At 43.7% G+C, this 60,948-nt stretch overlaps 1 protein-coding gene across 2 annotated transcripts; it reads left to right on the top strand.

Annotated features, from left to right (window-relative positions):
* Positions 1 to 720: 720 nt before the first annotated feature.
* Positions 721 to 50,119, top strand: GRPR (gastrin releasing peptide receptor). 2 transcript variants are annotated; one of them, XM_077887437.1, is made up of 6 exons: positions 721 to 952; positions 11,822 to 11,869; positions 12,140 to 14,409; positions 40,949 to 41,300; positions 43,356 to 43,735; positions 47,309 to 50,119. In XM_077887437.1, exons 3-6 carry the CDS (start codon positions 13,997 to 13,999, stop codon positions 47,346 to 47,348), a joined length of 1,185 nt encoding a protein of 394 aa, XP_077743563.1. In that variant the 5' UTR covers positions 721 to 952; positions 11,822 to 11,869; positions 12,140 to 13,996; the 3' UTR covers positions 47,349 to 50,119. The 2 variants fall into 2 exon arrangements, with proteins under 2 accessions (XP_077743563.1, XP_077743564.1); XM_077887438.1 differs by having other exon boundaries at positions 43,356 to 50,119.
* The last annotated feature ends 10,829 nt before the right edge of the window (positions 50,120 to 60,948 follow it).

The raw sequence follows: 60,948 nt of genomic DNA, 5'->3' as shown, positions 1-60,948 counted from the left end.
TATGTATATTTTGTATTCTAGTCACATAAAGGCAGCGTGCTTATAGAGGAAAATCAGGTCTTCCCATAAAATGTGGGAATTAGCTAATTTTATACAATTATGTTTGTAACTGTATAGACTATAATGGAGTGGATTATGAAGATCAAACACAAAATTTGACAGTGATCTTGGGAAAGGGAACTACTATTCATTGAACATCATTATGTGCCATTTAATTTTCACAACTACCTTGTGAATTAGAGATTATTAATTCGATTTTCTAAATGATGAAATTGAAATATATAGAAGTTGTGAATCTAGCCCAAGGTTGCCATTTCATATATGGGGAAACGGTATTGAGAGCTGCACAGTTGTTATCCATTTAACACGGCTCAGACCCATGCTTTTGGCTCCTCGCCATGTCGGGGTGCATACATGGACACCCAGCAGTGAGAACTAGGAAGAAAGCTTTAAACAGAGGAAAAACTGGCTTAGGTTTGTCCTCCACTCCCCAACCTGCAGACCTTACGAATAACATCAAAGGCTGGAATCCAGGAGCCATAACAATTATAGTTGTCCACTTCACATTTCAGAGAATCAAGGAGTAGAAAGGAAAAGAAACTTAGGAGAGAGGAAAATAAAGGGACTGGAAGACAATAGGGCCCTGGGAAAGCTGCAGAATTAACTTTATCAATGGCAGAAGCAAAGAATCTTTCCCTGTCTCTCTTTCCCCCACTAGGCCTGTTGAGTATATTGATCAGACTTCATTCCATGGCCTCAGCTCAAAAGTTAACGTGGATCTTGAAGGAACTGAACACCTGGAAGTTCTCAGCTAACCATACTCCCTGTAGCTGAACAACACATTTTGTCTGGAAGGAAGATCTGAGAAGTGCTTCTCCTTGAATTCCAGGTTCTTCCAATGAAATGCCTCCTAGGAGAATACTATGGATGGGAGATGGAAGAAGAGAAAGAGGTAAGCTCACAGGAGACCTGATTTCTGATTGACCACCACTCAACATTAGTTTACAGTAGCCAGCTCTTAACTTCTCTGGGTCTCAGTTTCCTCAGATAGTAAAGGGGGCGGGGGGGGGGGGGAGGTTCTTTTTGAAATCTAAGAAATATTTGATTCCAGATAGCATGAATTCTTATCTAGAAATCTGATGGAACTAACATGGTATTAAGAGAGTGGACGCTTGCAGATAGCCTGAGTTAAAAATCTGGCTTTAGCGCTAATCTTGGGTAAATTATAAAAATTGCTCTGGATTTTGGTTTCCTGCTCTTTAAAATGGGACTAATAATAGTACATACTTACCTAATGGGGTGAAAATCAAAAGTGAAGGAAGCATTTAGAATAGCACCTGGCACATAGTGAATACTTAGCAAATGCTAGTTGTAACTCCCATCCCCTAACTGCACATGTTCCCATATACAAATACTCTTGAAAAGACCCAAAGTTTAGAGTGGGAATTTAAGGGGCAAATGCATCCAGGTTAGGCTCAGCAGCAGCTGCATCTAAAGAAGAACTTTAGCCCTGCTTTTTTAATATCCTCGTTTCTGAAAAAGGGCAGAAAGCATTTTTATTCCAGAGTACAGTTTGTGTTGCTCGGATTGCCTCTGCTCATTCGTCTTCTGATCTGAGGGTTGTCACCTCAATGATTTTTTAATTGAAGGTTTTTAAAAATTGTTAATTGAGTGCTGCTCCTCTGACCATTTGAAGTCACCGAGTCTCAAACAAAATGCTTCAGAAGCCCATAAACATCATCTGTTACAACCTGCTCAGAGTTATTAACTTTCTATTCTTTTATTTTTTGGATGCTTGACAACCAGGCTTTCTTTGCTATAGCCATAATGACGCATCACCTGTGATTCAGCCTCACAGCCTGGGGCAGGGCAGAAGGGGGTCTGGCCAATCTCCTATTAAAAGCAAGGTTCCTCAAGGGGTAGTGGAAAGGGAGGTGGGTGGGGGATGGGGTGATTGGGTGATGGGCACTGAGGAGGGCACTTGATAGGATGAGCACTGGGTGTTATGCTATATGTTGGCAAATTAAACTCCAATAAAAAATATACAAAAAATATACAAGAAAAAAAAGAAACGTCAAAAATTGGAAAAAAAAAAAAAAAAGCAAGGTTCCTATATTTTCAGGCCTTTGATTAGGGAAAGAGAATGTGCTTCAGAAATTGCTTCCAATGATACAGACCCTGAAAATTGAGACTATAGTCAATCATAACCATCAAACGTGGAGTTCACAAGTGAATGAAAAGGAGTGGATTTTTAGACGATTGGAGTGAGCTCTTTCTAATCCCAGTAGAATGGCTGAGCTGTTCATTTTGAAAGGTGGTATCCTCACTGTTGGACAAGGGATGCAGAGGTGGAATTAGGACAGGGAGGAGGATGTGTGAGGGGTAAATAGAAAACAACACATCAAGTCTTGCTCTGATCCTACAAGTAGCCTCTCTGTCATGTGATCAGAAATGGGGAATGTTCATTGTTGTTAAGAGTCAACCAGGGGGTGCCTGGCTGGCTCAGTCGTTAGTAGAGCACGTGACTCTTGATCTCAGGATTGTAAGTTTGAGCCACACGTTGAGTGTAGAGATCACTTAAAAATAAAATCTTAAAAAAAAAAAAAAAAAGTTACCCGGAAGTACAGTAGTACCTTCAGAAAAATGGTGCATAATTTGCTTTATGGAAACATAAAGATGTTTCATCTTATCAAAAGAGGGAGAAGACTTGAGGTCCTGTCACCACTGGGAACCAGTGAGCTTCTCTCCACTTTACATCTTAATTACTTTGCTATTAAAGAAATGTAACTGTAGACATGAGACAGGAACTAAGCATCCTGTTTATTTCCCTAGAGGAAAAAAGAAAAAAAAAAAAAAAAACCCGCCCAAAAACAGAAAAACAAAAAATACAGGATGCCATTGCTGAGGAAGAAATAGAAACAACAGATGCTGGACTCTGTGTTTTTTCCCATTTGTTTTTCAGCTCCCCAATTATTTATCCCTAGTTTCTACTTACTTGTGTTTCAGCACACTTTTTTCCTCCTTCCTATCTGTCCATTTCACCTCCCAGGAGAACCCCGAGGTCTCTTCTATGCTTTGTCCCCTGAGAGGCACGGAGTCTGATGCTTAAGTACCCAGTTATCAGAACACACTTCCTAGCCATGTAAGTTCAGGCAAATTGCTTCCCCTCCTCATACCTTGTGTCCTCATCTGTAAAAAGGATGTAAATAGTCTTATGTCATAGTGTGGGGGTAAGGACTCCATGGGGGCACCCATATAAAGCATCTAAATCACTGTTAGCTCCTCTATTTTTACTTTAAGACTTTAGTTATTTATTCGAGAGAAAGAGAGAGAGAAAGAACAGAGGGAGAGTGAGGAGGAGAAGCAGACTCCCCACTGAGTAGAGAGTCCAATGCAGGGCTCCCATCCTAGGACCCTGAGATCATGACCTGAGCTGAAGGCAGATGCTTAACCGACTGAGCCATCCAGGCGCCCCAGCTGTGAATGATAAACACCCTGTGCACTGTCCTCACTCCTTCCCTTAAACCGGTATCACTCATTCACTAGCAATTTAGAGGAAAAGGAAGGGAAAACTGGCTAAAAGAAACAGAAAGGTGAATGCTGGTATAGTAGCTTCCAAGTAGGGGGGGATGGGAAATGGAGTGTTAGCTGTCATTGAAGTATGAGAAAGCACTCTCTAGAATTATTGCATAAGGGTCTAGAATAATCATTTGAGCCCATATAACTCATATAGAAAAACAGGGATATATGCAAAGCCATATCTAGTTTCTCTGACCCCATGATAGAGAGTCCCATTTTAGCATGCCTACTTAGAAAAGAATTTGAACTAAAAATTGATCTCACTCTTTTGGCTTCTGTAGGACACAAGCAGAATTTAAAATACATTAATACAGGGCAGCCCGGGTGGTTCAGTGGTTTAGGGTTGCCTTCAGTCCAGGGCATGATCTTGGAGACCCAGGATCAAATCCCACATCAGGCTTCCTGCATGGAGCCTGTTTCTCCCTCTGCCTGTGTCTCTGCCTCTTTCTCTCTCTGTGTCTCTCATGAATAAATAAATAAAATATTTAAAAAAAATACATTAATACAGCTGTGGGGAAGAATGGGAAAGGATGAGAGAGAGAGAGAGAGAGAGAGTAGCAAAAAAAAGCAAATCAGTCCATTTCCCCACTGCATCGAAGAGGCATTTTCCTAGGCTGACCATCTGCTGGCCAATCTGAAGTCAGTGCTATCCCAAATCATACGTGCTCCGTGGCATCTCAATCTTGGGCCTCCAGATTGATGTAGACCAGAAGAAAGGCTTATTCTGAATGGCCAGAATGATCCTGCAACCCTTATGGGAAGCTCCAATGTATGCCACAAGCCAAGGCCTCAAAGATATGTGCATAGTTACTTGGTTGACATTATTAATCCCGTTAATACTAGATTCTCTTTTAGATATTGTACAAGCTTTTATCAGTGGAGGATTTAAAACCTATATATATATATTTTAAAAACCTATACAAAACAGACACATATAACATGAGCTGCCCTATACCCTTCATCTGTCATTATTATCTCAGGACTCGTCCTGTTTCATTTTTACCCCAACCCACTTCTCCACTTAATGATTTTGAAGCAAATCCTGGCTATCATATCATTTCATCCCTAAGTATTTTGAGTAAATTTCTCTGAAACAGAGCTTGGCAAACTCTGGCCCATGGATCAACCTCCTATTTTATCATTAAGGTTTAGTGGAATGCAGCCATGCTCATTCATTATTGTCCATTGCCTGCTTTTCCAGAGACCCTATGGGCCGTAAAGCCTAAAATATTTACTATTTGGCCCTTTAGGAAAAAGTTTGATAACCCACCCCCACCTCTGCTCTAAAAGATAAGGACTTTAAAAAACATAACTAGAATAGTATTATCACACCTCAAAAATTATCAATAATTTACTACATAGTAACTTGAAATTATTTAGGACTTTATACTTTTTTAAGTGCCTTCATATTTGTTACCTCATTTGAATCTGCAGCAACTCTGAGATGAAGCTGGAAATTTTTAATGTCATTTAAATCCCTTTTATATATGAAGAAAGATGTAAGCATAGAGAATTTAGAAGTGATTTCATCAAAGCTGGGCAGCTAATAAGCAGTTTGGATAAGACTCTGCCTCTGACATATTGTGGTAGGGCCAGGGAAAGTTTGAATTCTGCAGCATGTGAATGATAAACACCCTGTGCACTTCTCGATTCCATTTCATGAGTATGTGACTTGAAGAACCTGGGGTGGAATATATATTTCAGACACAATTGGAGTTAATTTAAGGTGAGCCTCCTTGAAGGAGTAAAAATAACAGAGTTTTTATGCCGAGTGTGAGTTCCCATGGAACCACTCTGGGTTTGAAGTCCTACAGTGGCATCTGGAGAAAAACCTATGTAATCCTGTTTCCTAGCATCTTCCTTAGAGAAGAGCATGGTGTAGATTTTACAGACCAAAGAAAAAGGGTGAAATGTGAGGTGTGGAAATTCACTTTGGTTACACGAGCACCCAGAGTCCGGTGGTGCATCCCAGCCTTTTCTGTCCCATAAAGCTGGCTGGAAACATAATAAAAAAAACAGACTTTCTCATGAGAAACCCGATGGCATTTCTATTGGTTTGCTTGTGAGGTAATATTCCACCTTTGGGAAGAAAATCCAAGAGAGCTTATAATAGTGGGAAATAGTCACAGAAAGTCCAATTGTACTTCAGAAACCATAAGAAATTTCGTTTCCATTTTTACATGACCTGAAACTCTCTATATAATCAAAGGTCATCACCCAGGTAGTGTCTAATTATTTAAAATGAGAGCTTGTTTATGTTTATAAACTAGCTTTCTTGAAGAAATTGAAAATGTTGTCCTAGTTAGGCAATTAGCTCTCCAAGAGTAGGGACCATTGTGGGGCCTAGAACTGGGTCTGGCAGAGTATGACACTTATTATAAGTGGTGTTGAGTGGCTACACAGTGTCAACATCATTACTTTAGGATGAGCACAGTCATACTAATGATCATTAAAAGGAACCCATCCCCCCAAATAATAACTCTACAGTGGAGAACCCTGATAGATACCACCTTAACCAAGTGATCAAGGTTATCACCACCACTGATGAATCACATAGCCTCTGGTAGGCCAAGTAATGGCCCCAAATGATATCCAGGTCCTGATCCCTGGATCCTGTGTCTATGTTATATGGCACATCTTATGTGACAAAAGGAACTCTGCAGTTGCAATTGAGATGGAGAAATTATCCTGGGTTATCTGCGTGGGCCTAATGTAATCTTAAGAGGGAGGCAGAGAGAGATTTGACTATGGAAGAAGAGAAGGCAATGTGATGACCGAAGCAGAGATTGGAGTATTGTAGTCACCTGCCAAGGAATGCTGGGAGCTTCCAGAAGCTGAAAGAAGCAAAGAACCATTCTCCCTGGAGCCTCCCGAAGGAAGCAGGGCTGCCAACATTGATTTTATCCCGTTAAGACTCATTTCAGACCTCTGGCCTTCAGAATTATAAGAGAATACATTTCTGTCATTTTCAGCCACTAAATTCATGGTAATTTATTACAGCAGCAGCTAAGGCATACTCTGAGATAGAAGTGATGAGAAGAGCACCTTGCCTCTGTGGTTTCTCTCCCCTGTCTTATAATGAAAAGACCTCAGACAAACCCAAATGGAAGGATGCTCTACAAAATACCTGACTAGTACTCTTCAAAAGTTTCAAGGTCATGACAAACAGGAAAGTCTGAGAAAGTGTTGCAGATAAGAGGAAACTAAGGAATCATAAGGACTGAATGGAGTGTGGTATCTTGGACTGGATCCTGGAACAGAGAATGACAGTAATAGAAAGACTGGTGCAATCTGAATAAAATCTGTAGTTCAGATAGTCCTATTGTACCCATGCTAATTTCTTAGCTTTGTGGATGCTGACAATAGAGGAAACTGGGGGAAGGGTATATGGGAACTCTTTGTACTATTGTTGCAAATTTCTGTAAACCTAAAGTTATTTCAAAATAAAATGGGTTTTTTAAAAGATTGTATTTATTTATTCATGAGAGACACGGAGGGAGAGAAAGAGAGAGAGGAGAGAGAGAGAGAGGCAGAGAGAGAGAGAGAGAGAGAGAGAGGCAGAAATACAGGCAGAGGGAGAAGCAGGCTCCACGCAGGGAGCCCAATGTAGGACTCAATCCTGGGTCTCCAGAATCACGCCCTGGGCCAAAGGCAGGCACTTAACCTCTGAGCCACCCAGGGATCCCCAAAATAAAATGTTTAAAAAGGAATCCCTCCCAGTAACATTTATCTTGTCAGATCTGTTATTGGAGGGGGAAATAATACAGGGATGTGTTTTAGGGATTCCAGGGCAGTACTGATTGGATTCTCCGGATGAAAGGAAGAAACAGCTGGAAAGAGAGGTGACTGAGGGCGGAGGGAGGCTGCCACTCTCCATCGCACGAGGCACGCCACAGGTCATCCTAGAGCATAGGCAAGGGGAAAATGCCCCTGTGTTTTATGGAGGGAGAATTAATGGCAACTAATGTTCACTGAATTAATTTGATTTGCCCAAGCTCACTGAGCAAAGAGGGAAATGGAATATAAGTTGTCTAATTTCGGGATCCCTGGGTGGCGCAGCGGTTTGGCGCCTGCCTTTGGCCCAGGGCGCGATCCTGGAGACCTGGGATCGAATCCCACATCGGGCTCCTGGTGCATGGAGCCTGCTTCTCCCTCTGCCTGTGTCTCTGCCTCTCTCTCTCTCTCTCTATGTGACTATCATAAATAAATAAAAATTTTAAAAAAAAAAGTTGTCTAATTTCCAGGTATATGGTGTCTGGATAAGAAAGTTCAACCCATTTACAATATTTTTAAAATACATGTTTTATCTAGAATAAAAGGTTTGGTGTTACTGAACAACAAATGGATTTTAGTCTCCATAACTTTTCTAGATTTGACCATCCTTTTTCTCCCCCTCATACCCTGCCTGACCACTCAAGGTTCAATTCAGGTTTCTAACACCTGCCTTTTCTGATATTTCTTTGCTGTCTTAGTGTATCTTTTTGGTGGTTTTCTTTTCTCACCTTCTCCATCCATTCTACTTACCAGTACCTGATGTTACCTATTGCTGCATAACAAATTACTATAAAACTGTGGATTAAAATGAAAAACATTCATTAACTCACGATCTCCATGGATCAAGAATTTGGGTGTAGCTTGACTGGGTGGCTCTGACTCTTGAGTGTCTCTTGAGGTTGCAGTCAAGATGTTGGTCAGGGCTGCAGTCATCTGAAGGCTCGACTGGGGCTGGAGGATCCACTTCCAAGACTCACATAGCCATATACAGGAGGCCTCAGTTCCTCACCATCCAAGGGCCACTTGACTGTCCTCATGTATGGTGTCTGACCTCCTTCAGAGCAAGTGATTCAGAAAGAGTGCAAAAAGGAAACTGCAACATCCTTTGTCATCTAATTTTGGAAGCTGTACACTGTCACAGCTGCCTCGTCCTATTTGTTAGAAGCCAGTCACTAAGTGCAGCTCACACTCAGGGGGAAGGAAATTAATCTTCACCTCTTAAGGGGAAGAGTACCAAGACCTGGTGGGTATATTTTCAAACCACCATGCCCAGTGTTCTCTTGGCCTTGGCTCTGACTGAGAGTTTGATCTTCTATGTTAGGCTTTCTCTGAGCAGCCACGTTTCCTTCCACAGCTTTGTGTAGCTCAAAGTGAAACCTGAATTTTTTTCAGAAGACTTCCCTGATCTCTCCTCTAAGTTTCCAAGTCCCATGAAAGTCACAGAATGTTAAGAAAAGAGAAGGGAATTTGAAATGCTCCCAACCTTTCAGGATCTGGATATAGTCATCTGTCTCTTTTGTTCTTGCTGCAGCACTAAAATGTGACATCTCTGATTCTTCTCAAGCAAGGGCTGCTGCAGCCTTCAGCAGCTTCTCCATGGTGCTGCCACCATGTAACATTGAAGTTGCGTTCAGTACCCATTGACTTTCACCACATCGCCTTGTCCTTGAAGCCTGACTACTTGATTCCTGGCAAGTCTTTTTCTATACATTTCTATGATGTGGCATTCAGTGTGCTAGTTCTCAGGTAGTGTTCTTAATTATTTACCTCTTTGACTTCAGATTTCAGCTCTCATTTCTGTTGACCTCCTTATTTTCTCTTTGTCAAATAGTGAGCTCAGTATACCTAAAACCAGATTCAGCATTTTTCTCCACAGTGGCTTCTTCCTTGCCCTTGCTCTTTATTCTCTGAGTCACGAGCCTAAAAAGAAAAATTCACCATCTTGGGCTTCTTAATTGCCTATATTCCCTATGTTTGTAACGAGCTTCTTGCCCCTGTATTGTGGCAAAAAGTGCTTATCTGTCTCTCAGTCTGGGACACTTCCCAGCCATTATCAGGGATGGCAAAAAGCCTCAATTCGTGGTTCTTCATTCAGCTTCAGATTGGTCCAATTACTGGTTCCATTCTGAACTTGAGATTCATTTCCCATCTGCTCCCACTTCCTGCCCTGGTTTCTTAACCCTTTCTTCCATATCTCCCTAACACCTAGATTGTCACTTTTCAGACTATTATAATGTGCACATGAATCTCTGGGGATTTTGTCAAAATGCAGATTATGATTCAGGAGGTCTGGGGTGGGGCCTGAGATTCTGTATTTCCAAGGAACTCTTGGTTGATACACATGCTGCTAGCTCAAGGACCACACTTGGTAGCAAGGGCTCCTAGCAACAGTTTCCTAAATTTGCTTCCTTGCTCACCTTCTCCCTCCACAAAGGGAAAAACACTAGTGCTGTCACATTGCCAGGCTTTCTGAATCTCACACCGCCAGCATCATTGGTTGCCACCATCATTGGTCCCCAGCATAGGAGATTGCTCAAATCCCCTGGGGACATCATGAATAACACTGATTCTTGGGTTTCATCCCTGGAGATTCTGACTCAATAGGTCTGGGGTAGGACCTCAGAATCTGTATTTTTAAAAAGCACCCCAGGCAGTTTTGATTATTTTTTTTTTAAGGACCAGTGTGTTACAGGCTAAAATCCAAACTGAAACCTTAAATATAGTCTCCCCCAAGAGATCCAGTCTCCTTTATTTCTCATTTATTACTCCCCTCCAAGCCTTTGTTCCAAGCAGACTGTCTCTTAAAAAGACCCAAAGCATTCCCTACTCTTTACTCTGGCTCCACCTACAAACCCTACCCACTCTATAATTACTTTATCATATCTGTGTATGTTCATCGTCACTCCACCAAGAATACCAGCTACTGGAAGACAAAGTGCCATGCACACAGGTGGTAGGAAGAGACTTTGTCTCCACTCTCTTTACTTTTGTCAAGTCCAACCATCTCCCAAGTTCTACCAAGTCATTGCCCCCACCCCCATATTCAAGTCTCATGGGAAACCAACTTTTCTGGAAGAATGGAAAATGTGACTCTCTTGACCAAAATAGAAATGACACCCTGCCCTGACACATAAGAAAGGATGCTGAGTCACACTTCAATCCTATCTGGAAACAAGTCTTTGAGGATAGGGGCTTTGTATTATATTTGTTCTATGTCATTTTCATAAGTCAAAAACATCTCCTGTTCACCATTAAATGAAATGCTAAACAAACGTCTGAATATGTTTAATGATCTCCCGGAAGGTGACACATAACGGTAGGGATGGAAAGGGTCATTATAGCTTATTAGCTGAAATGACATCAAAATTTTCTAATTAGCTTTTTAAAACATCCTTCCTCCAAGAAAATATTAGGTGTTGAACCTCAATATATCCGTACTCCTAAAATATGATTAGAACAGTCTACAGTGGCGTGGAACACATAAGGCTAACGCCAGCCATGAAAAATCAGGATCTATCAGCATCAGCTTAATTTACATGGTTAGAAAAACACTTATGGCTCAGTTGGAATTAAGAAATGAGGCTCAGCACCCAGGAATTAAGAAATGACTCAGCACCCAGGGGGGTGTCTAAAGAAAGAAAGGGAAACAACATCCACAAGTCTTCTTTGTTAACCAAAAATGTGTTCCCTGGACCAAACCTAACAAGAGTACACGATCCATTGTGATGTCCCCCAAACCTGCCTCTAGCTCATTCCCCGACCTCTCTCTTCAGATCCAGGACCTTTCTGGACCTAAAGCTGTACCCTGCTCACTGCTGTGCTCTTTCTTTTATGCCTCTATTCTAGGCACATACTATTTTCTTTGTTCAAAGGTCCTGCCACACACTCACTCAACCTTTAAGATCAAATGCCACCTCTGGAGAAAAGGTAGTTGCTTCATTCTAGGGAGGGAGTGGGGTCTAAACTGGTGCCACTTTTTTTTTTTTTTTTTAAGAAGCCAGAGTTTATTTCTATTCAAACAATACTCAAGGGATTTTTCAGAAGATCAAAAGGGCCAAAGATGGTGGGTTTAATATGATATTATAGCCAGGCAGTTTAGAAATCTTCAGGACAACCCTGGGTGGTTTGATGCCTCACTAACTCTCCTAGTCCACAAGTGGTGAATTCCTCTGAGTTTTGGCATCATTCATATGAGGCAATCCCTCCAATACTGGTGACCAAAAACAATGCTAGAAGCAATCATCATCGTTGAGAGGAAGAAAGGTAAATGGTCAGAGAAGAAAGCCACCATAGCAATTTCAAAAAGCAAAATTATTAATCTGGTATAAAACAAACAAGTGTGTGCAGAATTTACATGAAAATGCTTCTTGCATTATTCTTTGAAACCAGGTCCTCTGACTATGAGCTAGAGTAGCTGGGATTGTGACGGATCTTGTAATAACATGTATCTTCGTATTCTTTTTCTCAGGCTCTTGCACAGTGCTGAAAACTGGCCGACGTGATCAATGTATTTCAAGTAAGTGGAGGAGTTGCTGATTTACCTGTATGAGTAGGACCTTTTGCCAGTTGATCCAAGGTCAATCCCTCTTCTGACTTCATTGGACTTTTCCAAAGTAAAACCGCTAGTAAAACCAAAGTAAAAACACTAATCTCTCTCAACCACAACAGTAGTAACAGCTATCGTAAGAGCAGCTAATATTAATTGAGCATTCACTATGTGCCCAGTGCTGTGAAGGCTTAACAGGGACAATTTCAGTTAACTTCACAAATTATGCCCATTTTACAGATTAGGAGCTTGAAGTTTAAGACACCAAGTAATTTGCCTACCCAATTTGCCAAGGCAGTACGTGAAGGAGTCAAGACGGAAGCACAGAAGCCATGTACTGCATTATTAAGGTATTACTGCTAGCAACTGATCAACACCACTAGGCTCATGGTTATTGACTCCTTACCCAGTGACAGAGCAGCTCTTCCCACTCCAGGTGTGCAGCATCAGACTCTCTCTTACTGGCTGAGGGGAGCACAAGCCCTCTGGATTTGTGGAAGGGCAGGGCGTGGCGGCCATCTCAGTGTTGTCACCTGCCAATGGGAATTATCATAATGCACTTGGAGTCTTTTTTGGTGGGTTCTGGCCTGGTGACAAGTGCAAGCTACTTTACTCCTTATGGATCCTGAAAAACCAAAGCTTCAATGGCTGTACCTGTCAGTAACTGACTTCTGGTGATGCCGCTGGAAGAGCAGGCTCCACATAAGTCTTGAAGATAAACCCGTGTCCTATATTTTTAAGTTGTTGGCTAAGGGTCCAAACTCAAAACTTGTAGTACCTCCTCCAGAAAGCCTTTTCCGGCACCCAATCAACTCTAAGTTCTTTCTTTCCACTCCCCAATTCCTTGGTATTCTAACTCTAAGTCCTTTCAGTTCATTGCCCACTTAGGGCTTAAGAGGAAAGTCGCTCTAAAACATGGCGAGCATTCCATAAAAAACTGCAAATAACTGCATCACAATGCCAGTTTGTGTAATTTTTAGAGCCAATGAGAACAATCCCATTTTTCTGAAAAAGACTACTGATCTTTGAGATTTGAGAATGCAGCTGGCTCTCGATTTTATTTCTCCCTGGCAAAGGGAATAATGATGGCCCGGCAAGTCTATGGGGAAGAGCGCGTGTGCGTGTTCTGCTTGGGCTTTTCCCAGATGTCAGTCACTGAAGGTTTAAGGCACAAATCCCCCGCCTGTTTTTCCTCAGTAGCTGCGTTCAAAGAGGCATTGGGAAGGCAGGTGGGACAGCTCACATGGACATCCCGCGTGCATCCGTGTGCATTTAATTCAGATCCAGACCTCATTTGATAGCAACTTTAACGTATTGGAAAAGATGAGAAATTGGGCTGTGAGTTTTATCTGGATTCGTGGGCACAGTATCAGCAAGATTAGCGGTGCCTTGGCCGAGGGCTGGTAATGCCTATTAAATACCTGCCACAGGTGCCGCATGGGAAGTGAGAGGCCCAGGGCACCTGTGAGTCTGCGGGGTCGATTCTCATCTGGGGAGAGCAGCCTCCTGGGCAGTGATTGAAGTGTCCAGCAGGGGGCTGGCATTCTCTGTAAGTCGCCCTGCTTCCTCTGCAGAGCCTCAGCTCCGCAGAGCTGCCGTTTGCTGGTTAAGTCGGTGACGCGCATAGCATCCTGCCTATAGGATTTGAGGCTTTCTCAGTGCAGTTTTTTTTCTACCCACTTTAAACCTTCAGGTTCTAACTATCAGGAAAGATAGGAAATGCCGTGTGAAAATAGCCGGCTAAAAGTTCTTAGTAAACTGCAGCCAGGGAGACTCAGACTAGAATGGGGGTAGAAAGAGTTGCTACAGAGTGGGTTTAATTCTAAGCCCTTTCTGGCTGACTTTTTTGTTGTTTTGTTGTTAACTTAGTGAATTTAGCTATGTATCACATTGGTCAGGTGAAGACCAGAGCAGCACCAGCATCAAAATAGCGCCAGACCTCTCTGAATGCCATAGTATTATACGAACTCAGAGTATTTTTGTTAAAGAAGATCAAGAGCCCAGCATAGATTTTTATCCTCATTTTCACCCAACTACAAAATCAAAGTTAAGCAACAGCATCTAAGAGCACTTTTTAGGTGGGAAAGAACCTAGAGGATGGCTCTGAATGACTGTTTGCTTTTGAACTTGGAAGTGGACCACTTTTTGCACTGCAACGTCTCCAATCACAGTGCAGATCTCCCCATGAACGACGACTGGTTCCACCCAGGGATCTTCTATGTCATCCCTGCCATCTACGGGGTCATCATTCTGATAGGCCTCGTCGGCAACATCACCCTGATCAAGATCTTCTGTACAGTGAAGGCCATGAGAAACGTGCCGAACCTGTTCATCTCCAGTCTGGCCTTGGGAGATCTGCTCCTCCTGGTAACATGCGCCCCCGTGGACGCCAGCAGGTACCTGGCCGACAGATGGCTATTTGGCAGGATCGGCTGCAAACTGATCCCCTTTATACAGCTCACCTCCGTGGGGGTGTCTGTCTTCACCCTCACGGCTCTCTCGGCGGACAGGTAAGTTCTGGAGGAAAGTCCCATTCTCTCTAGGGTGGTAGTAGACCCCTTGGTAAATGAGCCACCAGCTTGGGGCAGATGGAGCTGTTTGCACCAGAAGTTTTACTCAAACACAGATTCCCTTCCAGGCACGTTTTTCTTCTGGGAATTACTTCTTGAGTTTGACGTATTGGTTTAAGTAAGAAAACAGAGTGGGTGATGGGATGAAAGGGGACAAATGAGAAAAAAAAAAAAAATCTCTGAGCATAAGATTGACGTGTATTTTCTGGAGACAGATCGATTTAGCATTGCTTTTTCCTAACTTCTCCCTCCCTGCAAAATTAATTGACTGGTGAGAAAAAAAATATCACACCTAATAGAGTTTACACCCCAGGCAAATGTTTCTTAGAACCAATTCCAAGTCTTCAGACAACAGAAAAGTCCCACTGAATTTCTTCCTCAAAATATTCTTTCAGAAATAAACAAGACGAGAAAATAAGCAGCATCTCCTTGAAGTTTATTTTTCTCAGGCCATTTAACTTTTCTCACAGCTGATTTTGTATTTGGCTCTGTGTAACCAGAGAGCTGGTTTTTCTAAGTGTCTCTTCAGTGAAATCAAGCATTGCTTGGATTTTTTTTTTCTTTCCTCGAGAAAGTTCCATTCAAGTTTGATTTTGAATTTTAATATCTTTATTGATGTACTTCCATATACAGTGCCTTTGGGGGTTTTTGGTGGGGGGAGGGAGTCCGGCGTTTTATTCTGGGAAATTCTCATATTTGTGAACTGCATTTCCTGTGTGAACATGTTGCTTAAAAATTCATTTATTCTGTCTTAAAGATTCATATTCCTTCTTTGAACATTTACCAAGCATCTATTATGTAAGAAAACACTTGCTTGAAGGAGCCAGTCAGAAAATATCTGCAGGTTGTTCACACACACACAATGCTGCTATATCATATACTTCTGAGCTCTAGAAATTTGATGTAGCAGTGGATAGATTCCAGAAGCATCGTGGAGGATATGGTCAAATTAAGAAAAACTGGAACAATGAACCAGAGACTATAAGTTTTTTTTTTTTTTAAGATTTTATTTATTTATTCATGAGAGACAGACAGAGAGAGAGAGGCAGAGACACAGGCAGAGGGAGAAGCAGGCCCCATGCAGGGAGCCCGACGCGGGACTCGATCCTGGGACTCTAGGATCATGCCCTGGGCCGAAGGCAGGCGCTAAATGGCTGAGCCACCCTGGGATCCCCTATAAGTTTTTATCTTAAAATGCACTGTATGTTATGCTGTTGAAGATACATAAGGATTTGACAGTGTACCAGGAGGGGCATAGAAGCAGCTCTTGAAAGTTTATACTCTGAAGAAAATGTCCCACATTTTAATACATATGGTGGTGGATTTTCATTTTATAGAGGAACAAACAGTCCCCAGGTGATCTGGCTTTGTCAAGTAATAGACAAATAAAGATAGTGTTATCAGTATTTGTAGACATGTGTTTATACTTAGCTGCCTGAAGTACACTGTTCATTTTCAAAGATGGAAAAATAATAGCCTGGAGACAAGGTTTGCACATCGTACCGGCCGGCCAGGGTTTCTCTCACCTCCAGCTTGCTCTAACCTGGACATTAGCCCACCAGGTACTAGTGGCCACGGGCGGTTTCCCGTGTTGACCCAGGACAGGCAACTGTGGGGCTGGCACAAAGTCCGTGGCTCATTACTAATGACCAAAGGCATCTCAGGAAGGAGGCTAGTTTTCCTGATGGGAAGATAAGAGTTTGGATTCCGGGTTGGGGGTGCAGTGGTATAGAGGGTGTTGACCTTCTTCTTGGGGTGGGGGTGGGGGGGCAGAGAGGAGAGCGAGGGTGTGGAATATAAAGATGCAGCTGCAGGGGACTCCTTCCAGAGTTGCAGAGTAGACCAAATTCCCCATCAGCAGAAAGACTCTTTCAAAAGCCGGGTTACAGCCTTTGGCAGCTCTGGTGTGTTCTCAGCAAGTTTATAGTTACTGTGTGTCCTTCCCTACTATTAGCTCCCATGTAACTAACTTTTCACGCTTTGCTAAGGCTTCAAGGGGCTGATGGATCTCCTGAATCATAGGTAGTGCATCTAACCAATTTTGACAAGAATAAGTATTGAGCTAATTAAATAATAGAAAACTGTACTTATCTCTTTATCTCATTTGTTTTAAAAAGATTTTATGTATTTATTCATAGAGACACAGAGAGAGAGAGAGGCAGAGACACAGGCAGAGGGAGAAGCAGACCCCACACGAGGAGCCCAACGTGGGACTCGATCCCGGGTCTCCAGGATCACGCCCTGGGCTGAAGGTGGCGCTAAACTGCTGAGCCACCCCGGCTGCCCTCTTTATCTCATTTGTAAAAAGATTTTTTTTTTTTTTTTTTTAATTTGAGGGAGAGCAAGAGAGCACAAGCAGCAGGAGCAGCAGAAGGAGAAGGAGAAGCAGACTCCCACTGAGTGGGGAGTCCCCGACGCGGGGCTCAGGACCCTGGGATCATGACCTGGGCCAAAGGCAGCCGCTTAACTGACTGAGCCACCCAGGCACCCCTATTTATCTCATTTTAAAAAGCTATTGTTGTCTTATAATAACCTCATGAGTTATAATAACCCTCATGGTAGGGCAAATACCCACACATTCTATCTATATTTTTTTCTCAATAAGGTATGATCTAGGTACAGGAAAGTGAACAAGTGTGGAGCTCAATATATTTTTACTTATGTCTTCATAACAACATAACCACCACCCAGATGGAGATAGAGAATAGTTCCAGCACCCCAGGAGTTTCTTTTAGGCCTCGTTCCAGTTAATATCCACTCTCACAGAGAGGCAATCACTGTTCTGAGTTCAATTAACGTAGATTATTTTTGCCAGTTCTTTAATCTCATATTAAGGGAATCACATTTCTTATGCTTATCATGTCTGTGAGAGTCATCTGTGTTGGTGCACATAGGAAAGGTTTGTTCTTTTTAATTCTTTTTTTTTTTTAAGATTTTATTTATTTGTTCATGAGAGACACACAGAGAGAGGGAGGCAGAGACACAGGCCGAGGGAGAAGCAGGCTCCATGCAGGAAGCCCGACGACGTGGGACTGGATCCAGGGTCTCCAGGATCACACCCCAGGCTGAAGGTGGCGCTAAACCGCTAAGCCACCCGGGCTGCCCTGTTCTTTTTAATTCTTGTGCAGTATTTCAGTGTATGAACATACCCCAGTTTATGTATCCATTCTAATACTGATGGACATTGGGTTGTTTCCAGTTTAGGGTTTCTAATAACCTACTCTGGATATTCTTATTCATGCCTTTTAGGGGAGCATACATGTTTATTTCTCTTGCGTTTAAGCCTGGGAATGGAATCCCTGGATCACAGGGGGCATATATTTAGTAAAGATAATCAAAGAGTTTTCTAAAGTGCTAGTCTGTATTTGACAGGTTGGTAAAAGGATGAACCAGAAGACCCTTCAGACTGGATGATCATCACAAACCAATGGGGAGCTCAAAAACTCTACAGCTTCTTAGCCCCTATCCAAAATCTCCTGAATCAGCGTTTCTGAGGTGGGAATGGCATAGTGATAATCATCCATCCCTGCCCTCTGTGGTTCACCAGCGATGCCAGGACTCATCCCCATCTCCCTTCTGCAGTCCTTCTTTCCCCAGGGCGAACTTGAGTCTTTGTTAATATGAAAGGAGTAATGGTTTTCTGGAAAAGTGTATACTGCTGCACTGTGTCATAGAGAAACTTCAAGGCAGTCCCAGAAACCAGAATTTTGGGTTGCACACAGCTGACCAATTGCAGACTTGCATTCAAGCACCTTCACACTTGGTCCCTGGAGCCCTCTCCTTTCATGCCTTCTTCCTCTTACGCACGCACTGATGTCCTTGTCCGTGGTGGTCATTCTGACAGGTTCCTGGCTCTGCTTCCTTGCTTATGCTGTCCTGCCCACTCTCCAGAATGCTTTTTCCTTTCCAGCATAGAAGACTCTACTCCCCATGTGATGTATGGGTGGAATGGGCATTGATGGTCCTCCATTTTAGGCTTTTGCTGCCATTACTGCCCATTTAAGGGAGTTGGATGAAATCACTTAACTCTCTGGCCTTAGTTGAATCATCTATAAAGTAATAGAGTTGAGCTAGATTATTTCTAAAAAAAAATTTTTTTTAGTCTGTCATCTTGCCTATCATTCTGAATATGGTTCAAGCTTCCTCCTTAAAGCCCTAAGTTGGACCATTCTAGCCCCAAGTTCCTAATCCTCCCCTAAACATACAGCTTATTATCTGAGACATGAATTATCTTTGACTTCTCTCATCTTGCTCTTTTGAAGTATTTCACTCATTTGTCTATTTTTGGCCTCTGGTATATTCATTGTATTAACTTTTCAAGTAGATTATTAAGCATGTTGAGGGCAGAGATTTCTTATATATTCTCATATCTCCCACAGTGCTTCATGTGGTTCCTTGGACCAAATGGGTGATCAATAAATATTAATTAAAATTATGGTTAATTAATGCATACTTTTCTTTTTTTAATCTTTTTTTAAAGATTTATTTATTTATTGAGAGAGAGAGAGAGAGAGAGAGCCTGCATACTTTTCTTCTCATTCTTTTTCTGCTCCTTTTTCAGAATTCATCCGAAAGCATACTCTAAAATGTTTCATACAGTCACCAGCTTCTTATCTCTTCCTTTCTGTTAAGCTCTCACTGTTTGAGTAAATAAGAGAAAAACCTTTCTTTCTGAATCTGTAAATAGATTCAGGGGATGAATAGATGGGTGGATGGATGGATAGATGAAATGATAGATAGATAGGTGAGTGGATAGGCAGATGGAAAGACAGTGTTCTACTTTTTATGTACTGGTCTTTCCTACTAGATGCCCATTTTTGTACCAGGTGCCTCCGTATTATGTAAATGGAGTTTAAGACTGGAATTGGGGGGATCTCTGGGTGGCTCAGCAGTTTAGCGCCTGCCTTCGGCTCAGGGCGTGGTCCTGGAGTCCCCGGATCGAGTCCCACGTCGGGCTCCCTGCATGGAGCCTGCTTCTCCCTCTGCCTGTGTCTCTGCCTCTCTCTCTCTGTGTGTCTCTCATGAATAAATAAATAAAATCTAAAAAAAAAAAAAAAAGGGAATTGGGACCTTCACAGAAGAAGGGTTAAGGAGAGTTTTTTTTTTTTTTTTTTTTTCCAGTAAATGTGAAGTTTAAAGCTAGGTGCAATGTTGACAGCATATAATGCCCAGGTTATATTGTGCCTGCTTCAGTATCATTATTCAGTGCTATTTCTGCTAGAATGGAGCTGGCATCATGAATCCTAAAGGCAGACATATACAGGAGTTTCACTGTAATTGTGATCCTTCATTGACTCCATGGAAAAGACTATTCGTACGTTTTCCCCTCCCTTGTGATTTGGAATGTGTAAAAAAACAGGAAAGAGTTGCATTTATGCAAACTTCTTGAAGTATAGACTGTTTGAATTCATTGCAAGGAATTTATAAGATAATGTAGATGTAGTTTTGGCCTTTCCTGACATCTCAAGCTGCATGGTCCACCATCTTAGCACTAACCAAATAAAAGTAAAAATTCAGCTCCCTAGTCACACCGGCCACATGTCAAAGGCTCAGTAGGCACATGACTCTACTGGACAGTGAATGTACAGAACATTTCCATCATTGCAGAGAGTTCTATTAGACAGAAGAGAGTTTGCTCTCTGTCTTGGGGTCCAAATCTATTTTTCAAGATCCACGTTAATTGATCTCATTGAGGGTATCAGAAATTCCTCACATAGGCAAATATCAAATGCCTCCTAGCTCTGGGATGTTCCTGTCTGTCAAATATCTTCTCATAGAAGATACCCGAAAATGAAGAGGGAAGAAACCAGGCAGCCCAGTACAATCACCAGCCACAGGTTAGAGGAATTTGGGCGCCCTACTGATGGAGGTTTTGAGACCTGAAAAATACATGTGTGGTTCACTTTCCAGGTCTGTATTATGAACTCCTCTCTGATCCTTCCATTCTATTTTGCCAGGCCCTCTTCCATCTGCCATTCTATCATTCTATCTTCCTATCCCAAGGCTTGCCAGAACAAACACTGTTTAGCTAAACTCTTTTTTATCTTTTGAGAGAGAGAGAGAGAGAGAGCACAAGTATGCGATTGGAGTGGGGGACAGGAAGGGGCAGAGGGAGAGGGAGAGAGAATCTTAAGCAGGCTCCACACCCAGTGCAGAGCCCAACAACTCAGGGCTCGATCCCACAACCCTGAGATCATGACCTGAGCAGAAATCAAGGGTCAGATGCTTAACCGAATGAGCCACCCAGGCGCCCCTCTAGCTAAACTCTTCTCATTGCTTCCACATGTGCCTTCTGACTTCTCCCCTCTCTGACTTCATTTCCCTCTCCTTAATAGCTGGGTTCTATTCCCTCCATCTATCCAAATCCTATGAATCCTTCAAGGCACAGTCCAGGTCCCTTCTCCTCTATGAAGCATTCCCTGATCTTTTGCTTTTGCTGATTTTTCCCTTTCTCAAGATGTTTTTGCCTGTATTGTCTATGAAATACCAAATCTGTCCCGCATCATATTACTGGGTCCTTTGTACAATATACTTTCTACTTCCTTAATCATATGGGAAGCTCCATGGGGTCTGTGCCTTCTACGACACCAGGCTCACCTAGTGAGAGGATAGTAACCACAGCTTGGTTGATGTTTGAGCAGTGACAAGTAGAAGTCATCTTAAAGTTCAAACCCTTCTTTGACAGAGACAAACGATGGAATTTGGCCTGGTCAATTCAGAGTACAGTCAGACCATAATCCTGCTTTCCTCATTCTAAGTCCTAGTTCCTCCAGGGGAACTGGAAACATTTCTTCAAAAACCATCAAGATACAGAGTCTGATTCCATTTCCCTTCCTGGAAAGTGGAAGCTACTGATCCTAAACCCTGCTGTTCTGAGGTAGGATAACCTGAGTAACTCCAAGGTGGTGCCCTTCTAAGGGGATCACCCCAGTGATTCCCAAGGCTCCTCTAATGTTCTAGAGGCCCAGCTTCATTGATTCCAAGGAGACTGGCCCTTCACATGAGAGAAGACAATTTAATTTCTTATAAATCATCTTTTCCAGAAAGTCCCTCTGTTGGAGGAGTTTACATGAGCCACCAATTCATAACTTCTCTATAGTATGATTTTTCTGAAGCATACTGCCTCTCTAGAAGGAAACTCAACTCGTGTTTCCCCATGGTGATGGATCTGCCACGGCTGTTGGCAGACTCTGGAGTGCCCAGGGGGCAATGGAAGTGGGGTTTCCCAGCAAGGCTCTTTCAACCAAAGTGCTGTGGAAAGAAGGTCAGAAAAGCATTTTGACCTTGTCTCTCACATACTATCTTTTAAAGTGTTAGACTTTTGTGTGATTAATTATAATTTCTGACAATATGCACGGAGGCAAGAAAAAAAAAAAAAGCACAAACTTGATCATGAAATATACTGCATAGCCTGAAAGGGCTTCTTGGTGAGGTTTTTTGAACTGTGCTTGCCAATAATATCCTTTGAAAATAGACTAAATTAGCAGTTTTGCACTTGTAAATCCTCCTGGTGTGTACAGTTTGCGTGAATTCTCTCAATTAAAACACATGTTTTGCAGAATAAAAGAAAAAAAATTTCTCCATTCCTCTTTCTACCTCCCAGAAATGGAACAAGGGATTTTGTTTCTTACAGTCATTTTGAAATTCTGTTGATTAGTATCTGATATTTGCTGCTACTTGAAATGATCTGATTTGCCGAGGAGCCTCTTAAGAAGCTGCAGTTCATTTTACACATTAAGTATCACTTTTATCAGGGCGCCTGGGTGGCTTAGTCGGTTAAGCGTCTGACTCTTGATTTAGGTTCAGGTCATGATCTCAGGGTCGTGAGATTGAGCCCCATGTTGGGCTCTTGGCTGGGTGTGGAGGCTGCTTAAGATTCTCTCTCTCCCTCTGCCCCTGCCCTAAAAATAAATATCACTTTCTATAGGAGGTCTTTATTGGCTATTCAGTCTAAAGGAATGACCCACACTATTCCATCATCCAGTTTCTTTTTTCAGGTTGATTGAGGTATAACTTACATATAGTAAACTTCTGGGTGTACATTTCTCTGAACTGTGTCAAACTTATGTAGTATGTAACCACCACTATAGTCTAGATGTAGACTATCATGTCCTTGTGTAGTCTGTCCCCTTCCTCCACCCTCAACTCCTAGAAACCACTGATCTTTTCCAAAATATCATATGAATGACACTATGCAGTATATAGTTGTTTAAGTCTGGCTTCTCTCAACTCATGTTGTTGTATCTATCAGGAGCCCATTCCTTTTTTTTTTTTTTTTTTTTTTTTTTTTGCTGAATAGTATTCCACTGTGTGGATAGATCAGTTTGTTTATCCCTTCTTTAGTCAGTGGGCATTAGGGTTGTTTTGGGGTTTGGGTGATTTGAATAAAGTTGTCATAAATATTCACATAGGGTTTTCTATGAAGGTATGTCTTCATTCCTCTTTGGTAAATATCACCCAGTATTATTTTCTTGAGAATTATTTTGTTCATCTATTTGCTTGTTTATTATCTGTCTTCAACCACTAAAAATATAACCCTCCCAAAATGGGAGGCTATCTCATTCATTAGCATATTCTCTGAGACTAAAACCATCCCTAACCTGTAGGAGAGGCTTGATAAGTGTTTGTTGAATACATGAATGGATGGAAACATGAAAGAGGGAGTAAAAAAATGAGTAAATTCTGGTAGATCCTACTAAGAGAGCCTGGAAGGCTGGATTATGGTTTGTGAATCATGTTCATCTCCTTTGATGGTTAACAGAATGATTGCAGTAGTCATCCCAACTGTAGATGACAAGACCTTATCCAGGTTTTATGGGAACTATTTGGAGAATGCTTTTTAATGAAAAAACAAGTAAAATTATGAATGCAAAGTTAGGTAGAGACATGAATGTTTTGAAAGATTAAGAAATATATTAAATTTAGAAATCACAACCTAAATAAGTTGATAAATTCTATAAACATCACAAAGTCCAGAAAAATAACATAGTAACTATTAATTAACTGCCTGACACATGTCCATCACACTTGTTTTCTTAAATATTTTGGCTTCATCCTCGTTTGTCTCCTCTTAAAATGACTATGGTTTGGTGATATTCTTTTCTATAGTGAAATTAGAAAGCCTTGTCAGATTTGTGGCATGGCTGATTAAAATTGGCTTATTATTAAGGAAAGGTTAGAAAAATTTCAGGATCCCTGGGTGGCTCAGCAGGGTAGCGCCTGCCTTCGGCCCAGGACGTGATCCTGGAGTCCTGGGATCAAGTCCCACATTGGGCTCCCTGCATGGACCCTGCTTCTCCCTCTGCCTGTGTCTCTCTGCCTTGCTCTCTCTCTCTCTCTCTCTCTCTGTGTGTCTCATAAATTAATAAATAAAATATTTTTTAAAAGATTTTTAAAAATTTCTTTCAGCTCCATAATGCATTACTGGTTATATCATATATGTTTAGGATTATTGTAAAATGTTTAAGGTTATTTGAGAAAGCCACTATCAATTTTTTTTCCTATATGAGCTATACAATTTCACAATTTTTGAAGCTTTATGCCTTGAGTGAACTTAAGTGCTCATTAAATTGATGACGTCCACTAACCTGCGCCATGGATGTCTTTGCATTATGAGTTTTAAGCTTTCCTTATCAATGTTGGTGTTTTGTGAGTATGCATAACATGAGTCATTTTATACAAATGTCTTTGCTCTTTATAATCTGGCTACAGGTTTCTGTTCTATAAACACAGATACTCTGATAAACTTGACTTTGCTGATATATTTGGATTTAAATCTATCACATTATTATTTGGTCATTATTGGTTTCACCTGTCTCCTTATCCTTTCTCCCATCCTTCTTGCCTTCCTTTTTTTTTTTTTTTTTAAAGATTTTATTCGTTTATTTATTCATGAGAGACACACAGAGAGAGGCAGAGACATAGGCAGAGGGAGAAGCAGACTCCCCCTGGGGAACCCAATGCGGGATGCAATCCCAGTACCCCAGGATCATGATATGAGCCGAATGCAGACACTCAACCACTGAGCCACCCAGGTGCCCCTCTTCTTGCCTTCTTTTAATTAGTGAAATGTTTTAATTATTCTAAACCTCCCCATGAGTTTAATTATATGAGCTCTTCTGAGTATTCTTTTAAGGGCTACCCTAGAGTTTACAACATGTATCCTTGACTTATTAGAATTTGCTATAAATTAGTACTTTCCCATCTCCCAGACAATTCAAGGATTGCAATGCAAGGACACTTTTATTTTATTTTAATTACTTTATTTTAACTCTTTCCTGCCTTTTCGGGGAGGGGGGGCTACTGTTATTTTACATTTTAATTCTCTGTATTTTAAAACTCACAATTCGTTATGTTTCTTGTTTTTACATACTTTACATTCACTCACATATTTACCTTTAGATTTAAATTTATTCCTGTATTTACCTTTTATGTTGTTCTCTATTTCTTCCTGCAACTCTGACTTCATTTTGCTTCTGCCCAAAGAATGCCCTTCACTATTTCATTTAGTGTAAATCTAGTGGGGATACATTTTCTGGTTTTGGGTGTATGAAAATGCTTTAATTTGATGGAATTCGGGGAGGATATTTTCACTGCGCATAGAATTCTAAGCCAGCAGTTCTGATCTTTCACACTTTGAAGTTGCCATTTATTGTACTCTGACTTACACTATGATGACAGATGTCAGTTTTGTTGTTGCCTCTCTAAAATTATTGAGTTGTCTCTCTTTGACTGATTTTAAGATTTTTTTCTTTATCTTTGGTTTTCAGCAGCATTACTATTATGCACTTGGCTGTGGTTTTCTTTGTATTTTTCCTGCTTGAGATTCATAGCTTTTCTTAAATCTGTGGTTGTAAATTTTAACCGGTCTTGTCAAGTTCTCAACCATTGCAACTTCAAATATTGCTTCTGTCCAAGTCTTTTTTTCCTCTCCTTTCTTATACTGTCCACATATCAACAGAATACTACAGATTAACTTAAGCTTTTTGAGTTTTCTTCCTCGTTTGCTTGTTTTTGCTTTTATTGAGGAAGAAAATTTCATCCTTGGGTCATGCCTCTGTTACTAGGAACCATTTTAAACACAATCTCATTTCACCAAGACCCATAAATTCCCTGCTCCTTTTGTTGTGTTTTCCATCCTTTTTTCTCACTGAACTACACTCAGGCCATTTTCAGCTCACTAATCCTCTCTTCAGCTGTATCTAGTCTTTCCATCTGGTTCCATCTTGTCATACAATTTCTTGAATTAGTCCCAATATATTTTAAAATCCCTCTCTGATAATCTAACATGTGGAACCTCTATAAGCTGGTTTCTATTATAGATTTTCTTCTCTTGTTTTTTGGCCATTTTATTTTGCCCCCTGGTGTATGAGGCAATTTTGTTTGACTACCTGATTTTATATGAAGAATTGTAAATAATTTGAGGCTCTGAGTGTTACCATCTTCCAGAAAAGATTAGCTCTTGCTTCTTACAGATAATTAGCAGGGGGTAGTATATCTGACCCAATCAGGGACTGAGCAGATTGGAGACTGGGCTTTGGTCGTTTTGAGAAATAGTTCACTACTCCTACTAGGGTGTCTCCCTTTGGGAATCTGAACTGAAAGCCTGGGATGTTTGCCTGGCCTCCTCTCCTTGGTGGGCCTTAAACTCTATTTATTGTCCTCCTTGCTCCTAAAACTTCTAGAAGCTCTGCTCAGCTTCATTTCTCTGTTGCTGCTTGAAACTTGGTAAATGCCTTAGGGAAAATGGTACTGAATAACACTGTCATCTCTTTCACTTCCCTTCTCTCCAGGATTTTGGCCCCTCAAATCCTTACTGCCTTGGTATTTCTCTGATGTTTTCAAAGAGATTTTCTAACTTTTCATTTTAGGAGAGTTACTCAGCAACTAGCTGGTTTGCCATTATCAGAAGTGGAAAATCCCATCCCACCTCTCTTAAAGACCCGGTCTACTGCCCTAGAAGCTATCCATATCCCAGTTCCTCTAAAGAAGAATACAGAACTCCCTAGTTAGACCTGGGGGATCAGCATTCATAGCCTCACATTATCTCAGGAGTTTCGATTCAGAGAAGTGAGCTCTGGCTAACTTCAAAGTGAGTAAGTCAGGAGTCTCAGCTGAGGCCTGCAGCAGTGGACACTGCCAAATATTGTAGCTACATCAAAGCCTCTGGGATCTTTCAACTAAGCCAGGACTCTTAGCCCCAATAAGCAAGAGCTAGAGCCAGCATTTAGTTATGCAGTGATTGATAACAGCTAAAATTTTGTGGGAAGGAAAGAGCCAAAATGTTCCTGATGTACATTTCTTTAAACTTCACTTCTTTATTACTTTTTTCTTTTTTTGTATTGTACTCAGACCAATTGGCCAGTGGGAATAGCTACAGGTAACATAGGAAAGAAGCAGGAAGAAAATGCGAAGTGCAGCACATAAAGAAATTTATTTCCAGTGTGAGAAGAACTTATTGTAACAATAATAATATGCCCATGTGACTCACTTATTTCTTTATGCTGTCTACATATAAATAGAATGACTGCAGGTCAACCTCAAGCTTTTCAAGGTTTCTTTTTTTCCCTTTGGTGCTGTTTTTTGTTTGTTTTGTTATCGGCAGTTTCATACCAGGGTCAGGCCTCTGTTATGAGAGACATGTTAAACATAATTAAAAAACAATACAAAATTATGTAAAAACAATCCACAGTGGTTTCTCCATGAGAACATATGGGAAATGCTTATTTCTTTTTAAATAAATAGCAATCAAAACAGATTTTTAAGAACTTCAGTATTTTTTTTTCCTCTTCCACTTTTTTTTTTTTTTAAGATTTATTTGTTGGAGAGAGAGAGAGCACGTGCATGTGCGCATGTGCTTGAGCAGGGAGGGTGCAGAGGGAGAGAGAGAGGATCAGTCTTCTTGCTGAGCACAGACCCCATGGGACTCGATCCCACGACCCTGAGATCATGACCTGAGCCAAAATTAAGAGTCGGATGCTCAACTGACTGAACCGCCCAGGCATCCCTTCCCTTCTACTTTAAATGATTGGAAACACCACAGAAGAACAGAAAAATCAGAATTTGGCATCTTTTCTTTCCTAGGTTGTCAGCAGAGTTGAAATTGAAGGTTAAAATGATGGTTTGAGGAAAACATGTACTACAGGATGAAGATAAGTATAGTAAATATTTAGTTTCAAGCGTTCTTTACTGGTGCTTTAAAAAGACCTGAGACTCTAAAGAGCTACAGTTAAATATAGCTAACTTGGGAATCCAGAGACCCAGGTTCCAGTCTTCTCATCTAACCGACCATGAGACCTCTGTGGGCACTAGTTTCCTCTTCTGTAATGTACAGGAAATGGGACTTGATGACTCTTAAGTTCTCTATTCCGTAATTATATAGAAAGCAGGTTTGTCGTAAACCATGTTCTCATACGTCTGTACCATGGTAAGCACTTCATATGCTGACCCAGCACCGTCTGTTCTAAGAATGTCTCACAAAGGGCACCCTAGTGTGTATCTTTCTCTTGTTGTATCAGGGCTTTCCGGGGGCATAGCTTGCTTCTCTGAGCAGATTTTATTTATTTTTTTTTAATTTTTATTTATTTATGATAGTCACACAGAGAGAGAGAGAGAGGCAGAGACATAGGCAGAGGGAGAAACAGGCTCCATGCACTGGGAGCCCGATGTGGGATTCGATTCTGGGTCTCCAGGATCGCGCCCTGGGCCAAAGGCAGGCGCTAAACCGCTGCGCCACCCAGGGATCCCTCTGAGCAGATTTTAAATCCTTAGTGGTCAGGGACTTTTATATCCATAGTGCCAAGCAGAGCTTGAGATGCTGAATTAGTACCTACCTGTGCTAATAAATTGACTAAGCATCCTGAACAATGGGTGTTTAACACTGGAAGACCGACGACGCTAAAGGTCAGTGGCCTATTGTCTTCATTATCACAAATTAAGAAGCCTGACAGAGCGCTGTGTGACATGGAAGACAGATTCTCTCCTCCAATAAAGAAGGAACCGACGATTTGGGTATGGACAGGCAGAGAGCAGCAGAAATGCTGGCCGTGTTCACACATTCAGTGCACACAGGCCAGGGGCCAGGAAACCTTTTTTCTCAAGGGCCATATAATAAATATTTTCAGCATCGTGGGCCATAAAGTGTCTCCTTTGCAACTACTCAACTCTGCCGTTATAGCACGAAAGCAGCCACAGATATTATGTAAGAAAGTGGGGGCAGCCCGGGTGGCTCAGCCGTTTAGTGCCAACTTCGGCCTGGGGCCTGATCCTGGAGACCCGGGATCGAGTCCCGCGTCGGGCTCCCTGCATGGAGCCTGCTTCTCCCTCTGCCTGTGTCCCTGCCTCTCTCTGTGTGTGTCTCTCATGAATAAATAAATAAAATCTTTAAAAAAAAAATGGGCATAGCTGCATTGCAGTGAAGCCTTATTTATTGATCCTGAAATTTGAATTTCATGTACTTTTCACATGTCACAAAATGTGATTCATCTTTTGATTACTTTTTTCCCCGACCATTTAAAATGTAAAAAACTCTTCTTTGCTTGTGGGCCACATGAAAACAGGCAGAGGGACAGCTTTGGCCAGTAGATCCTTAGTCTGCCGTCCCTGATGTAGCAGTGTGTGCACGCTTGCTGACGCAGTCACTTAGTAGCAAGTGTTGGTTTTTTTTTTTTCTGAGCACAGTTGACCCACAATGTTACATTAGTTTCAGGTGTCCAGCCTCGTGATTGGACACGCTTAGACATGATGGGGCGTTCATCACAAGTGCAGCTACATCTGTCCGTTGCATCACTATCATAATATCAGAGTAGAACCTAGGGGAATCCACGACCCTTGTCCAGTTAGCCAGGACAGACTTCCTGGGGGATATAATAAAAACAATGCAACACGAATCAGACAGCTGTGTGGTGCCTTAAAGTATGAGGCCCTGGGATGCCTGGGTGGCTCAGCGGTTGAGCATCTGCCTTGGGCTCAGGGCATGATCCTAGAGTCCCAGGATCAAGTCCCACATCGGGCTCCCTGCATGGAGCCTGCTTCTCCCTCTGCCTGTCTCTGCCTCTCTCTCTCTCTCTATGTCTCTCATGAATAAATAAATAAAATCCTTTAAAAAATAAAATAAAAGTATGAGGCCCTGTCGTCCTGCGCATTTGCTTTCAAATTAAAAACTGAGTCAGACCCCAACATCTTTAAGATATGTGTCTTTTTCCAGTGTGCCCTGGGTCCTCGGTGATGCTAACAATTGTTTAAATGAAGAAAAGGAGAGAGTTTTAGCTCAAGGCTCACCCGGATTCCAGTTTGCATGGGTGGCGGGCTTGGGGGCAGAAGCTTCCCAAGCAGAAGCTTCCCTTTGCTCATGGGGAATGATGTGACCACACACTGAGCTTCTCACTGCCTCCTCCAAACTGTTTCACCAGCACGCACAGTACTGCCTCCTCTAAGTTCTTCTCAGGGAAGCAAGGCCCTTTAAAATTGCAAAAAGGTGGAATTGTGCTCCCGGAGAATCATTTCCTCAGTACCTTCAGGGATTTGTGTGGGCCTGAAATGGTTAGAGAAATAGGAAGTGTTTGGGCCATGGGAGATGTCTTGGGAAAAGGCTGTTAGCACTTTTATACTAAAATTTTTAACTGAAAAAAAGTCATTCAAATGCACTATCTAGACCATTTTCCATGATGATAGCTTTGCTGACTCAAAGCAAACTTTTTCAATGGTTCTTAATTAAGACGCCCCCGAGGTTGCCTGGTGACAAACTTCCAAACTTTTCTTTCCTCGCTCTCTCTCTCCCCCCTCCTCTTTCCTTCCTGAGTTTATTGTGATAAAATATACAGAACATAAAATTTCCTGTTTTGATCATTTTTGAAGTGCTCAGTTCTATGGCATTAAGTACATTCCCATTGTTGTGCAACCATCACCACCATCCACCTCCAGAAGGTTTTTCATCTTCCCAAACTGAAACTCCCTACCTATTAAACAGTAACTGTCCTTTCTTTCATTGTATTGTTTTCTCTTTCTTTTATTGTTAATGCCTAGAGGTCACATTTAGTGGAGCGCTATTCATAGTGAGGACAAATTCAAAAGCACTGAATTTGAATACATGTCTGAGTTTGAGCCCTGGTTCTTCGCATTGTCAACTGTGTGAGTCTAGGTCTCAGTTTTCTGATAAAATGGGGATAAGGGTATTTACTTTTTTTTTAAGGTTTTATTTATTCATGAGAAACAAAGAAAGAGAGAGGCAGAAACACAGGCAGGGGGAGAAGCAGGCTCCATGCAGAGAGCCCAACGCAGGACTCCATCCCGGGACTCCAGGATCAGGCCCTGGGCCCAAGGCAGGCGCTAAACCGCTGAGCCACCTAGGCTGCCCTTGGTGGTATTTACTTTTAATATATCATAGGACTATTACAATTTTTGTAATGATGAAATGAGATAATGTATTAACTTCTTTATGAAATGTTAGAATTCCTAGTCACAAGAGTGAGTGTACCAGGGCTCCTGGGTGGCTCAGTTGGTTAAGTGTCTGCCTTCAGCTCAGGTCATGATCCCAGGGTCCTGGGATTGAGTCCTAGGTCGGGTTCCCTGCTCAGCAGAGAGCCTGCTTCTCCCTCTCCCTCTGCCCCTCTCCTCCCACCTTGTGCTCTCTGTTTTGCTTGCTCTCTTTCTCTCTTGCAAATAAATAAATAAAATCTTTAAAAAAGAGAGAGAGAGAGAATGAGTGTACCCTGAGCATGATTGTTATTTATGTCCATAAGGGAGCCAAGAGGATGTTGTTGAAATCTCACCCAGGTGTTGTTCAGTGGACAGTCATTTCTTTTCATGAAATGCAATCGCTTTTTATTTAAATCGTGCTTCCTAGTTTTCAGAGTACTTTTGAGACTCCTCACTTAGCTCCTCCTTATAGCAAGTAAGAGTGATACCATGAGTTCCCTTTCACAGATGAAGAAAACGGAGATCTGAAGGTCTCATGGTTTAAGATCTGGACTCAGGGCCAATGTTGAAACGCAAGCTCCGCCACACCCTCCTGCCCTGTGCTTCCTGGGATCTCCTCTCCAACAAACTACTTGCACCTAAATCCTTGTCTCCGAGTCTGTTGGGTGGTGAATGACAATTTATAAAGACAATTTATTACCCCGAGTCTATTTTATCTTCCGCCCTAAAGCATGGGTGATTTTTCTCTGTCTTTGTGATTTTCCTCCATTCTCTATCTTCTGTGTTACTCGGTGGAGTAAATGCAGGCCACGTCCAACTACAACTTGCAAGTGGGATTTATAAATGTTCTTCAAACTTTTTGGCTCATAAATTGCTAAAAAAGCCTAACAAGTTATAAATATATGTTCTTCCCTCCATAACATCTTTGAGGAATGGCCTACGAACAACTTGTACCAGGATGTGTGCACACCTACTGAAATTTAACTGGGTTTCTGCTCTCCTTTGTCATTTTAAACATACCCACTGGGAACTGTAGTATTTCCTCCTGGTTATACTCCTTCTGACAAATTCCCTTATCAGATTAGCTCTGAGCTTTGGAATAAAGTCACCCTGCTGAAACCCATTTGGGGCCCAAAGGTCAGTGTTTGCCCAACTCCTTCTGCCAGGGCACCATAAGATGTCCAACAATTGCTTGCATCTCTCTCCATCTTATGCCCGGCTTCTGCATCCCTCATAGCCCAGAAATAGCACCTGCACTTCTGAACCTTCTCTCGTGCCAGACTCTAGATCTTCCCTGATGCCATTTTCAACTTGGCTCCCATGTCTCATTTGGACGGCCTCTTTTGGCCCTGACGCCTCTGAATTTATGAAAGAGCTCGGACCTTACTCTAGGCCCAGGCCACAGGGAACTTCAGGGTGTGTATACAGCAGTAAAAAAGGCAGGAGATTCAGTATAACAGAGTCAAAGAAGTGAATTTTGTGTCTGCCTAGAAACATAGCATTTTCACGATGGATGGAGCAGGTGGGAAACAGACATCTAATACTTTTTTTGCTTTTCTCCCTTAATTTCAATGCCAGCCAAAGGGGGGCAGAATTTGCCACCCCAAAATGTGCCACTTTGGCATAAGGATGATTTTAGGCTGGTTATTTCTTAAGAAACAGCAGAGACAGGACAAGTTCTGAAAATCCTAACCAAAGGTGCCCTTTTGTAAGAGCCATTTACAAGGGAAATTTCCATCTGTAAGGACTGCAAAGTGGGGTTCATGCCCTCCCGAAGAGGTGCAACCTGGTCTAACAGGTAAGGGAGGAAAATATAAAAATTTCTATTTATATTGATTTTTATTTAAAAATAAAGATGAATTAAACGTTAGTAATATGCAGTGTCCAAATTGAAGCTCAGTCTCTCCCTGAGTCCACAGCAGAGGATCCCTCATCATGTTCAAGGAGACTCAACAATGGCACCTCATTCTTCCCTCCACTTTTCAGGTTTTGGAGAGGTTCTGCAGAATGCTGTGTTTTGGTATGATCTAGTTTTAACTAAATTAATGTCCCCAAGTGGACAAGTGGCTTGAAAATATTCCTACAAAACAGAGCTAAACAAAACCCCACAGATTGTAAATGATACTAAAATTGCAAGCCCAAGGGAACAATGTGACTATAACAAAGTTCCCTCATTCCTGGTATAGGCACTAATCAGATATGACACATTCAATCATGTTAGAATTATAAGAAAGTTTTTCCGATGACAAACAGGTTTACAGTTAATAAAAGAGAATAAACTATAGAACATATTTTTTATTTTATTCTTTTTATAAGTAGGCTCCACACTCAGCATGGAGCCCAGTGCAGGCTTGAACTCACAACCCTGCGATCAAGACCTGAGCTGGGCCACCCAGGTGCCCCTAACACATTATTTTATGTTATTTTACTGTTAGTTTATCTCTTTCTTTAGTTTATCTTTTTAAAATTCTATATTTTAGCATGTTTTCTCTCTTGTTTATGAACTTCTATATAATACCCACCCACATTCAACAATTCATTTCCTAGACTTTGTTCTTGCTCTGTGTGTATGTGTGTGTATGTGTGTATATACATACACATTTGTTTTATTTTGTTGAACTCTGCAAAGTAAAGTGCAAATATCTTAACCTTTCACTCCTATTTCAGTGTATATTCCCTAAGAACATGGACATTCTTCTGCACAACCCCAGTATCATTAGCACACTTAATGAAATTCACAATAATTCCTTAATACCATCTGATATGTAGTCACATTTCCCCCATTTTCCAAAAAAAAATTTAATTCATTACTTAAAAAAAAAATCCAGGATAAAATTAAGGCATATGCATTAGATTTGGTTCTTTTTTTTCCAGTTTTATTGAGTTATAAGTGATACATAACATTGTATAAGTTTAAGATGCATAACATAATGATTTGTTATATGTACATATTGTGAAAAGGATTACTTGTTACATCTCTTTTATCTCCTTTAAGGTGTAACAGTAGCTCTCCTATATTCTTCTTAAAAAATGATGTTGACTGTTTTGATGAATCTAAGCCAGTTATCTCATAGAATATTCCAGAATTGGATTTGTCTGATTGTTTCCTCATATATAGATTCAGGTTAAAATTTTTGGGCAAGACGACTGCATAGGCAATGTTGTGTTCTTCCCACTGCATTTTATCAGGAGGCACATAAATGATTTCAGATGGTCCCAGTATTGGTGATGCTAAATTTAATTGGGGCCAAATTATGAGTTTCATGGGCCCTTGGCACTTTTACCTTTATGGGACCCTTTCTCCATTAAAAAAAATTAAGAATTATATTTTATAATTATATCAGCATAAAGATAAATATAATCCAAGATGGATTATATTCATTTTTTTCTTCTCATTTTAAAAGAAACTGAAACCCTTTTCTAAATCCCTAAAAGTATCATGGGCCATAGACCTTGTGCCTACTCTAACTAGTGGAGAAGTTCACCCTGGGTTTGACCATCTGGTTAAAGGGGTGACTTCTGGATCTCCCCAACATAAAGGTACATTTTTCCTCTTTGCAATTAGATAGTAGTCTATGGGGAGACTCTTTGAGACTATATGAATATCCTGTTCCCCTAAAACCTCTCCCTCGGTGGTTTTATCATTCTTGCCAGAATCATTTCTTACATCGAGGACTGCAGTTATTATCTGCTTTGGAGGGTTGAGAATACTGAAGTGCAGAGTCCCTTAGATTTATGTCTAAGACCATAAATCTAATGGGTAGAATCACCATTAGGAACCAGATCTCTGCTCCCAAGTCCACATTAAAGCCCAGAGAAAACCAGAGTATATCAAGAAGGAGTGAAAAGGAGCATTGGAGTTATTCGGCCTGGAGAGAACAGAAAAGAGTAACTGTAATATGTTACACACTTAAAGATAACGGATTCGTACCAAGGACCACCAAGTTCTCCACTGGCAGAGTAATAGCTCAAAGGGAGGTAGTAAGATCCCATTCCTCGGGATTGCAGTCATTTTACAAATCAGCTAATAATCCCCTCATGTTTCTTCAGAAAAGTTCCTGGTGTTATTTCCAGAGGAAAATCAAGCTGTTTAAGAGCCTCGTCAAAACTGATTAGGTGTTAGGATTCTCATTTAAATGCCAACAATGTGCCAATTACCTAGAGACCGTTTCATTCCTTTCACTTTCTCTTCACCTCAGCCCACTCCAGGTAGTGTGCATCAGGAGCTTTTAAAATACTGTGGTTCAACAGTTCCTACAGACTTCAGTAGGTAATTATGGACAAATGAGGGCCGAAATGCTGGATCCTTAAAAACAAACTGCCCATATTTGAATAAAAGACATACTTTTCTGTGGGCAAAGTTTTCCAACCCTGAGAGTGGGAGTCTGCTACTTCTATTTGCCAAAAAACTCTTTGAGACATTAATCTTATTACACAGAATGTTTCTGACCTTTCCAATGTTTGCATAAGAAAAATGAAGCACAGATGTTTTCAGGAGTGGGAGGCAATTGTCTTGAGCCCCATAGTATCAGAGGAGTGAATTTGTCAGTCTACGGAAGGATGATTCTTACTAAATATGTAAAAGAAAATTTACTCTCATTTTTGAGAAGTTGGGAGTAAGAGACACACCTGCACGCCACATATTATTAATTAATTAGCAAGTACGCACTGAGCCTCTACTTTGAAGTAAGTGACATGCAGAACGAGAGACTTGGAGCAGTTTCAGTGATACAGAAAGAAGAGAAGAGGAACAGATGTAAGCTTCTAACCTCAGGACATTTATTAGGAAGTCGGGTAGAAAAGACATACCCATGGGAAGCTAGCAGACAATTCAAGATGGTGCACAGTAGACATTAAATGAAAAGCATCGATAATCCTGTCATAAAATTAGACAGGTTAGGAGAAAGAACAGGAATCACGGAAGCCTAGATTGGGCAGCAAATGCTTCATCAAGATGATACTTATCAACTAGAATTTGGAAGGACGGGATTCAGGTGAATGGAGACTCTGGGACTGGGCAGAAAGGAAGGAGGAAGGCAGGAAAGTAATGGAGAATTTAGGAACAGACCACAGACTCTTTGTCCCTTGAGTACAATTAAAGTCGATGAAAAAAATAAATAAATAAAATAAATAAATAAAGTCGATGGCTCATTCTTTCAGAGGGCAGCAAGTAGGAGATGACGTATGCAGAATGATGCTGGAAATAAATCTGATGATAACTTTAAATGTCCATCTCATCTAACTATTCTAGATAAGGCTCTTTTGTTGACAAAGAACAGAAGCCACTCGAACTCAAGTGAAAAGGGAATGGGAGAACTGTGAGATTGTAACAGGAGACCTCTTGTACATTCAAAAGCAGTTCGTGGGCCAGGAACCAAGGACCCTCTGTTTCACTCAAGGCCACATCATCTCATCCTCTTTTTTTTTTTTTTTTCTTTTCTTTTTTTAGAGAGGGAGAAAGGGGAGAGGGGCAGAGAGAGAGCCTCAGGCAGACTCCATGCTGAGCATGGAGCCCGATGCAACTGCAGCGTTTGATCTCATGGTTGATCTCATGACCCTTAGATCATGACCTGAGCCGAAATCAAGAGTCAGATGCTTAATCAACTGAGCCACTCAGGCGCCCCATCAGCTTACTCTTGTATGTGTGCCTCATTCTTTCTCTTTCTCTCAATCCACCTACTCTGCTTATTCATTTTGTACGTGGTTAAAATATGCCCAATCCCTTCTTTGACATCAAAATCTTATTTCCAGCATCTGTTATCAACTAACTACATCCTCTCAATTTTTTCAGTTTAAATGCGTAAGCTCTTTAGTTGCTGGTCAGGCAGTTCACTGGCTGGTCTCAGATCAGGTATCCACCCCAATCCAACTAGCCATCACTCCTAAACAAGAACCCCCAGTGGCGACCCCCTGCATTGGGAGCTCCAGGGAGAGCTGTCTAAACCAGAAGAAGAAATGGACTGACATGTTCCATGCTCTGTAGAACCGCTAGACTTCCAGGGGACATTTGGTGTGTTCCAGACACATTTGGGAAACTTCTGGTCTGTTTCTCTCTCTCTCCCTTTTTTTTTTTTTTTTAAGATTTTATTTATTCATGAGACACACAGAGACAGAGGCAGAGACACAGGCAGAGGGAGAGGCAGGCTCGATCCTAGGACCCTGGGATCATGACTTGAGCCAAAGGCAGATGCTCAACCACTGAGCCACCCAAGTGCTCCTATTTCTCTGCTTCTAAGAAGGATTTACCCAGAGTTGTCTTTTGAGCTATGATATCCTGAAAGGAGTTGGTCCTCAATTGCATGCTAATTCCCCCCACCTCTGAAATTGAATTTCAATTTGTCACCTGTAGAATGAGGATAATCGCACCTATCTGTTGTCTGGAACATAAATTAGATAATGTAGATGTAATTCTCTGCTTGGCACAAAGCAAGAGCTTAGTAAATGGGATTTCTTTAATTACTTTGATTTTGTATGAATATTCCATAACAGAAAATTGTTTGCAGTGCATTTTCACTTATTTTTTAATTGCACAAGTGATATATGAATGTATCTGAATATTTAAAAGCAATTCCCGGACACTATATTATTTCACTGTAAATATACTCATGGTAAGTATTTTAGGGCATGTTTTTAATAAATAGAGTCTTTTTAAAAAGACAGACCCACAATACCATAATCATACCCAGTATATTAAAAATAATTCCTTAATATCACCAGTTCTAAATATGTATTTGATTTTCCTCAATAGTCTCAAAAATATCTTTTTATGGTTGTTTGGTTTGAATCAAAATCCAAAAGGAGCCTACACATTACACTTAGTATGTCACACATCTCAGTAAGTCTATAACCATTCTCCTTTTTTTTTTTTTTTTAAATATCTTTTCCCTTTTTTATGCCATATATTTGTTGGGAAAAAATGGAGTCATTCCCGTAGAATTTTCCAATTCAGGATTTGACTGAATCTTCCTGGCATCATTTAGCAGATTCTTTTATTCCCCACATTTCCTGAAAACTGGTACATAGATCTAGAAGCTTATTTAGATTAAAATTATTTTTCTGGCAAGACTATAAAAGTAATGTTTTCATACTATCTTAAATATTTCAAAAGTTGTGAATTTGAAATAGCAGCTCAACAGTTCCCATGGTATTTTGCACTTAGGAGTACAAGATTCCCAAGAGACAAGGAGGTAAGCCATTCACTCTGGTTTCTGCCTCACGCAGAAGTGAGTCACTCATGCAGGAGTGAATCACCTTCACTCGGAGTGTTAATGGTACTTATGACTGTTCTCTGCCAGAAAACGCAGATAAAAGTCATAATTACTACTTTATCTGTAATCGATTTATCAGAGATAGCTTTGGCTATCAGAAATACATCTTTGGCCGTATATGTTCACATACCTTTAATTAAAGATATAAATTCCTTGCCTACATTCGAAACTAGAAATGAAAATGTTTGAGACGACTAGTGCGTAGAGAAAGTGCCAGAAGAAAATAACACTGCCTTCGAAATTTTTATGTTTTTCAGTAATTGTTTAAAATGAACTAATATAGTTTATGGATGGAAAAGCAAACTGAAGTACACTGAAGCCGGACCATAGCATTGTGCTGGAGTGCTGGGAATGTCCATTAAATAAGAGCCCTCCTTTCTCTACCTGAGCTGGGAACAGCTAATTAAAGAAATCTAGAACAATAAAAAATGATTTCTTCTATGCCTGGTAAAGCTATTTGGAAAATGTGACTTCGGTCCACAGCAATAATGAACTTGCAAACACCTGATCTCCTCTATTACATGTGCTAGTCCCCTAGTCAGGGACAATTAGACAACCATAGGTTTCTGTGAGCCCAGTGCACACGCTGGGTTCTTTTTCTCAAACTCGCCTCTTAATAACTCACACTCTTTCCCTGGAGAGAGGCAGAAAGTGAGTGAGGAATCGGGGTGCAGCAAAGAGTGGTAATTCAGTGGCAGTTTAATCAACATGGAAGCAAGTGGGAATAAGTGTTCTCCCATCACTGAAGTCCATCGTATAAAAGAGTATCAATGGTGGAGCCAGTTTTAACAGAGCATTTCAGCAATGAACACCCTCACATTTAGTTGGTCCCAACCCACATCAACTTCCACACTATCGCAGCTCACGTTCAACTGAACAAATATTTGTCAAGTGTGTGCAGATCACAGTGCTGGCAGATGCCAAGATGGAAGACACTCTTTGTCTACCAGAGGCCCATCCTCTAGTGGGTTCTCAGACAAGTACACACACAAAACAGGTGTGCACCCCACTGCACTAGGTGTTGTACGGGGAGTTGTGGCAGACATTGGGATGCTCTGCTCAGACCTCCCTTGAAGAAAAGATTCACTATCCAGCTGCAGGGACTGTGGTGAGCTGATAGCCTCCAGCTATAGGTTCCTTCAGGGTCCACTTCAGCTTTCGAGCTACGGTCATGATCATCTTGGACAGTTCCTGCAGCTGGTGATAGAAGGGCCTGACTATTTCCACCCAGGACAGGACTCCTCTGTTGGGCAATCTTTGTTACCAAAGATTGGTAACAAATTACCAAAGCCTCCCATTAGGCTGGTAGAGGGTGACTAGCTGTCCCGGTTTGCTGGGACTGAGCTACTTCCTAGGATGGAGGACCTTCAGTGCTAAAGTTGGGGAATCTCCAGACAAATTAGGATGGTTTTGTCACTTTCAGGTCTGCATCAGCGTGTGACAGCTCCCCTCCATCCAATCTTGCTTCCTTCCCTTTTGCCTTTCACAGGTATTACTCCCCAATAGACTTCTTGTCCTCCTGGTTTCATGTCAGTGTCTGCTTCCTAGAGCACTCAGCCCAACACAGGGGCGCATAATGCTCAGAATCCAGGAGGGACCCAAATACTGCAAGAGAAGATGAGGCTGAAGGAGAGAAGGAAGGCAGGGGAAAACTAATTTGACAATCACAGGCATGCTTTTTCAGTGGGCTATTTGTTCTGCACCCTTTGGAAAAGAGAAGAGGGAAATGTAAATACTCAATGACTTCAGGTTCCGTAAACTGCATTTGAATACCCAAATTGAAGGCTTTGCCAAAAACAAACAAACAGGGCGCCCTGGTGGCTCAGCAGTTTAGCACCACCTTCAGCCCAGGGTCTGATCCTGGAGACCCGGGATGGAGTCCCATGTTGGGCTCCCTGCGTGGAGCCTGCTTCTCCCTCTGCCGGTGTCTCTGCCTGCCTCTTTCTCTCTCTGTGTCTCTCATGAATAAATAAATAAAATCTTTTTTAAAAAGGTAACCTTCTTGTCCCTCTTGTCCCTGTGTCCTTTTTTAAAAAAGATTTTTATTTATTTCTTTTAGAGAGAGATAGAGTACGGGGGGGGGGGGGGGGCAGAGAGAGAGAGAGAGAGAATCTCAAGCCGACCTTGTGCTGAGCACAGAGCCTGACATGGGACTTGATACCATGACCCTGAGATCATGACCTGCTGAAACCAAGGATCTGACGCTTAACCCACTAAGCCACCCAGGCACCCCACCCACCCACCATGTCCGTCTTTAAACATGCTTGTTATTAGTTTCTATGGCCCAAGAAGAAAAATGAAAGGCACTTTAGCTTTTCTGAGAAATATACTTACAATTAAGAGAGATTGTGGGTGAAGAACCAGGAGCACGTGACATCCTTCAGAGCCAGGACTAGGATAAGGAGGGCGAGGTACTCAGGTATAACATTTTTTTTTTAAAGATTTTATTTATTTATTCATGAGAGACAGAGAGGCAGAGACACAGGCAGAGGGAGAAGCAGGCTCCATGCAGGGAGCCCGACTTGGGACTCGATCCTGGGACTCTGGGATCACGCCCTGAGCCAAAGGCAGATGCTCAACCACTGAGCCACCCAGGCGTCCCTCAGGTATAACATTTAGGGAGGCACTCGCTGTCATGGTTGTGTGAGTAGAGTCCGCACTTGCATGAACCTGGGAGTGAGCACCTCCTCAAATATTGTACCCAGGTGCCTGGCTTGCCTCACCCTAGTCCCTGCCCTGGCATCCATAATAATATTAGGCAATTTACGCACAACATTCGCTTTTTCCTGCCCCAGGTACAAAGCCATCGTCCGGCCAATGGATATCCAGGCCTCTCATGCTCTGATGAAGATCTGCCTCAAAGCTGCATTGATCTGGGTTATCTCCATGCTTCTGGCCATCCCGGAGGCTGTGTTCTCTGATCTACATCCCTTCCATGAGGAAAGCACCAACCAGACCTTCATCAGCTGTGCCCCATACCCACACTCTAACGAGCTGCACCCCAAAATCCACTCCATGGCTTCCTTCCTGGTCTTCTACATCATCCCACTGTCAATTATCTCTGTCTACTACTACTTCATTGCTCGAAATCTGATCCAGAGTGCTTACAATCTGCCTGTGGAAGGGAATATACACGTCAAGAAGCAGGTGGGTGCTTAGAATTGATTCGTTTCCTCTTTAGGGATTTGATCCCTTTTGCACCCCACTGACAGGTAGTATTTAGGTGGTCATGTCACCTGATTCTGCAATTAAAGGAGGTGGGTAATCTGCAGGCAGATGGGAAATGGAAACTTCTAGCCACAGAAGCCCAAGAATTCAGGTATCCTTTATAATCTTGCTCTCTTACTAAAGACCTAAGCTAGGGAGGCGTTGAGAATCTGTAAGATTTGAAGTACAGTTTTGGTTTTTTGGGTTTTTTTCTTTTTTTTTTTTTAAGAAATATCTGAACAAGCATTGTTAACAGAATAAAATGTTGAGACTCAATGGGATGTGACTTCTTTTAACTCCAGTCACATTGTTTGGAGAGGAGGAGGACTACCACACGAGGACAAAGCAGAGGGAGCAAGAAAATGAGGCTGGTTGAGGAAACAGAAAAGTTCAATTAAGATAGGCTTACATTGATTTGAGTTCAAATCCAGACTTCATGACTAACTCGTTTACTCTTTCTGAGCCTCAGTTCTCGTACCCATGATATAGGGTGATCGCTCCCTATATTGTAAGGCTGTTGTAAGGTTAAAAGCCAGAGCACATACGTGACCTAGAGTGCCCATTATGCAGAATGCCCTCCAAATGCATTAGACTCCCTTCCCCATCCCCTATAACCCTGCAAAATTTCTTTTTTTTTAAAAGAGAGACAGAGAGAGAGGCAGAGACGCAGGCAGAGGGAGAAGCAGGCTCCACGCAGGGAGCCCGATGTGGGACTCGATCCTGGGTCTCCAGGATCACACCCCGGGCTGCAAGCGGCGCTAAACCGCTGAACCACCAGGGCTGCCCCCCTGCATAATTTCAAACTTGAAATATGAATAGCAGAAACCAGGGGCTCCAGCTTTCTCGATTTTGTCAGTTCTTGCTTTCTAGCCCAAATGTAGATCCTGTGGTATTTATGACGGAAAAAGCAGAAAGATGCCCCATCCGTTTAAATGTACAGCCGATTCAGTGGGTGGCTTCACCCTTTAAAGTTGGTTGGTAAAAAAAAAAAAAAAAAAAAAATTGGTTGGTTTTTTTTTTACTTTCCTCAATTATGAGGAGAGAGGGGCAGTTTTGAGTGAAACTGTCTCTGTATTTGAAAGACCGCTCAATAGTAAACATCCATTGTACCTAAAATTCTTTTTTTTATAAAGATTTTATTTATTATTTTTGCATGATAGACACGCACACACACACACACACACAGAGAAAGGCAGAGACACAGGCCGAGGGAGAAGCAGGCTCCATGCAAGGAGCCCAACGTGGGACTCGATCCCAGGTCTCCAGGATCAGGCCCTGGGCTGAAGGTGATGCCAAACCGCTGAGCCACCGGGCTGCCCCCTAAAATTCTTTAATAAGAAAGATATCTGCCCTTGCAGTAGTAGCAGAGGGTGATGGAAGCGAAAGGAGATCCTCAGCCCACTGTGTCTAAAAAGCTTCCTGCATAGTTTAGCCCAGAAAGAACTTGAGATTAAAAAAATAGTAATAGGAAGTTATTTTGGTTTGGCCAATGAGAAAGAACAAAGCTGGCTGGTTTTTTTTTTTTTGAGCATCAGAGGAAATAAGAAATTATTAACTGTGGAGCCAAGAAAGACATGGAGTCATATGGCTGATAAACTGCACCAGTGCTCTCCTGAGGAAAAAAGAGGTCACTTACCAAAATTTCATTGTGCAATCCATTCAAGCATGTAATCAACTTTGTTTAAGGATCTGTTCTCAGTGGCACGTTCTAACTATATTCCACTTCATGGATTTCTACTTCCTGACTTTTCCATTTCTGTGTTTCTGACTCTCCCCCCTTTTTTCCATCTGTTTCGGTTGTTCTCTCATTTTATTTGATTTTCTCTTGTCCTCCTTCTCCCATTGAACTCTTTTTCTGTGGCTCTGTGAGCTCATCTATTCCCCCCAATTCTTTCTCCCTGTTTTCTTTTTCTCTGTCTGAATCGTTGTCTCTCTGCATTCATCCCACACTGTCCCTTGGTCCCTCTGTCTCTGCGTGTGTGACTCTCTCCTTAGATTGAATCCCGGAAACGCCTTGCCAAGACAGTGCTGGTGTTCGTGGGCCTCTTTGCCTTCTGCTGGCTCCCCAACCACATCATCTACCTGTACCGCTCCTACCACTACTCCGAGGTGGACACCTCCATGCTCCACTTCATCACCAGCATCTGTGCCCGCCTCCTGGCCTTCACCAACTCCTGCGTGAACCCATTTGCCCTCTACCTGCTGAGCAAGAGTTTCAGGAAACAATTCAACACCCAGCTCCTCTGTTGTCGGCCTGGCCTGATGACCCGCTCTCACAGCACCGGCAGAAGCACGACCTGCATGACCTCCTTCAAGAGTACCAACCCCTCTGTGGCCACCTTCAGCCTCATCAATGGAAACATCTGTCATGAAGGGTATGTCTAGGGGGACCTTGACCCTGTCGCCCTAGGGGGTCCCTGGTTTTACTTTCTGGCTAGTAAAGAACCCTCACATCTGTTGTATACCCTCCAACGACCCCTTGGAAGGCTATGAGTGTGTAGGCAGGTTGCAGAGAAGCCCAAATGGATTGCTCTTATGTTTGAAAGGCCCATCAAGGCTTACGTTTTCCATTTCAACTTGTGAATGCTTCTTCTGATGTAGAGCCAATTTCCCCCTTTTTAGAAAAGGGAACAAATAAGAAATTATCATTTTAAGCACCAAGCGCTGATATACAAGGATGGCCAATTAAGTCACAGAAACTATATGAACAACCAGATTTATAAAGCAGAAAAATTATACATTAGATGTCCACTTTGTGAAAGACTCTACCTTGTTATTTCTTTAAGCAGAAACTAGCGCTTTAAAAATATGATCTGAGTCATTTTTTAGGAATACTTATAATCACAAACCAAGAAACTGGTTTTTACACTCAAAACATGAAAGCCAACCCTATGACAAAGTCCCATGTATGAGGGACCATTCTCAAATTGATAACACCGGAAGTCAGTCTAAAACAAATCCTTGAGTCTTGATTGTTTTTAAAAGACGTTACTGGGGACACAGGAGAAACACTCAACACATCATTTTAAGGCAAAAACACAAACAAACACATAGACACATATACCAAGATCCATGCGAGCCTGTGGATTGATTAGCTCACACTCTGACTTCTAACTCGGCGGAGATCCTTCTTGGTGTTACCCCATTTCAGTCATCCATGGTATAGTTAGCTCTACCACAGAAGAGAAATTCTTTTGGGAAGAACTGATTGTGTTCTCAATTCATCACTTATAAGTACATAAAGTATAGTATTTATTTTTGGTATACAGGTTTTCAGCCAAGTGTATTTACTTAGATTTGGCTGTTCTTGTCTGCTACGTTAAAGCAGTAATTTCATATGAAAAAAAAACAAAAACCAGATCACATCTGAGTGGAAACAGAAACATGTTTACATTTAACATATGTTTACCTAAAGTCTGTGGGAGGAAATGAATAAAATTTCAGTAATATGTATTTCTGTTTGAAAATGTAGAAGTAATTTACAGAGGGCTTAGCTTTAGGAACTGACTGTAAAACAGCTACAGATACATTAAGTTTCTAAAGAGGAGGATTTATGAAATAGCCAAGTGCAGAAAAATACTGGACTGAAATCTTTTTATTTTTCTCAGTAAAGGAATTTGACTTCTCTTACTTTAGAAACCCTGAATCAAGTTTTTCTTGACTCTAGGATAGGCCAATTCTGAGAGACTGCAAACATGTTAAGCCACTTTCGGATAAATCCAAATTCTGCAAACGTGCCCTAATGTGTATCCCTTACATCCAAAGACGGTTTTAGTTCTGGTTTTCTCTGTCCAAGTGAGAAGGAACTGTCAGCTCTCTTTTTTCCACGTGGCCTTTCATCTCTTGATACAAGGAAGGGCTCTCTGTCTACAGAGCTTTAGAAGTTAGGATGAAGACGGTTGTAAAGATCCGTGTTTACAGTTGTATTAGCCGGAGTGAGACCTCTTCGCTTCTCCCTGCTGCATGCACTTCTGTACCGTGCCCACCTGCTTTCCTGGGAGTCCACGATGACATGGGACAGTCTGAAAAGCAAGACAGGTAGTGAAGCTGAAAGAACCAAGATTTTTAACTGGACATCCCAACTCTGTCTCTAGCTGTGAGCTTAGCTATCGACTTCCCTTCTCTAGACTCATTTTTTTCATCTCTAGAATGAGAGGACAGGACTAGGGTCCCTCTACTGCTAAATTCCTCTGAGCCTTGTCATTGTTTCTAGTTCTGTCTCTAAAGCGTTTATACAGCCCACCCGCTCACAGCTGTCCCACTTCTGCTACCTTTGTAACAACTCCTCTTGGGAAATCCTCCAACGGACAGTCTACAGTCACGGTCACGGTAGTGGAATGGAAGAAGAGGGACGATTCTATCACTTCCAGGGGCTCACTGGAATAATCCACATGAATAATGCCCCATTAGCTTATTATGTTTTGGAATTAAAGCTGAAAGACACATAAGGAAACATATTGCTCAATCTCCTCTTTATACAAAGGGTACTTTTCCTTGCTCACCTCCAACCTCCCTGCACCTGTTACCTTGAACTCCTACTCCACAGTTTTACCCTTGGATTTCTTCAAGACTCTTGAGTGTAAGTGACTTCATATCTAGTTAGGGGCTACAGTGTCTAGCATTCTGGGTACTTAGTGTGACTTGTTCAAGCACCTCTGATCTACCTGCTTTCACAGACATTTGGGCAGTGGGACTCATCTTAATGACTCCTTCAGGTAACATCGCGGCGTAGACTGTGTCAGTCTCCTTCGTAGCTTCTGGACAAACAGTGAGGGGATCGAAGCCTAGGTCTAGCTGTGTGTCCTGAGGCAAATCTTATCACCTCTTTGTGACTCCTAAATGAAAGGATTGGAGAAGGCCACTGCCAGCCAGTGACCCAGGACTGGTAAAACTGTTCTGTGAATCAACTGATGGATGGGTTCAAACCTTCTTATCGGGATGGACTTAGCTTGGCCTTTCTCTAGGGAAGTCAACTTCTTATTCCACCTCAGGAACCTAAAATTACGGTGAGAGACACCCCATGCCCCATGTGAGATCACCTCCCTGTTAGGGCAGAGCGTGGCAGGGGCTGGAGCTAAGACATTTCACGCCTGGCTTCCAGAGATAATCACGTTTAGCGCTTATGTCTTTGGCAAGGAAAAAAAAATCAATTTTTGCTGTGGAAAACCATCTGTGTTTATTCAATTGACAGACACTACCTTTCAATCTATCTTAAATTGAGCCTCCCTGAGGCAGGCAGCTCAACAGTGATAGATTAAGCAATAAACCAGGCAGTCTTCCCACCAACGGCTGCTGCTGGCAGGGAAGGCGCAGCTGCTGTTAGGAGCGATCTTCCACAGCAAGATGATCCTCCCTGCTTGGCGCAGATGAGGCCCCTCCTTGTTGGTGATTTGATGAGTCCCCATAAATGTGGATAGCTAAACCCTGTTCTTCTGGCTGCCTCACTCCGCCACCGAACCTGGCCTTCTGCCTCATTAACAAGCCCCAGATTTCCCTCTTTGCCACACAAACAATTTGGTTTCATCTTGAAGGACGGAGAACCCGTAGGTAAATAAACCATTTAGAGGCTGCTTCAGATGAACCGAACTCAGCCTGTTAGGAAAATGCACACGGGACCGAAATAAAGGAACTTGTCCACAGGACACAGGCACACCGAGGTTACTAAGTCTTGGTTTATGCCAAAAGTCGAGGTGGTTATTGGTTTCAGAGTCTGTTCATGTCCCAGATGTCTTCTACTAAGAGAGATTAGCTTTGTTTGGGGACTACAAGTTGAATGACACCCTCAGTCTGTGGACTAAACGGGAGCTAAGTCACTTTCCCAAAAGCCAGATAGAAATGATCGCCCTGGGACCCTGACCATATGAGAGTTGAATGAATAGTACTCACTTCTGTGGTGGTGAGATGGGAAACAGGCAAACGTTCTTGCCATTTCTGCCCTTCACATCCAGGTCCCAGAGGAGCTGTTGTTGGAGAGTGGCTCAGAACTAACCCTGGGTTGCTGGGAGGAATGGAGCACATTTTGCACATTTGTCTAACGTTTGGCTGAATTTTCACAAAATGGATTAACAGCTGAAAACAAAGAAAATATTCACCCTCCTGGGGCCAGGCTGTGTCAGCTATCCAAAGAAACGAAGCTCTCACAAGCTCTAGTTTATTCTGTATGTGACGGTCATTCCTCTCGGCCCCCACCTTGGCAGCCCCCTACCCCCTCAACACAAATACAGTAAGTTTAATATCAAGCAATCTCTTACCGGGACTTTGGCCTTCAAAGACACCCTTTTTTTAGGGAGGGCCAAGCGTGAACTCCAGCTGAATATATCCAGTGCAATCAACAAATCGCACACTGAAAACAGACTTTTCTTTTGTGAAATCACGTTAGAAATGCACTCAGTGGAATTTATCTAATTTTGTAAAAGTTTAAGAGCCCCTGGGTTAAAATATTCCATGTCCACGATTAATTCCAAAAATAATTTCCATTACCTAGTCTTCATGGTCTATAAAGCACTTTTATATCATTGTCTCGTCTAATCCAAGCCTTCCCTGCTGGCCAAAGAGCTGCTTAACATCCTTTACTATGGACATTTGTAAATGACGTTTACTAGAGACCATCTACGATTAGATTAAGAGACCCAGGGAACCGTGAGGCTGAAGCACGAAACTACAGATGTTGAACCATATTTGACCTACAAAAGGGTGATTTCATATGGTCCAACGTAATCTGATTTCATTTCTATTCATGGCCGTTCCGTGATATTGAAGAACGGTGTGGTCATCACTTTCCCAGTTTATAGGATGGTCTGTGCCTACAAAGTGAGTCTGTTTAACTCGGCCCAAGGCAGGGAACCAAGTGGTTGTTGGCTTCCCCAGAGAGGCCTATTAGCGGGGACAGTGGTCCATGTCACACTGAAGTGGAAGTCTACGAGAAGAAGGGCGGGATCCTTGGGAGCAGAAACACAAGCTACAGAACACATCGTATCTGTGGGAAACCTCAGTGCAGTTCTGTGGCTCTAGAAGTGTTGGAAAGGAAGGGGCCCGACTTCACCAAGCACCAGTGACGTGCCAAATGCAGTGCTGAGCACATTTCTCTTCTTGTTCACGAGCACCTTGAAAAGTTCAGTTGGTGAGGCTGAGGCTCAGGGAGGTCACTTCACTCAAGGTCACATGGCACAGCCGAACGTGGCCCCGGATCTCTTAAGACCCCATCCATTCCACTGCTCAGCATTGCTTCCCAAACCCTGCGCATGTGAGGAATTAGGTTCACGGTAACTGACAGTCCCATGCCCTACTGTGGCTTCTGCCCTAAGGCACGAGCTCCCAAGGAGGTTGAGGGACATACACAAGGGGATGGATGATGTTCCTAAGCACATAAGTGAAGGACTTGCTGCAGCAGAGGCCGAAATATAGCACAGAGTAGGTGGGCAAGGAAGTGCCTTAGTTCAGCTGCCCCCAGAGACACACTTCAGTTGCAACTGGAAGCCCTGGGAAGAATTTCCCACCCAGTTCTGGGACTAACCGAGGAGAAAAGAACCCCTGGCAAACAACCATATACAGAGGACCCAAGCGAGAACAGTCCATCCGGGCGGCCTTCTTTGAATTAGGATTAGCCTCGCCCCCGAACAGGCGGTTTGCCAGAAGCCTGGAGACCCAGGTCACATGAATAGCCTTTATCAGAAAAATACGTCCTGGACTAAGTTCTGAGCACAGGTGTGGACTCCGGTATCTGAGTGCCTAGCCCTAGTTGCCCTGCTTCAAGCTCCCATACCATCGTCTCTCTGCTCGTTCTGAGCTCACATTCTAGAAGATATTTCCCTTTTTTCCTCCTAATTCAAAATTCATTCCCAGAACCATATAATGACATGGAAGGACTCACATAATGTTATGGTTTTTTAAAAGGATCGTTTTAATGGACAGTAAAACTTCACACATTCAACACCTCATTAATTCCCAGACAAGCTTGAAAATTTTGGTATACCTCGGGATTTCAGTGTTCAAAGTACAGTACATAATTTAGGACTGTTGTCAATCCAATTTTTTTCATCACTTTGCTTCAGTTTTAGCCAGTGCTATTGATATATCAATAATGTATGACATTAAGAAAATGAAACTGATTTAAAAAAATGTTTTCCCCTGTAATCTGGAGTTAACAGACTCAAACACAGCCCTTCTTGCATCCAAGTCAGCAGAATTTGGGGTAATAAAATTGGTTGAAAAGGTCTGAGTTGTAAAAATAGTTGGCACAAACTCCTTTATGTCATTTTCTGTTTTGTTTTAAATATTAGACTCATATTTTGTAAATTATAATTGTACTTGTTACTATTAACTGTAAATATTTATTGCATCAGAAATGTGCTCTGTGTTAAAATAAGTCAGAACAAGTTCCAGGTGTGGTACTTAATATAAATAATGTCATGCCTTGGCTTTGCCTAGACTCCTTAGACTAATGAATTATTTATAAGAAATTCACAATATTAATATGAATGATTCAGGTTTTTTTAAATGTGCAAACTTAACTGTGTGACCGTGTGAAATTCTGTCTATGAAGTGTGCTCATTGGTTGTATTCTTGTTTTTCAAGAGGTTTCTAATGCTTCTGTCACATTGTACATGGTCTGTGTGACATTAAGTCAAATCTGTGTAGCTGAATATTTAAGTCATAGGAGATAAGAAATGTGTTTTATTTCTTAATATAATAAGGCATAATTTATTAAATGGACAGATGCATGTATTCAATGTTCAATAAAAATAAAGCTGTCACATGGATGTAGTTGGTGGCCATCTGTTCCAGGGCTCTTCTTCTGTTCCAGAACCATCTATATTAGAATCACCCAGGCTGCTTGTTGCAAAATGCCGATTCTCCCAATTCCCAATCCACTGGGAACATCTAGGGGTTTGGCCTAAAAATCGGCACTTTAAAACAAGCTCCCCAGGTGACTCCTCAGAACACAAGGGGTTTGTCTCATACTTTTAAAATATATATTTAGCTTTTGAATAAGTAAGCTTTCCTCATGATTCAATTTTTCTTAAAGATTTATTTATTTATTTATGATAGACATAGAGAGAAAGAGAGGCAGAGACACAGGAGGAGGGAGAAGCAGGCTCCATGCCAGGAGCCCGACGTGGGACTCGATCCCGGGACTCCAGGATCGCTCCCTGGGCCAAAGGCAGGCGCTAAACCGCTGAGCCACCCAGGATTCCCTTTCCTCATGATTCAAAATTGAAAGCATAAAAAAGGTATTCAGTGAAAAGTCACGAGGCTACCTCACAGTTCCCAGCAGCCATCACCACTCCCTCCCATGAGTGACCACCGTGGCTACGCTCCTATATGCGAAAGCTACCGGACGCTTCTTACGCTCTCGCAAATAAATACAAATATGTGTTTTCCTGCAGCCCACCACCATTTTACAGAAGTGGTAACATATATGCATTGTTCTGCCCCTTGCTTGCTTCACTACATACCGTTCCTTGGAGATCTTTCCGTGTCATCATACAAAATTCTCTCATTCTTTCTTATATCTGTACAGTATCTCCTACTTTATTTATTCAGTCCCCTGTTGATGAACATTTAGGTTGTTTCTGGTATTTTGCTATAATGAATTGTGTTGCACTGATTAACATCCATAATCTCCTGCATGAGCAAGCGTTGCTATAGGAAAACGTCTTAAATGTGGAGTTGGTGGAAATCAAGATCATATACTTTTTTTTTAAACAAATATAGAAACTTTTTTTTAAGATTTATTTATTTATTCATGATAGAGAGAGAAAGACAGAGAGAAGCAGGCTCCATGCCAGGAGCCTGACGTGGGACTTGATCCCGGGACTCCAGGATCGTGCTCTGGGCCAAAGGCAGGCACTAAACCACTGAGCCACCCAGGGATCCCCAAGATCATATACTTTTGTCATTTGACGGTCGTTCCAAATTGCTCTCTTTAAGGCTTAAGTACCAAAGTTTGAGAACCTCTGCTTTCTGGAATAATAGCCATCAGAGAGCAGGAAATAACACAACTGGGGGCACCTGGGTGGCTCAGCAGTTGAGCGTCTGCTTTCGACTCAGGACGTGATCCTGGAGTTCTGGAATCGAGTCCTGCATCCGGCTCCCGCATGGAGCCTGCTTCTCCTCCCTCTGCCTGTGTCTCTGCCTCTCTCTGTGTCTCTCATGAATAAATAAATAAAATCTTAAAAAAAAAAAAACACACAACTGGCTGCAAATGGGGGCTGTCAAAGGTCCCTGCACTCAAGGTGAGAAGAGGTAACCAGGCATGCCTATCAAATACGGTGAACAAATTCCTTGAGGGGCACACTGATAGCCATGCCAAGGAAGCCCCAGAGTGCAGGGGTGTATATAACCACCACCATGGGGTCATCTTGGGAGAAGGCTTTCTGGATGTATAACCCACCGTTAAACTGTAAATGGTGCCTGAAAGTGTCAGGGTTTTAAACAGCTAAAAGTGGTGATTCATGATTGTGCCTGCAGTAGACCTTGCAGCTCTAGCGTTCCTGGATAAGATGGAAGATAAGCAGACTAAAATCTCTGAGACGCGCAGGGTATAAAAATCCAATTGACATTTAAGGTTGGTCCATGGTACTTGCTGAGAGCTCTACCCAAAGCCCAGATGAATTTTCTTATCAGAAACTCTAAACTCTTTGTAAGCACGCTGCCTACCATGTCAGAAAAGAAGCTTCATTGATGCACAGATTGTAATATTGAGAATTTAATATTCTCTTTAAAGTCTCGGATTTCTGAAGTTAGAAAATACCCCCAGAGAATGCCCAGACACAATCTCACATCTCACAAATGAGGAAGTCAAGTAAAGTGTCATGATTTGGGTTTCCATATGGTCATCAGACTTTTAAATAATGAAAACAATTGGCGTGCAGATGACATGGGCGAGGAGAGGTTCATCAGGCTCTTCTGCTAGAGGGAAGGTAAATCTATTCGGGGCTACCTGGTAATACATCAGGCAGAGAACCTTCCTGTTCACTGAGCTCAACACTGATAAACTTTAGCTTCTAATACAAGAGATATCGGGTAACATCTTACCAAGAAAATGACACAAAAGCAGGCATCTGGTCCTTTGAATGTGGACTGAACTGTGTTCAAGGTTATAAAAATGAATTCTTAAGAACACATCCCCGCCCTGCTTCCTAGAGCTGGGAGCAGGGAAGTCAAGCATTTGGCTCCAGGTCACTTGTTAACTATGACATCTACCCAGTATGTTTCCCAGTGTCCCTTCCCACCTTCCATGACAGCCCAGAGCTTCTCAGAGCCTCTCCAAGGGACTAGACTAGCTCTGACTCACCAGCGTGCGGTTTGCTAGAACGGTCTATGTGCATGGGTCCACTCTCGAGGAGGTTTCCAGGATATTGCTACTTAAAGTACCATCAGTCGACCAGCAATATGGACATCACCTGGTTAAAAGTGCAGGCTCTTGGAACACCTGGGTGTCAGTGGGTTAAGTGTCGGATTCGATTTCAGCTCAGGTCATGATCTCGGGCTTGTAAGATCAAGCTCCCTGTCGGGCTCTGGGCTCAGCACAGAGTCTGCTTAAGATTGTCTCTCTCCATCTGCCCCTGCCCCTCTGTGAGCATTCACTCTCTTAAATAAATAAATAAATAAATAAATAAATAAAATCTTTTTTAAAAAACTGCAGGCTGTTGGTCCCTGCCCCAGAACTCTTGTATTAGAATTTTAACAGATCCCCAAGTGAATCCTATGCATATTAAATTTGTGACCACTGGGACACCTGGGTGGCTCAGCAGTTGGGCGTCTGCCGTTGGCTCAGGGCGTGATCCCAGGATCCGGGATCAAGTCCCTCATGAGGCTCCTTACACAGAGCCTGCTTCTGTCTCTGCCTCTCTCTCTTTCTGTGTGTCTCTTATGAACAAATAAAATCTTTTTAAAAAATAAATAAATAAATTTGTGACCACTGACAGATAACATCATTTACTGTGAAGAAATCCAGAGTGGGCTTGATACTTTTGCTATGCCAGCTGGTGGTGTCCACACATTTCCCCCAACCTTCTGGCTTGAAAGTCTCAGAACCTCTATCCTCAGGTGGCCAACGTTTACCACCTTAGTCATTTAGACCTAAACTCTGTCCATACCGAGTGGCCAAATCCCTGCTCTCCAGGGACTGGGAGTATCTGAGTTCAGGACATGAGCCTTGCAGGCCTCAAGTCATCTTAGAACTCACCACACAGGGGATCCCCAGGTAGCTCAGTGGTTAAGCCCCTGCCTTCGGCCCGGGCTGTGATCTTGGAGGCCCGGGATCAAGTCCTGCATTGGGCTCCTTGCATGGGGCCTGCTTCTCCCTCTGCCTCTCTCTGTGTGTCTCTCACGAATAAATACATAACAAAATCTTTAAAAAAAAAAAAAAAAGAACTCACCACACAATTGATAATCTTTCCTTATGGTATACTAATGAGATCAACTAAAAGTGGTAGTTGCCTGTTGTGGTCAAGTCATGCCTTGCCCAGAAAGACTAATTTTACTTGATGGTAACTGATGGGGCAAGGCTCTCTCAGTCCCTCTCCTCCCCACCCCAGCCCTAGTGTCTATCACAGTGCCCGGATCAGTGACAGAAACCCACAAAACTCCCTTGGGGGGGGTCTGCGTAGTCTGTCAAACAACCTCCATTTGCCACGCACGGAGTCACTCATCAACGCTGAAGATGCATACCTGTACCCCGGATGAACGTTCCAGTTGTACGTGATTCCCTTCCACCATGCCGGAGGCTGGCGAGCATCTTGAGCAGATAAATAAGGTGCAAGCATCTGAACGGAGGTCAGTGTTTGTTTTCTGTTTGTTTTTTAAGATTTTATTTATTTATTCATGAGAGACACAGAGACAGAGAGAGAGAGGCAGAGACCCAGGCAGAGGGAGAAGCAGGCTCCATGCAGGGAGCCCGACACGGGACTCGATCCCGGGACTCTGGGTTCACACCTTGAGCCGAAGGCAGACGCCCAACCGCTGAGCCACCCAGGCGTCCCCAGAGGTCGGTGTTTGTAAGACGTAGCTGTCCAATTTGCCAACCCAAACTGTAGGAAAGCACCCCGATTAGCATCCCCAACTACTGTTGACATAATTCATCATTATTGAAAAACTATGCCCGCTCCAGACATTAGTGAAGGGAACCAGGGCTCACTGGCCTCTAACCTCAGGCAGGTGAGCCTTGGGGAGCCCCTTGATGTACATCACTGTGGGCGGCCAAGCTTGTTTGAAGGTGTCTTAGCCCGTCCAGGCTACTGTAGCAAAAATACCACCGACTGGGTAGCTTTGAAACAACCACAGTGTACTGTTTCTCCCAGTTCTGAAGGCTGGGACGTCCAAGACGAAGGTGCCAGCAGCTTGGGTGCTTGGTGAGAACCCACTTCCTGGTTGAGAGTCGGCTCCTGCTGGCGGAGTCTGACACGGTGGGAGGGGTAAGAGGCCTGTCCCAGGGTGCTGTTCTAGGAGCCCGGACCCCATTCCTGAGGACTCCACCCTCATGACCCAATCACCTCCGAAAGGCCGCACCTGCTAATACCATCACCCGGGCACTAAAATCACAGCAGATGAACCTGGGGGAGAGACATTCGGTCCACAACACAGGAAATGCGCCGGTTAAGGACACGCAGAGACGAGAGTGAACCTGCTCACGCATCCCCGAGTCCAGCTCCTTGAAGAGAGTCCCCCACTGTCTCCCACCCGGCCCAGCCTTGCATCTCCTAATTCACGTTTCTTCTCCCTCCTGCAAAATAGATCCCAGGCAGTAAGGAGGAAGGCTGTGCACAAACTGCCCGATTGGAACACGCTGCCAGAGCCACAGGAATGCTAAAGTAAATGTAGAGTGCGAGGAAAGAAAACAGAAGAGCAGGGGATCCCTGGGGGGCTCAGCGGTTTGGCGCCTGCCTTTGGCCCAGGGTGCGATCCTGGAGACCCAGGATCGAGTCCCACGTCGGGCTCCCTGCATGGAGCCTGCTTCTCCCTCTGTGTCTCTGCCTCTCTCTCTCTATGTCTATCATAAATAAAAATAAATCTTTAAAAAAAAGTGGCAAGAATGGATATCCTTGTTTAAAAAAAAAAAAAAAGAAAACAGAAGAGCTAATATTTGGCGATCACATGACCATCTGCGTAAGCAAAGTCACATCCTCTCCAAAGAACGGGGGCTCAGAGATCCTGAGGCTCTGTCCCTTCCCTGGAGAAAGGTAATAGAACTGAAGTCACATAAGAGGCTAAGTCTGGCTGGTGACAGCAACGCCACCTGTCCCAGGCCTCTTGTCTCAAGCTACAGCTTCCTCATCTCTCATAACTCTGGGGCAAGGAACTATTTCCTGCAAAATTTATCGTCGTGAAACTGCTCAAGAGCTTGAAGGGATGCGGCATTTCCCAGGAAGCCTTTAATCAAGGAGACAGGAGCCGAAATGAGGATCCCTACATACAGACTATAGACAGAAGACAGACAACAGACACTGGCCTACGGCTGCTTGAAGACCTGTAGTGTCCCAGGCAGGCCTGTGATGCTAAGTGTCCCAATCATCCTACAGGGTTGTCAGGAACATGAGAGCCTTGGTGTAAGGAGGGCAACCTCAGGTCAGTAGGAGGAGGGATATGAGCGTCTACTAGGCTTCCAGGGGAGGACCCAGACAGCACAGTGGGGTCCCACCGAGTCCCCCGAGGCCTGGACCTGGCTCACCCTAACTTCTAATTTTATAGCCCCAGGAGATAAGGGTGTTGATCTGAGGGGAGCAGCCCCAGGTTTCCTGAGAGCGGAGTCCCCCCAGGATCAGCCGGGCGGCAAGGTGATGAATCACCCTCCACGCCCAGGGAAGCCCAGCCTGAGGCAGGCTGTCCCACGGAGGAGCCCCCTCATTTCTGCCTGCAGGCCTCAGGAAGAGGGAGACCTTGATCTCGTGGGACTGGGCCCCAGTCCTGCAGAGTGAGGAGCCCAGAGCAGGAGCCCAGGTGAGGACCTGGAGATAGGCCAGGAGAGTCCCACATCCCACATGCCCAGCGGCCTGTTCGCAGTTGCGGGGAGCCGAGCGCTCAGCCCGGGAGCTCGTCCTTTCTGCCTGAGCGGCCAGTAGGGGAGGCCCCGGTGGAAAGGGAGCAGGGCCGGTTATGCAGGGGGACGAGTCTGGGCCCTAAGTGGAGTTCAAGTGAGGACCCTGAGTACTAAAGACAGGATCTGTCCCCAAAAGAGGAGGCTGCCCGGAGCCCTGCGCCTGCTGCCCGGCCTGGGCGTCTGTAGCAATGCCACGTCCATGTGGTACGGCTTGCCTTTCTCGGGACTCAGAGAGGCTACGAGATCCGTGGACTCAAGTGGGTAGGGGAGGAGTCCCAGGCTCGGACTGACAGCACTGGGTTGCCATAGAACTACCCCTGCTGGGGATCCCAGGTGGCCCAGCAGTTTAGCACCTGCCTTTGGCCCAGGGTGTGATCCTGGAGATCCGGGATCGAGTCCCACATCGGGCTCCCTGCGTGGAGCCTGCTTCTCCCTCTGCCTGTGTCTCTGCCTCTCTCTCTGTCATGAATGAATAAGTAAAATATTAAAAAAAAAAAAAAAAGAACCACCCCTGCTGACAGCCCTCAGAAACCCCTAGCGGCCTTGGCCGGATGTCACTTACTCTGACTTCTGCCTTGAAAGTTCTGGAAGGGGGCAGCCTGGGTGGCCCAGTGGTTTAGCGCCGCCTTCAGCCCGGGGTCTGATCCTGGAATCCCAGGATCGAGTCCTGCATCGGGTTCCCTGCATGGAGCCTGCTTCTTCCTCTGCCTGTGGCTCTGCCTCTCTATGTGTGTGTCTCATGAATAAATACATAAAATCTGAAAGAAAGAAGAAAGAAAAAGAAAGAAAGAAAGAAAGAAAAAGAAAGAAAGAAAGAAAGAAAGAAAGAAAGAAAGAAAGAAAGAAAGAAAGAAAGAAAGTAAGTTCTGGAACTTGATCTAACAATTGCAAGCTTCAGTTAGTGGAAACAGAGATCTCAGGACTGCTCAGGGATGCAGGTAAGGGCGCTGAAGGTGAACTGAAGCAACTACCCAGCACCAAGGAAGCCCCCCGAGGCCCGACCCTTGCATCAGCGCTGGGAGCCCCGGCACAGTCATTCAGCTTGTCTGCGAAGCACACCGGGGGGGGGGGGGGGGGCGCAGGTCCAGGTGGGGTGGCCACAGCTCTGCTGCAGAAAGAATCATGGGCCCTAACTGGAGTCCGGCGAGATCCTCGGGGCTAACGAAAGGATCCCTTTTCTGGGGGCCAACCAGGCCTAGGAGCAGCAGGCAGGGACTGCCAGACGCCTCGGGCCCCGCTTCCTGTCTAGTGACTGAGGAAGATGAAGACTGGGGTGGGCGGCGATGGACCCAGATCAGTAGAGGGAAGAGTCCGGGCTTTGATGTGTATCAGTGGGGTCCCAAACCATCCTGCCCCCGCTGTCGGCCCTCGGACGCCCCAGGCAGCCTCGGATACCCAGAAGCTCACCCTCACTTCCACCTTGGGGAACTCGGAAGGGGAAGACCTTGGTCTAAAGGGCACGAACTTTAGTAAGCGGAGGGTGGAGTTCCAGGACCGGTCAGGTGTCAAGGTGACGGTCCTGAATAGGATGGACACAGCCACCCCGTGCCCTTGCCCCCCAGCTCTGGGAAGTTCTGACCTGCTTGAAATGCTCCAGGGAGCCGAGGGCCTTGCCTAAGGAAGTGGCCTCAGTTCTACAGCGGGAAGAGACCCAACACCCACGTAGGAGTCCAGGATGAGGACCCTGAGTGCTAATGAGAGGACTTCTCCCCCAAAAGAGGGGGCAGACCAGAATGCCACCCGTGCTCTCAGCTCCAGGAGGCTGGAGGCAGCTGTACCCAGATGTGGTGTGTCCCAACTTCTCTAGTGACTCAGAGAATGGAGGACCTTGGTCTGAGCCTGGTTGACTGGGTTCAGTAGAATGAGGAGTCAGAAGTCTGCCCCTGAGCGCAGGTCAGAACTCTGGGTGAAGATGAGCTACTGACCCGTGGAGAGCTGTGGAATCCCATGCAGTCCCCACCCTGTTCTCAGGTTTTGTAGGTCCCAAGTAGCCTTGGCAGGAAGTGGCTCACCCCGAACTTCCAACTCTAAGGTCCCATTTAAGCAAACACCTTGGTGTAAAAGGCATAGGCTCAGGTGCCCTGAAAGTGGAGTCCCAGGACTGGTGAGGTGTCAAGGTGAGGCCACCGAGGGAGGAAATGGGGACCAGTCAACCCCCAAAGGAGACAGTTGCACCAAGCCTCTCCCGTGGGAGGCCCAGGACAGAGCTGACACATTCAGGTGCCCCTGACTTCGCCCTGCAGAGTTTTTGTAAACGAAGGCCTTAGTTTAAGGACTGGGCACCCTAGTTCAGCAGAGAGAGGAGCCCCAGGCCCTGGCGGGAGTGCAAGGGAAAACCCAGTGTGAGCAATGAGGGAAACCGCTGGAAAACAGAGGAGGCCTGGGCACGGTCCTCCCTGTGGGGTCAGCCTGGAAAGCCCTGGGCAGAGCTGTCAGGGTGAAACGACTCGTTTCTTAGGGGGCAGGGGAGCTGGATCAGAGCCGGCGGCGAGGTGAGGGTCTCGGTCCCAGCCAGGCCTGGCAGGCCGCAGCCCAAGGCACATGGTGACCCTGCGCAGGTCCTCGGGGTCGGGGGAGTCCTGCAGCAGTGACCTGTCCCTGCGGAGGGGACCGGCCCCCTCTTACACGGGGCCTACGCTCCTGAGCTCAAGGCATGAGCTGCCCCACCACGTTGGCGCTTGGATCTGGTCTTCGGCCTGGACCTGAAGGAAGCGACCCCAGCACTCACCCGCACGCCCCTGCTCGCAAGGTGGGCCCCCCACCCAAGGGCGTCAGAGTGAGGCGTGGGCTCTCCCAGGAACGCGCTCCCGATGCCCCTCTCGGCTGGGATCGTCGTCAAAGGCCACGGTGCCCCTGAGGAGATGTGGGAATCCCTGAATGTGCTGGGGGTCTAGGCCCGGCGGAGGCACCTAATGTCTGGGGAGCCCACGAAGCTCGCCACTAAAGATTTGGTGCAGGGAGAGGACCTGGGGTACCGCCAGGGGCCCGCCAGAGCTCCTGTGGGGGCCCAGGGCCTACGCGGAGACCAGCACCATGAAAGGCCTGGACCTCCTGGCCCAAGTCACTGATACCGGCCCCGGCGCCTTCCAGGCCCAGCACGAAGAGGCTTTGAGAGATGAGGAGAAGCGAGCCCAGGCCGGGGCTGCAGCCCAGGCCGCCACCGGTGCCCCCCACCCGCCCCCAGCAGCTCCTCGCAGCCCTGGTGACATCCAAGAGCGGGTCCTGGCCTTGCAGGACCCAACGTGGCGTGGCGGACAGTCAGGCGGAGCCGGGGACAGCACGGTCGGCTCCTCTCCGTGTTCTGGCTATTTATAAACAACGTGCAGGTTCACCTCCCTTCTCCCTCCAACGTGTTTTTTTCAAGAAGGTTTATTTAAATTCAGAATCCAAGTTTACGAACAACACAGCTCGCGTATTTACGGCTGGTTATCAAGTCTGAGAGTCCTCGTTTTGTATTTCGTAAAACAAATCGAAAATCCTTGCGTCTTTTATTGTGATCCAGGATGAGAAAAACATAGCGCCGGAATAGGATTTTCATTAAAATGTAACAGAATCCCACACTGAGATAACAACAGTGGGGGGGGGGGGGTAGGAAAAAAGTAAAAAGTGGTTAATTCTTGGTTTTCCTTACTCCTTTTCCTCTTTCTTTTGGTAGAATTAAAAGATATATGCCAATCAATCAATAAGATATATGCCTGGGGGGCACCTGAGTGGCTCAGTGGTTGAGCATCTGCCTTCAGCTCACGGCGTGATCCTGGGGTCCTGGGATCGAGTCCCGCATCGCGCTCCCTGCGTGGAGCCTGCTTCTCCCTCTGCCTGTGTCTCTGCCTCTCTCTCTCTCTCTCTCTCTGTGTGTGTCTCTCATGAATAAATAAATAAAATATTAAAAAAAAGATATATGCCTGGATTTGCTTATTAGCCTTTCAAGAATGTGGGAGAAATTAAATTGTCACAAATTAGAGCTCTCGTTCGCTCCTTTGTTCGTGAACATGAATGGAGCATCTGCTGCTCGAGGCTTCCCGCTAGTCCTAGGACGTGCACACAAAGACCCGGGCCCTGCCAATAACGCTGGGGAGTCCCAGACAAGCTACCACATGAGGAACGTGCCGAGATGCGCTCCTAATCCGGAAGGAACAGTCAACAGAAGGGAGGGGGAGGGAGGAGATGCCACACGGAAGCAGTCCAGGGTAGATACCGGACAAGGCAGGTTGGGCAGCTGCCAGTCTCCTGGGGGAGGGAACTTGTAACTTTGGCTGCACCAAGGGTTAGCTGAAGCCACTGAAATGGTGAGCAGGGCCCAGAGCCCCAGATGGAGGCTCTCACAGTGGAAAGGCTACGTCTGCAATGTCTGAGAGACTCGTGACAGTCCCTTAGGGAGGTGGAAAAGCAGAAAGGAGTCCTCAGCCACCTGGGGCAGGGGTAGAAGGGCTCCTGGGCTCTCTGTTGTCGGGCAGGTGGACACAGGGCACTAGCTGGGTGTTTTGTGCACTGCAGTGTCCTCAGAGTTCCTGAGAAGAAGGGGGATACTGGTCAGTCCCCCCACTTTGC

The sequence above is a fragment of the Canis aureus genome, chromosome X (assembly GCF_053574225.1).
Source record: "Canis aureus isolate CA01 chromosome X, VMU_Caureus_v.1.0, whole genome shotgun sequence".
In the NCBI taxonomy this organism is placed as follows: domain Eukaryota; kingdom Metazoa; phylum Chordata; class Mammalia; order Carnivora; family Canidae; genus Canis; species Canis aureus.
Note: the sequence above shows the minus strand (reverse complement) of the source record. Positions and strands in the feature narration are given on the sequence as shown.

Coding starts and splice junctions, on each gene's coding strand:
- GRPR (XM_077887437.1), top strand. CDS start 13,997: ATGGCTCTGAATGACTGTTTGCTTTTGAACTTGGAAGTGGACCACTTT. Junction 14,410..40,948: donor ACGGCTCTCTCGGCGGACAG/GTAAGTTCTGGA, acceptor TTCCTGCCCCAG/GTACAAAGCCATCGTCCGGC. Junction 43,736..47,308: donor GGAAACATCTGTCATGAAGG/GTATGTCTAGGG, acceptor CTTCACATCCAG/GTCCCAGAGGAGCTGTTGTT.